Source organism: Rhipicephalus microplus, chromosome 7 (assembly GCF_043290135.1).
Source record: "Rhipicephalus microplus isolate Deutch F79 chromosome 7, USDA_Rmic, whole genome shotgun sequence".
Lineage (NCBI taxonomy): Eukaryota > Metazoa > Arthropoda > Arachnida > Ixodida > Ixodidae > Rhipicephalus > Rhipicephalus microplus.
The window spans coordinates 36,995,834-37,067,922 of record NC_134706.1 but is presented as its reverse complement, the minus strand read 5'-3'; the positions used below and the strand labels follow the sequence as shown (position 1 = coordinate 37,067,922).

The 72,089-nt window shown below is 48.5% G+C and overlaps 2 protein-coding genes across 2 annotated transcripts; both read right to left on the bottom strand.

The window, feature by feature from the left end:
- Positions 1-27,366: 27,366 nt before the first annotated feature.
- On the bottom strand, positions 27,367-31,120 carry LOC142766908 (uncharacterized). Its single transcript, XM_075868112.1, has 2 exons — positions 30,766-31,120; positions 27,367-27,815 (listed from the first exon to the last, which is right to left on the bottom strand). Exons 1-2 carry the CDS (start codon positions 31,102-31,104, stop codon positions 27,507-27,509), a joined length of 648 nt encoding a protein of 215 aa, XP_075724227.1. The 5' UTR covers positions 31,105-31,120; the 3' UTR covers positions 27,367-27,506.
- An 891-nt stretch (positions 31,121-32,011) lies between these two features.
- LOC142767751 (neprilysin-1-like) lies at positions 32,012-43,296 on the bottom strand. Its single transcript, XM_075869981.1, has 5 exons — positions 43,055-43,296; positions 42,629-42,902; positions 36,090-36,398; positions 32,409-32,815; positions 32,012-32,018 (listed from the first exon to the last, which is right to left on the bottom strand). Exons 1-5 carry the CDS (start codon positions 43,180-43,182, stop codon positions 32,012-32,014), a joined length of 1,125 nt encoding a protein of 374 aa, XP_075726096.1. The 5' UTR covers positions 43,183-43,296.
- Between the last annotated feature and the right edge of the window lie 28,793 nt (positions 43,297-72,089).

Below are 72,089 nucleotides of genomic sequence, written 5' to 3'. Positions count from 1 at the left end.
CGGAAACGTTTAAGAAGAACGTGCCCTGCCTTTGCTACAGGTGCTTAGCTCATTGGGCAACCATATGGAATTATGTGCTGATCATGTGGGTCAGCAAAAAGTTTGTTATAACAACCTCGACACGTTTCGTGGTGCGTGACAGGCCTTCTAAACCTCCGCGACTGTGGATTAATTTGTTCCAGCTTCGACTACGCATTCAGTGTTTGCGGCACCATACGCAGAATTGCCAGACACAGACAATGCGAAAAGAAATTCCTCTGGAAAAATGTGTAGCGATGCTCTCCCGCTAATGCCACCGAGGACGAAATAATTATTGTTTCTGGCCATTCCATGGTGCACTTTGTTTTCTGCAAGTTTTGCTTCACTATTTTCCGCCCACTGCAATGGCATTCCGTCAAAATACTCAAAGAACCCGAGGCTGATAAATAACCTGCGTCGCTGTGTGGCTGGCTGGAAGGAGAGTTGCCCTTTACAAGGAGTCATTCTTGAAGCGCAATTCGATTGCTTTCCGCGTCGAACCACCGTCCGCCGTATGCGCCATAGCGTTTGCCTTTCGGCGCCATCTTGGCGGGTTTCCCGCTCCACCCCCCCGCTCACCCCGGCCAGCGTTGCCCCCACAACGGCGGTGTAGATAAGCGAATAGTTGCGTCACCGAACACCTGCGTCGACAGCTGCGGCGCCGCCGCCAGTGCCTCCTCCTTCTCTATCTCAACGTTGCCCTCTCTGTCTCATCCGTCTTTCAAATGCGTTGCGTTGGTCTGGGGTCTTGGTCGCTGTGTGAGTTCTAGCGACCAGGCGCATCTTCAATGGTGGTCACGCATGACACCATGTTCGAAGTGACGCTGGGATTAAGGAATATTCATGGAGCGGCGGACACGGACAACGTGGGCCTGTTAACGGTGAGTGTACTGTTTTTGTAGGTAGTAATCATACAGCGCTAGCTAGGCGCCTGCCGCAGCTCTGCCGAAGTAGCCTGCCAGCCATTTACAACAGCATGCGTTCGCGAGCCTGTTGCAGATGCCCGATTAAACGTGTGACTTAACGAGTTCACACTGCTATGTGCGATGTTGTGTAAGTGCCTGCATCACTCATACAGTGAGTGATGTGATCACTTAACAAGGGTGCGATTCGTTGCTGATCGCACATTGTCTTTACACTGCTCAAAGTGATTGATATTGTTTCAAGATGCGCTTTAGGCTACATCGTAATAACATTTCTATTAATACTCAAATGTGCAGCGTGGTTCTGTAGGTGTAAGCGTAAAAAAAGGAAGAAAAAGAAAAATTTATGTACAAAGGCGCACTGTACGAAATGGCTTTTTTTTCTTAAAGACGGTATAGTTTGAGGTGCTGATATGCCCCGATGCTCCCAGCACGTGCGCGTCGGTCTTTTAAAATATTTAGGACACGTGTCACCAGCAACAGGGAAAGATCTAGTAGACTTCCAAAGGCGCGTTGTTGTGGCCATCGCCGTGCGTTGTTTTCCCTCGTTTCTGTTTGCTGTTTTCGTGCTTTGCTTTCATCTGCGATAACGTTCGGCGTTATAACAGAATCAAGAGAGTATACGTGACTGTGGGAGCTATGTGCGGTAGCTCTAGCACAAGCCATGGCTGCTGCAAAGTAGACGGCGTCCGCGCGCGTTGGTGTCGTTCGAGCACTCCTACTTGCTTGGTTGTGTTTAACTGAGTATTTAGGCACGGGTTACGTTTGTAAATCCCGTGGTCAATAATCGCTAATAGCGTGCCCCTGATTGCTATCAGAGGATGGGCTTGGTTGCCGAAATATGCCACACGCTTTTTTCTGAAAGCAAGCTTTGAAGAATTTTTTAAAAAAGAAATACTTTCATACGTGCTAGGCAGTGCCTATTGCAGGCCCGTAACTCTTTAAAAACTGGACGAGCTATCACATCTTTTATCAAATTACAATGAATTAAGATGATTGAATTATAGATGACGAATTTCTGTGCTAGAATAGGTGCACAAAATACATGTTCGCAGCCCTACGTCTAGAAAGCAGGCAAATAGGAAGCACAGCGTCAAATTTGGAATAGATGCCATTGATGGAGCTTCTTGTGAGGGTAGAAAGAACGAGAAAATTGTTCTTTTGGGATGCCCTTATAGAGGCAGTCAGAATTGCACTGATTGCTGAATTGTCACAATTCTTCAGATTGTTAGAGGCATGATTAAAGTCAGTAAATCTTTTACTTTTTTTTGCAGACCTCTTCGCTAGTGCCACGCCCAAGATCATTTGTTCTCATGTATAAGAGAAAGCAGAGATGCCTTCACTGTTTGTACATGAAGAGGTAAGTTTCTTGTGCGTTTTGATTAATGCTACATGTTCTGAACGTTGTACTTTAAGAATTGTTTTTCACACTGGCTCACTACCCTAGAAGGAATTTGATTCTCAGGTGAGTTCAGGCTTTCGTAAGTGCCATTTTTGAGCTGTAGTCTTACACTTCACCTCAATTCGGGAATTTGCTGTATGCTGGAAAACTCTTATCTTTATCATACGAAATTATTGGAGTGTATGGGTTGTATGCTTCGAGTTCAGTGTAATGTCAATTACACGCCATTTCAAAGGATACACACTACACATTCATCATATATGGTGCTGCCAGAACATCCTTTTATGAGAAGTCATATTTGCTCTTATTACAGGATGAGAGGGTGCCGCTGACGTCCTGCGTAGTATACCCCGGCCCCAGCCTAGAGCAAGCCTAGTTCCTGAACCTCCACGTGGATGACCGAAATATCTTTCGTGTCAGTAGTGACGAAGAAGGAGTGACAGCACTGATGAGTTGATTTTTTTTTATTTTCAACATTGTCTACGGCCGCAAGGCCTTTAACAACCACCGTGATTGAGAGGCTTTTTCTCGGCGTGAGTTCGGAGTTTATCAAAGAAGTTGTTCAGGCAGTGCGATGCTGAAAATTTTAGTGTCACAATGCCTGAACAACTTTTTCTAGTGTGGTCATGGTAGATGAAGAAATATTGTTATTTGTATAAGTTACTTTGCTTGAGTATAGCTGGACCATTCCATGCCAAACGTCCCAGCCACTTTGGCGACCATCTGAAATAAATTTGAAAAAGAAATGTGCTGACTTACTGCGTTGAAAACAGTGAACTGCTAGAATATTTCAGCGAGAAAAAAGTTTTGTTCATGTGGCTGGCTTATAACTTCCTGGCATAATGCCGTCTGTGTGCTGTTTGTGGAAAATTTTGTTTTAAAACTACCGCTTATTTTTTCTAAAGCAAATTCGGTCTGCCTGTTAAGTAAATGTGCTTCTGTAAGGTATTTGAAGCTCAATTATATTAGTGCAATTTTTTCGCCACATTCGCTTCCAAGAATGAAGTCAAATATGTGTTGTGTTTGCATTTTGTATTTCAATATTGCACTTTGTATGAATATCTGAGCAGTGAATACTTACTCCACAGAAGGTATATTTTGAGGAAAAATTATCTTTAGACCTCTCAAGCTGCTGAAATATACGAGAAAATATCGTGAATTTCACAAAATCGTGATTTTTGTCCGTATTGAGATGCAATTTGCTCCATGTTGTGATACAATGAAAACTCATCATTATACCTGAATTGTAAGAAAATGAAATAGTTTCTATAATAAAAATCCTATCGCAAAAAGGACAGGAAAGAGCGCTGTCAACTGAATTTTATTGAAGGTTCTACGAGCGTTTTTATACTGAGCACAAGAACAGGGCTCATCTGCAACAACACATGTGGGACCATGACAAAACAAGTTTAACTGAGAAAAGAATACTCTTTTTCGGAAAAGATACGTGAAGGTGTACTGATGCATTGATCCTTGGCCTTCCTGATAAAGAGTTCTAAAATCTCTCATTTTTTCTGCTTGCTTTTTTTCAATAACCGTGTTTTATGAAACCTAGGACTACACTTACATTCTATACGGTGTCCGGCCATGAGACTACTATAGCCTTTTTTAAGATTTAAAGCGCGCTGTCTTGCTTGATCGTTGAAGCATTGCCCAGTTTGTCCTTTGTTTACTTTTCCACATGTTAGCGGTATCTCATACACATTAGATTGGCATTCAGTAAACCTATTATAGTGACGAATGGTGCAAGATTTACTATTCCTGTTGCTGTAAGTACATGCACTTTTGAAAGCTTGCAAGGGGTGGAAAACAACAATGTCATATCTGCTGGCTCTTTTCCTAAAATTGTGAGACACCTTTTGTACGTAGTACCACGTAACATGCAAGGTCACTGGTCATTCTCTTTTTCTTTTGTTCCTATTTCCTTTAACTTTACTTTCTGCAGGAGGGTTTTGCAAACAAGTGTGATGATGCTGTTGGGGTATTGGCGTGTGCTATCAGCCCAGGAGTGCTAAGAATGTTCTGCCTTTTGATAGTGGGCATTCAAAATTAGTAGAAAGAGGAATTGATACCACATGTATTCAGGCCACCCTTCAGAAGTCATGTTAGCACAAGGGTGAGGTCAGGCTTGAAAACCAGATTAAAAGACTAAAAGATGCTGGATATCCCAACAGAATCATCACACCCGTTTGCGAAACCCTCCTGCAGAAAGTAAAGTTAAAGAAGACAGGACCAACAAAAAACAATGACCAAAACCTTTGCATGTTATACCACATCACGTGTCTCACAATTAAAAAAATAGCCAGCAGATATGGTATTAACGTGTTGTTTTCCACCCTTTGCAAGCTTTCAAAAGTGTGTGTACTAAACAGCAACAGGAATAGTCAATCTTGCACCATTCGTCACGAAAATAGGTTTACCTAATGCCAATTTAACGTTTGTAGAAGTATTTTTTATCAGGTAAACCAAGGATCAGTGCATCACTACACGTTCATTTATCCTTTCCGAGAGGGAGTATTCTTTTCACAGTTAAGATTATTTTGTAGTGCTCACACGTGTCGTCGCGCATGAACACGGTTCTTGTACTCCGTATAAAAGGGCTCGTAGCACATTCATTAAATTCAGTTGACAGTCGGTGCTCTTTCAGGTCCTTTCTGTCTCTTCCCAAAGTTGTCGCGCTGTGACTAGCACACAACCACTATGAACCAAGTCGCCCAAATTAAGCTCTTGTTGCGTAACACGTAGACCGAGTTTCGTATAGAAAGAAGGAGCGGTGCTTTTAAAATAAAATTTTTCACATACAACACCTAGACGGCATTCCAGGAAGTTCAGGAGGCAGCTACGTGACCAAATATTTTTCCTCTCCTAAATATTCCAGAAGTTCACTATTTTCAATGCAGTACGAGTTTTTCGAATACATTTGAGATGGTTGCCAAAATGGCTGGGACATTTGGCATAAAGTGACCCAGCTGTGTCATTAGACATAATTATGCATTACTTCTTTTGTTTTTTGTGTGTCCTGACTCAGTTTCTGTTTCTGATCATTGTATTGGTTTTTAAGTATTCGCTAAAGTTATATGTGCGAAAACCCGTATATGTTTGAATTTTAGCGAAGCCTCCGAACGCTGAAATGGGTCGAACTCTTGAGTACGTTCTAGTGGGGCTACCCAACAAGGACGCCGCTCGCGCTGGGAGCCCGTGCTTGGCTGTGACTGTCGCCATTACATATTCTCGCTCGTTGCCGGCTAGTAAACACCTTAACAATTTGGTGGAGAGTGCTGCGATCCCTGTCTATGCCTTTGGAGCTACGATCACGTACCCTGCCATCTACTATGTACCACGACGCTTCTCAGCAAACGCCTCCTCCAATGCCACCCCCTTGTCCCGGTGTCCCCAGAATCCGCGATCCACCCATCTTCACTGGCGCTGATGGCACTGACATGGAGGACTGGCTCGCTATTTACGAGCGCGTGAGCGTCCCCAACAAATGGGACGAGGACGGCAAGCTGACCAACTTGGTATTCTACCTTACGGGTGTTGCCAGTTTGTGGTATAACAACCACGCGTCCGATTTTGCCACCTGGTCCGATTTCAAGACCGCAATCATCAACGTCTTCGGCCGCCCTGCTGTTCGCAAGCTGCAAGCCGAGCAGCGCTTGCGTGAACGTGCTCAGGAGGCTGGTGAGTCATTCACGAGCTATATTGAAGACGTCCTGGACCTATCCAACAAATCTAATCCCACCATGTCCGAGTCTGAAAAGATCCGGAACATCATGAAAGGCATTGACGATGATGCCTTCACGATGCTGCTCGCCAAAAACCCCGGCACAGTGGCTGAGGTCATCACACTGTGCCAGAGCTACGAGGAGCTCCGCCGGCAGCGTTCGATGACCCGACGCTCCCCACCACGAGCTGCAACGCTTGCTGGCTTGGAGGCCAGTTGTGACCAAGTGGCGTTGATGGCAGAACTAAAGTCCTTCATCCGTGAGGAAATCGCACGTCAGTTCTCGCTCCTGCCCTTCGCCCACCAACCGACTGTTCAACAATCGCCTACTACCCTTCTCCCTCCCATCCGTCGAGCGATTGAACAGGAAATAGCGGAGGTAATGCCTGCGTACCACCCCCCACAGCCTCCGGCTCCTGCGCCCCTGAGTTACGCGCAAGTGGTCGCCAGGCCGCCCCAAGTCGTTCCAGCAACCGCCCCTCTGACTTACGCCGAAGCTGCCGCTCGACCTCCGTCCTTTGCAGCGGGTGTTCCCGCTACGTATGTTGACGTAACTCCTCAGCCTCAGCTTCAGTCCACCATGCAGCCACCGTTCCGTCCATCAGCCCTTGCGACGTGGGTTAGACCTACCCCGGTGAACAGATGGCGCACACCCGACAACCGGCCCATCTGCTTTGCGTGCGGTTACGCCGGTCACGTGGCCCGTTATTGCCATCGCGTACAGCCGGCTCCAATTTCTTCACCTGTTGCTGGCCAACTCAGCCGTCCTTATCGCGAAGAACCGCCGTCTATGCCACCTCGATCTCGCCCAGGTCCATCTCGACGATCGCCGTCTCCACGACTTCGTTCCCTGTCCCCCATGCGGCCAAGTGCGGCAGCTCATGAGCGGGAAAACTAGTCGTCGCAGTCCCCGAGGCAAGGACTGCGACGCTATCGCAATGTGAAAGCCCTCAGAGCAGCCCCTCGAATGTCATTGACGTGTTTGTGGACGGTGTTTGTGCAGCGGCGCTTATTGACACTGGAGCTGCCGTATCAGTTATGGACGAAAAACTCTGCCGCTTACTTCGAAAAGTGACGACGCCACTTTCTGGGTTATCCCTCCGTACTGCAAGTTTGCACCGCATTTATCCTACAGCAGGGTGCACAGCTCGCGTTGTCATCCAGAACGTTCTGTATGTCGCCCAGTTCATCGTCATTCAGGCATGCTCTCATGACGTCATCCTGGGGTGGGACTTTCTCTCCCGCCATGACGCCGTCATCCATTGTGCCGCCGCCGAAATTGAGCTCTCACCCTTCTCGCATTTGACGCCAGAAGACAGTCCCCCGACACTGGGCAAGATTCTAACGAAAGACGATACAACAGTGCCTCCAAACTCGACGACGGCTGTGTCTGTCTACTGCGCTGGTCTCTCCGACACCATTGGACTTGTTTCGCCATCTGACCGCGATTGCAGCAGGAGAGGGTCGCTAGTACCATTCGCGACCGTGCAGGTCAACCAGGGCAACACTGCTATTTTTGTAACCAACCCGTCTCCGTATGCTGTTACCTTGCTTCGAGGGGAATGTCTCGGCAGAGTGGAACCAGTCGACGACGCACAAGTCCTGGACGTACCCGATGACACGCGCGGTCCCAGGTCGTGTACCATCAATGCTGTTTCCACTTCTGATTCGTCATCTGCTGATGTATTTGGCCCCTCCATCGCTGACAACCTTACGGCCGTACAGCGTTCCCAACTTCTGGACCTGTTGCAAGAATATCGTTCTTCTTTCGATGTCGGGCGAAGTTCTCTCGGTCGCACGTCCGTTGTTACGCATCGCATCGACACTGGTGCCCATCCACCTTTACGGCAACGTCCATATCGCGTGTCGCCTGCTGAACGTCGAGTAATTAATGATCAGGTTGACGATATGCTCCGACGCGATGTTATTCGGCCCTCGGACAGTCCATGGGCGTCTCCTGTTGTTCTTGTTGCGAAGAAAGACGGTTCTGTGCGGTTCTGTGTGGACTACAGACGGCTCAATAAGATCACTCGCAAGGATGTTTATCCACTGCCACGCATCGATGACGCGATTGACAGCCTTCATGGAGCCGATTTTTTTTCTTCTCTCGATCTGCGCTCGGGGTACTGGCAAGTACCCTTGGCTGACGACGCTCGACCAAAGACCGCCTTCATCACGCCAGACGGCTTGTACGAGTTCAACGTCATGCCGTTTGGTCTATGTAATGCACCTGCGACCTTTGAGCGCATGATGGACACCGTTCTGCGCAACTTGAAATGGTACACGTGCTTGTGTTACCTCGACGATGTCATTGTCTTTGCTCCGGATTTCTCCACGCATCTCCAACGTCTGAAAGAAGTTTTCGCACGTGTGAGCAATGCCGGCTTGCAACTAAATCTGAAAAAGTGCCGCTTTGCAGCACGGCAACTCACCATACTGGGGTACGTCGTGTCCAAAGACGGCATTCTTCCTGATCCTGCCAAGCTTCAGGCCGTGGCCGAATTCCCCAAACCTGCATCTGTCAAAGAACTGCGTAGTTTCGTGGGCCTGTGCTCCTACTTCCGACGCTTCATACGAAATTTTGCCACGATCATATCACCGCTTACGAAGCTCCTTGGAAGTAACGGGCCCTTCAATTCATGGTCATCCGAGTGCGACGACGCGTTCGCGAAGCTCCGCCATTTGTTGACGTCGCCTCCCATTCTACGCCACTACGACCCTACAGCCTCAACGGAGGTGCACACAGACGCCAGCGGCGTAGGCCTCGGCGCTGTCTTGGCGCAGCGAAAACCCGGATTCCCTGAATATGTCGTAGCATATGCAAGCCGTACGCTCACGAGAGCCGAGAAAAACTACACCGTCACGGAGAAAGAGTGCCTGGTGATCGTCTGGGCTCTTACAAAGTTTCGACCTTATTTGTATGGTCGCCCATTCGATGTCGTCACCGACCATCATGCACTATGCTGGCTTTCTTCATTGAAGGATCCCTCAGGCCGTCTCGCCCGTTGGGCTCTTCGCTTACAAGACTACGACATCCGCGTGCTGTACCGCAACGGACGCCAGCATGCTGACGCCGACGCCCTCTCGCGCTCCCCTCTGCCTGAGGGTGATGTGCTCTGCTCAGTATCCACGGCTGCTGTTTCTGCCATTGATGTTGACATCATCGCTACCGAACAGCGAAAGGATAATTGGATCGGCACGCTCATCGACATGCTCTCTGATCCATCCGCAACGCCATCCACGCGTGCCTTGCGTCGTCAAGCTCGCCATTTCACCATCCGTGACGGCCTTCTACACCGACGCAATTACGACGCCGACGGCCGGCAGTGGTTACTCGTGATACCCCGCAGTCTGCGGTCAGAAATATGTGAATCCTTCCATTCAGATCCGCAATGCGCGCACTCTGGGGTATTCAAGACCTACCATCGCATTCGACAACGCTACTTTTGGCGCGGCATGTACCGCTATGTGCAGCAGTTCGTTCGCTCTTGCCTCACTTGCCAACGCCGTAAACCGTCAGCCCACATGTCGCACGCCGGTCTGCAACCGTTACCTTGCCCTGACCGTCCCTTTGGGCGCGTAGGTATCGATTTGTACGGACCACTTCCTCTGACGTCGGCTGGTAACCGCTGGGTCATCGTTGCCGTTGATCATTTAACGCGATACGCCGAAACCGCCGCTCTCCCTGCGGCTACTGCGCGCGATGTTGCGTCCTTCCTGCTGCATCGATTTATACTGCGCCACGGACCACCCCAAGAGCTTCTCAGCGATCGAGGCCGTGTCTTCTTGTCGGAAGTCGTCGAAGCCATTCTGACGGAGTGCCATTCTGTCCACCGCAAAACTACTGCTTACCACCCACAGACGAATGGCCTCACCGAACGCTTTAACCGCACCCTCGGCGACATGCTTTCTATGTACGTCGCTGCCAACCACACTAATTGGGATAATATACTGCCCTTCGTCACCTACGCCTACAACACCGCCCCTCAGAGCACGACTGGTTTTTCACCTTTCTACTTGCTGTACGGAAGGCACCCGTCGCACACCATGGACACGATACTCCCGTACACGCCGGATCCATCTGAGTGTACACCGATTTCCGAGACAGCCAGGCTTGCTCAAGAGTGTCGCGAGCTTGCCAAGACTTTTACAACGCAAGAGCAAGAGCGGCAGAAAAGTATTCGTGATGGATCCACCACTTCTGAGCCCACGTTCCTTCCTGGTGCGCTGGTATGGCTCTCGATCCCGACATCTGCAGCTGGCCCCTCTTCCAAGCTACGTCCCAAATACGAAGGCCCCTACCATGTCATCGAGCGCACCTCACCCGTCAACTATCTCATCGAACCCGTTGAACAATCTTCGGACATGCGCCGCCGTGGGCGAGACATCGTCAACGTGGAGCGCCTGAAGGCTTATTATGACCCGCTCATAGTAACGAGCTGTTAGGTCGCCAGGCGGCTCCCTCTTCGACCCCGGGGTAATTGTAGCGAAGCCTCCGAACGCTGAAATGGGTCGAACTCTTGAGTACCTTCTAGTGGGGCTACCCAACAAGGACGCCGCTCGCGCTGGAAGCCCGTGCTTGGCTGTGACTGTCGCTATTACATATTCTCGCTCGTTGCCGGCTAGTAAACGCCTTAACAGCATGTACATCATTTCTCATAACCAATTGTTATACATCCCGGAATACAAAGCTTAAACCGCTGTGATTGTATACATTTGAAAACACTATCCGTATATATTTTTGTGTGCATCACTTCTTGGGAACGATTGTGTACATGAAGGCGTATATAGTGAAATCATGGTGATTGTATGTATTTGAAAGGATTATAAGTATATATTTGCCTGTATTTCATTCCTATTAACCGATTGTGTACATGAAGGAGTATTAAACTGGAAGCCTATGTGATTGTAGATACTTGAAAGAATTATAGGGATATATTAGCGTGTATTTCATTTGTAGTCTCTATGTACTTGAAACAGCACACTAAACTGAAACCAGTGTAATTGTATGTTGCAAAGAATTGTCAATAAAGTGAAACTGAAAAAATATAATAAACATTTGAGGTGTTGCATGTGTAGTGTACGTATACGTGAACGTATATCTGGTGAAAAAGTTGTGTGGCAGAAGAAAAGTTTATGTTTTATTTGCCTATTAAATAAATGCAATATGCAAGGGCAGCAAGGCTTCGTTTCCTGTAACGCGCATTATGCACATACTGTGAAGTATATATAGATCCAGCACAAGTCCATACACGATTGTACGTGTTTATATTTTTGCCCTCACGCAATGAATAGAGCTCGACAGGTGGCGCACCATTGATAATCAGGACCACTTTCTTCAAGTAGTGTGTAATCAGTGCATGCTGATATCTATTAGTGCAGTCTAAAAGAATACTGGCACCCCTGCCATGGGCACTCAACACCCTTGTGCACCCTTCTCGCACCCTCCTCAGAGGGTGCTGAAAAAGTGAAGGACATCGAAGGCACCCTTCTTTAAGGGTGTTTTTGTAACACCCTACAGTTTTTTTACATGTACACCCTATTCTAAGGGTGCATGTAAAAGCACCCTTTTCGGAAGGTGCTGAATTAACACCCTTAGGGTGTCGTCCACGGGGCAAGCTCATTTACACCCTTCTGGGTGTAAAAATTTTTACTGTCGTGATTTGTCTTGAAACTGGACTGAATAATAGTGGCCCTAATTTTGTCGAAACCATGGCCAGGCATACTGACGTGCTTCGACAGCGGTAGATTAGGGAGGCTTACGGCATGTGCACGGTGATTATTAAAACGAATTCTGAAACTTGTCTCTGTTTGACCTATGCATGTACTGAGCTCCGCATGTTGAACACTTGAGAAGATAGATGACGTTGATACTATCACGCGTGTAGTTCCCATTTATCTTTAAAGAAAAACTGGACGATGTACTTAAAACTGTTTTAGATGTCGTCATGTGCGCGCACACTTTGCAACGTGTTTGTTGCTGGGATGACAGCCTTCATGATGTGAACACGTGGTTTTAGATGAGGGTAGTAAATCACGAAGGTTCCGTGATCGTCAGTAGACCACGCGTGGTTGTTCTGTAAAGATTCCTTTGAGCCGCTCGCTCTGTATTAAAATGTTGAAATGTTTCTTTAATATATGGTTCACATTTGGAGCTGAGGCCGCATGTGTCAAAATTAGATTAGTCCGTGAACAATCTTTGGGTCTTTTGTTAGTACTCAGCAGGTCTGAACGGTCGAGCTCTTCTGCACGTTTGATGGCGTCTGTGATTATGCTGGCCGGATAGCTCTATTTTTCGAGCGCGCTCCGAAGTTGTTCGCAGTGGCGGGAAAATTCGCTGCTATCAGAGCATATTCTTTTAAAACGGACTGCTTGGCTGTAGGGAATACTAGTTTTATTGTGTTTCACGTAACTACTACTAAAGTAAAGATATTGCTGCCTATCCGTGGGTTTTCTGTAAAGATCAGTTATCAGCTTCCTGTTACGTAGAGTGACCATGACATCAAGGAAGCTTATGTTCACAGGTGAATACGAGTGCGAAAAAGAAATCGCCGGATGAGCGTTGATAAGATATGCTATGAAAAAAAGAAGTTGCGATTCACTATGGTGCCAGATTAGGAAAATGTCGTCGATGAACCGTTTATAGTAAAATGACTTATATTCACAATTTGCAAGAAATTTGTGTTCAAGGAGCCCCATAAATATGTTTGCGTAGTTTGGTCCGATTCTTGTGCCCATAGATGTACCGCTAACTTGAACATAATGTGTCCCATCAAATTCGAAATTGTTAAGTTCAAGAATGAGCTTAAGCAACGTAGCTAACGTAGATGCGGAAACTGGTTTGTCGGCGTCGCAATCGTTGTACGCGCAGATAAATGCCTCGATGCCATCTGAGTGAGGGATATTAGTGTATAGTGACGTGACATCTAACGTAACGAGAAACGAAGTTTGAGGAACCTGCAGGTCAACAATATCTGATAGAAAGTGATTGGTATCTTTAATGTAAGAAGAAAAGCTGGACGGAATGGTGTTGATGAGGCTATCTACATAACGGGAAAGGTTCTCAGTCACTGTTCCAATTCCAGAAATTATCGGTCTACCGGGATTATCTCTTATGAATTTCGGGAAGAAGGTAAAACCTGCCAGCTACGGGGCTCAACGGTATTAGGGATATTGGGGTATATATATATATATATATATATATATATATATATATATATATATATTGTAGGCATTCATTAAGCACATCATCTATCTTTACACATATTCATCATCATGAGTGGTCGTCATCTTCTTCTGCTGTGGGGACTTGGCTTGTCTGAGTTCTGTGCCTTGGGCGTGGTCGCTTCATCGTGTCTTCCGGGCCTAATAAAGGTTGCCTTTACTGTTACGACACAAGTGGTGGAGTGTGCTCTACAATCTTCCGTCCTCTCCCAGCCCGATCTGCCTCCTGGAGCTGCGCTCAGGTCGTCGTTTGTACCAGGTGTCCGGTAACATGCCTCAGGACGAGCCAACCGGCGCTTCTGCGTCTACCTCCACGGCCCCGGCTACCACGGCTTATCCATCGTGGATTATCACCGCGCACCAGCGTGAGCCGCCCACGTTCGCCGGACTTCGAGGTGAAGATGTGGAAGATTGGTTGGACCAGTTCAATCGAGCGAGTTCCACTAACAACTGGGATGATCCTACCAAGCTTCGCCGTGTTTCTTTCTACCTCACGGGCGTAGCGAAAACATGGTTTTTCAATCATGAAATGGACATTACGGACTGGACACGTTTCAAGCAACAGCTTCGCCAAATTTTCGGCACCCCGGCGGTTCGTTCAGCTCTCGCGAAGAAGACACTGGATTCTCGCAAGCAACAATGCGGTGAGTCCTACACATCGTACATAGAGGATGTGCTTGCTCTCTGTCACCGTTTCAGCACGTCCATGTCTGAATCAGAGAGAGTTCGTCATCTACTGAAAGGGATAGGCACGGTCGCGTTCAATGCCTTGGTCATTCAAAACCCGACTACGGTCGCTGACGTTGTTGCCACGTGCCAACGCCTGGAAGAACTTGAATCCCAACAGTTACCGCCGGACAGCTCTGAAAACACTACCACGACTGATGCCTCATTGCGTGCCATGATCCGGGCGCTTATACGGGAAGAGCTACAATCTTTCGGCCTCTCAATGACACCGAGTCCACCTCCCCCCTCCAACAATGTTTTGCGGGATGTTATCAAAAAGGAGTTGGCGTCCATGACCAGGCCAGCGTTTGTAGACACTCCAGTACCTCGACTCCAACCGACGTACGCACAAGTCCTCGCTGGCTCACCACCCGTCGTACAACCGATGCCCGCACACTCGACGCCTGTCCCGCTGGCTTCGTTAACTCCGAGTGTGACTAGCCAGCCCTTTCACCCACCGTGTCGGCCGCATCGTCCGATCTGTTATTACTGCGGCTATCGGGGCCACATTGCACGCGTCTGTCGGAAGCGTCAGCAGGACGAGCGTCGTGGACTCGACACCTACGGACGGGATGATGGGACAAGCTGGTACGCTTTCCAACGTCGTCCTCATGATCCGCCGCTACGCCGCTCACCGTCTCCAACTGCGACATCTGAGCCAACCAGTTCCTACCGCTCTACTAGACGCCGCTCACCCTCACCCCTCCGCCGTTCCACGTCTCCGTTGCGACCTGTCTCGCAATTCACCAACCAACGCCCGGAAAACTAACCTCTGCAGCTTTTGGAGGAAAAGCTGCATCGAACGAAAAGACAGAAATTCCTCCAGTGCGTCCATGTAATACGATAGCTGTTTTAATAGAAGGTGTGTACGTGGACGCTTTAATAGACACTGGTGCCTCTTTGTCTGTGATTGATCGTTCTTTGTGCTCACGTCTACGAAAAGTCACCACCCCTTATGATGGACCTACACTGCACGCTGCTCAAGGGGACGCCATTAGACCTGCCGTTATGTGCACCGCTCGTGTTTTCATAGCTGGTATTCTTCATTTTGTACAATTTGCTGTGCTGAATTCGTGTGCCCACCAGATTATATTAGGCTGGGATTTTCTGTCTACGGCGAACGCTTCCATCTGCTGTAAAGAAAATGTTGTTCATATGATGGAAACTGACTATGCCCTGTATGCGGATGACAAGCCCGTTCGCTTGCTCGCTGCTGAAGAGACCGAGCTACCACCTGGTCATCAGCGGATAGTTGCCATCACTTCTAATGTGATCGACTCTGGTGACGTGTTTGTCCAACCATCTGCACGCTGTCTCGCAAGAGGTATAGCCTTTGCTTCAGGTCTAGCGCGATTCCACAATGGCTCCGGACTTCTCTACGCTACAAACCAGACTTCTGAGAAAATTCTCATTCCTAAAGGCACCACAATGGCTTGCGTTTCTGAATCTCAACCTGTCTCTGTTGTCTCTCTTATGCCAGCGTGTTCTGACCTTCCTTCTATTGGACGTTCATCAAGCGTTTCTGTTCTTGCTGCGACAATTAGTCCAGAACTGACCTCTTCACAGACAGATGAGTTGCTTGCCTTGCTACAAAAGCATAGGAGATTGTTTGATGCCCATTCCTCATCTCTGGGACAGACGTCCATTATTAGGCATCGTATCCAGACCGATGGCACTTCCATCGTACGCCGTCGACCATATCGCGTCTCTTCATCCGAGCGTGAAATCATTGAACAAAATGTAGCCGATATGCTGCAACGGAACATTATACGTCCCTCCGCGAGTCCTTGGTCATCCCCTGTTGTGTTAGTAAGGAAAAAAGATGGCTCCGTGCGGTATTGCGTGGACTACAGAGCACTTAATAAGATTACCCACAAGGATGTTTACCCCATGCCGCGCATAGACGATGCTTTGGATTCACTGCAAGGTGCTGAGTACTTTTCAAGCCTAGACCTGCGTTCAGGTTACTGGCAAATACCCATGCACGAGGATGACAAAGAAAAGACGGCGTTTTCAACACCAGATGGGCTGTATGAATTCAACGTCATGCCATTCGGCCTTTGCAATGCTCCAGCAACATTCGAGCGGATGATTGACACAGTTTTACGAGGCTTGAAGTGGAAGACTTGCTTGTGCTATTTAGACGATATCGTTATTTTCTCGTCAACCTTCCCTCAGCACTTGCAACGACTGGACGAAGTTCTTACGTGCCTTGCAAACGCAGGCCTTCAGCTGAACACCAAGAAGTGCCGTTTTGCGAGCAAGACGATTAAAGTGTTAGGCCACATCGTAAGCAAGGACGGTATTCGTCCCGATCCTGACAAGATTTCCGCTGTCCAACACTTCCCGCGTCCTGAAAAAGCCAAAGATTTGCGCAGTTTCCTCGGCCTCGCTTCTTATTTTCGCCGATTCATTCGAGACTTCGCCTCAATAGCTTCACCATTGCACAAGTTGCTCGGATCAGGCGTCGCCTTTGTGTGGTCTCCTGAATGTGAAGCGGCGTTTGCCCAACTGAAGTGTGCACTCACATCCGAACCAGTCCTCTGCCATTTCGACGAAACCGCGCCTACGCTCCTGCATACAGACGCTAGTGGTCGGGGCATTGGTGGAATTCTTCTACAGCGAGACAAATCTTCACGTGAGAAAGTCGTCGCATACGCGAGCCGTGCACTGACCCCTGCTGAAAAGAATTATACCATCACCGAACAGGAGTGCCTAGCGGTCGTATGGTCGATACAAAAGTTTCGACCTTATCTCCACGGCCGCCACTTTACTGTGGTTACGGACCATCACGCCTTGTGCTGGCTCTCGACAATCAAGAACTTGTCCGGCCGCCTTGGTCGCTGGATTCTTCGCTTACAAGAATACGACTTCACTATCACATACAAGTCGGGAAACAAGCATCAAGACGCCGACGCCCTTTCGCGTTGCCCGCTCTCTTCGGAGCCGCTTAACAAACCCGCCACTGCTGCACACGAGAAGCTTTCGGTCGTCTCTTCCCTACATGTTTCGTCATTAACTACTTTGGACCCAACTTCTCCAAGCGAGTGTGGTTTGTTCTTATCTCACCAACGTGCTGACCCTTACTGTCGCCGCATCATGGACCGTCTTGGCGGGACTTGCCGGCCCCCTAACGCCCGTCTTCGCCGACAGCTGACGCAATTCAAGCTCAACAACCACGTCCTGTACCGTCATATCTACCACCCTGATGGTCCACGCTGGGTGCCCGTTCTACCTCGCTCTCTTCGGGCTCAAGTCCTCAAGACATATCACGACGACATGTCTGCTGGACACATGGGCTTCCAGAAAACGTATGACCGCATAAGATGTCACTACTACTGGCCGGGCTTGTCCACCTGTGTCGCGAAGTACGTTGCCTCATGCGCCCTTTGTCAGCGTCGCAAGCTACCTACATCAACTCGAAGTGGACAATTACAACCGCTCCCGTGTCCCCTGCAACCATTCGAGGTAGTTGGCATTGACCTGTATGGTCCGCTTCCTATGACTGTCACGGGCAATCGTTGGATAGTTACAGCTGTCGACCACCTGACCCGCTACGCCGAAACAGCTCCCGTGCCTTCTGCATCAGCTTCGGAAGTGGCCGACTTCATCCTTCGAGCAATAATCCTTCGACACGGAGCTCCTCGTGTAATCCTGAGCGACCGTGGAAGAGTATTTCTTTCAGCACTCGTCGAAGAAGTGCTCAAGGCCGCCGGCACTACACACAAAACAAGCTCCAGTTACCATCCTCAGACGAACGGCCTGACTGAGCGCTTCCATCGTACACTGTCAGACATGATTGCGATGTATATCGAACCCGACCACAGAAACTGGGACACCATTTTGCCATTTGTCACTTTTGCGTATAATACCTCTGTACAGCGCACAACCGGTTACTCGCCGTTCTACCTCGTCCACGGTCGCTTCCCCTCTTCTTTCCTCGATGTTTCGTTCTTCTCTGCGCCTGTCAAACCATGTTCATCTTCAAGTGAAGAATACGTGTCTCGTCTACTTCATTGCCGCCAGCTGGCTCGCGTCAACACTGAAGCCAAGCAACAGGATCGCAAGCTTGAATATGATGCCTCTCATCGTGCCGTGTCTTTCAGCCCTGGCGACGAAGTCCTCCTTCTTACACCCATTCGCACTCCCGGACTGTGCGAGAAGTTTCAATTACGTTTTATTGGCCCCTACACTGTCTTGGAGCAAACGTCTCCTGTGAATTATCGCGTGGCACCCGTTCTTCTTCCGACGGACCGCCGCTACAGGGCAGCAGAAATAGTCCACGTATCCCGCATGAAGCCTTTCATACGGCGTTCATCTTCGCTTTAAAATGCGGCCAAGAACTGCGGTCAAGATGACCGCTTTCACATGGGGGGGGAAGTTAGTGTAGGCATTCATTAAGCACATCATCTATCTTTACACATATTCATCATCATGAGTGGTCGTCATCTTCTTCTGCTGTGGGGACTTGGCTTGTCTGAGTTCTGTGCCTTGGGCGTGGTCGCTTCATCGTGTCTTCCGGGCCTAATAAAGGTTGCCTTTACTGTTACATCACAATATATATATATATGTATATATATATATATATATATATATATATATATATATATATATATATATATATATATATATATATATATATATATATATTGGGAAGTGACCGAGTACTCACAAGTTTTTCGTCCATTGTATCGGTCTTCTTGAGAGCTGTGAACAAGAAAAGAGAAGAGATTTTCAGCAAGACTATAGAGAAATAGCGATATGGTAAATAGTGAAGAAGTGTACAGGGGGCTGTATCGAAAGGTAATAAGAGATAAGCAGCGCGAGCTGTAACCATGAACAGAACGCTTACCCTGAAGGTTTCGACGTAATATAAAATAAATATGTGGGAAAGACAAATGAAAACTGAGTACTTGTACCGGAGTGGCATTCATTCTTTTTTTTGTGTGTGACGCATCGTCATACCACAGCAATTTACAACACTCAAAGTTCGGTCGGTGCTCCAAGCAACAGTCATAACGTAGGCTATGTGCTATAATGCCGTTGAAATCTTTGTCTTCATGGTGGCAATGTTTATAACAACTGTATTTATAGACCCGAATATTCAGTCTACTTCTTCGGCATTGCAACATACCCGAGCTGCAAAAATGCGTGTACATGCGCGTGTTTCTTTCCAGCTACAACGTGACCCTCCTCAGACACCGGGATTCGACACGCGATAAAAGCGATTGAAGGCGGCAAAAGCGGAGGACAGAGCCTCGCGCAGTGTACTACTTTTATCGTTACATTCTAAATTCACTGCGGGCAACTGCGGTCTGCGACCTAACTACCGGCCGCTCACATACCTTCTGGTATGTCCTTCGAAAGCACTATGGAGCCGAAGCCACGATGGAGCCAGAGGAAGATGTTCTGCAGGCCGTTGTTTGAGATACCCTCACGTGGCATGATCATGGTGGCGGCGGGTGTCTTCTGATAGTTCACATTCTTCGGCCCATCGCATTCTGGCAAAAAGATAGAATAAAATAAACTAGCGCAGGAACTAACGATGACGATAGCTATAGCACGAGAACAGAACGACGACGCAGAGACAAGAAGGACACGAAGGACACTTCTCCTTCTTGTCTCTGCGTCGTCATTCGGTTCTCGCGCTATAACTATTGTCATGTCATACCAACTAGCCCAAGCTGCCACACTTCTAAGTTGCAGAAACTAAGTAGCGGGTACTACTGCCAAGATTTAGTAGTTTTTGAATTGTGTTGGGGCCCCAAAAATAGCGTTGAGGCCACTGCGCATGCGTGAGATGCAAACAGGATTTGAGTTTTGTGTTGCGGACGCTATTTCTTGAATCTATAGGACGGACCTCTACGGTTGCTCCAAAAGATTTGCGTCAGACAAACGTGGCAGTACCCACTATAGCAGCGGCTCTCTGTCAAGACTAGAGTGACCTATAGAGGCGCCGCAGACACTGTTTGAAAACTATGCTCTCCTGTTTGAACCAAAGCTTGCATACGCAAAGGGCTTTGAGGTCCCAAACCTTTGGGGACCCTATTCGAACACTCGCCCACTGACTCTACGCGGAAGACTAGGGGGTATTTTGAAGTGGTTTAACAGCGCAACTGCTCACGTTTGGCGAAATTCCGGGATCGACCGCACACAACTGGGTGGGCATGGACCACGCAAAGCGGGCACGTACGAAGAAGCGCTTAGCATAGCGTAGCCATGCTCAGTGTAGTGAAGCAAAGTGGTGGTGAAGGGAAGAAAGGATGAGAAGTGAAGTAAGGAAAGAAATGAGGCTGGAGGGTAAAACTCCTTGTATAATGTAGTTTAGGAAGAATGAGAGGGATCATTTATAGGGTGCGGAGAAGGAAAATAATGAGCTTAGACAGGGGACCGTCGCATAATAACGGACAGTCGAGCGCGATTTGGAAGCTATCGCACGAGCGTCGAGCAAGAGAAGTACAACAGCGCCCCGACTCAAAATGCTCTTTCGGTAACAGCGCGGCATCACGAAAGCTTCACTGTTTTTTTTTGTTCCTTAAGCTGCGATCATTCCCAGTCTGTGGAAGCTGTCTAAAACGAACCAGCGCCAAGCACCAGCTTTACCACACGTTTTTCGGCAATTTCGCAATCGCCCGCGAAGATGAGAGCCTGCGAAGAATGACCGAAACCAATGGTAAGGCACGAAACGGAGAGAAAGGGCGCAGAGTTGGTCGTATAGGGTCGATTGTTAGAGTGCAAAGAGGGAGAGAAGAACGCAAGGCATTGATTTTCACTGTTTCGAAACATGCAGCTATGTGTCACTGGGAAGATCAGGCAGGTCAAGACTCGTGCGATTACCTGCACATCGAGCGTGACGGTGTGTACATCAAAGCGTCCCAAGAGGTGAAAAAGAGTAGTACGCGAGAAGCAGGTCTTATTATAGCCACGCATATTATGGTATAATAAAGAAGCGGGAAAGAGAAACGAGTGTGAAGAAGGTAAGGCCACCGGCTCCGTTATTGTACTAAGTTTTCGCATTTTAGTACGTAGCTGCCCCGTCTAAATTTACTCAGAAGGAGACACCGCTGTTATCTGACTGCGTGTCTTCTTGCATGTTTGCGATTTCTTTACCTATTTAAAGCGAGACACAGGGCTTAGGGCGAATGTTCTTTTTTTTTCTCGCAGATAAACGCCAGCAGATGACGTGTCATTCGCTAGCAACTCCAGCAAATGACGTCTACTCAGTGTGAGCAACCTCCGAAGCACGCGGCTTACCTGCCGCGTCTGCAGTGGCGACGAGAACGTGGTCTACTTCGAGAAGCAGATACAGGAACGGGAGAAAAGCTTGAGTGGCACCTTCCATGACGTGAGGTGGTGTTCCAAGTCCGGGCTCTTGAAGTCATTCCAAAAAACAAAAAGACGACAAAAGTGCGGTCATTCGCAATGGTGATGTTATCGCAGTTTACCACTTACAGAACAGGTCAAAGGACAAAATACACTGCAGCATGTAGAGTATTTGCGAGAAGGTGTGACTAAAATGGCATGCAAAATAGGAGGACACGTGAGCCATCGTAAAAACTAAGAACACAGTACTCAGCACAGCTAGGCGGTGCCAAGGACACTGGACACATAGTATAAGACGTAGAACTAGCACATCATTATGTATTCGTTTCTGTGAGCAGTTTTAGAACCGTCTTTTGATATGATGCATCAAAACCAACACGCCAAACTTTTTATGTCACTAAATTAGGGTATACTCAAGTAAAAGGCTATTTGCAAAATATATGTACACTCACTGCAAATGCAACAGAGCCATGGAATAGTGTTAGAACCACTGGCATAGACAGCGCGTGGGCGTTGGGGGAGGTCTACTCCTTCCCTAGATGCACAAACACACGCGTAAACTTACATAAACTGGTTGAGCGAAACCCCCCCCCCCCCCCCCCCAAAGTTCTGGCTGCCCCCTCGATTCGATTTTTTCAATGCGTGGATGACATTTGGAGAATGCTTTGTGGCAAACGAGTTGTGCTTCCTTTACATTATGTGTTTGACACGTGCCGGTATGCATGCTACGCATGAAACTCTGCCAGGCAAATTTGCTACAGCCTGTATTATTGAAACTTTATATCTAATAGAAATCACTTTTTTTTTTACTGATAGCTTGCACATCAAATTTCTAGGGTCTTGAGGGATGAGCATTTCATTTGACATAAACGTAACTGGATAATTTCCTGTTGGTACGTCCTGATGATTAGCACTAAATTCAGCATCTTTTACGTCTGGATATCAGTATAGACTAGATGTTCCATGAGTCCTAGCATTTACACAGCGTGAAGTCATGTTGATAAGACTTAGAACTATCATTAATACGCTATTGGAACTGACAGTGATCAATCGTATGGCATACTTACCAGAAACGTGCAAGTAGAATCGGAGGCGAGCTCTTTGGGTCGGTTCTGCGCGAGTTCATTGAAACGGTGCACAGGCGGATCGGGGTAACTGCAAGACAAGCGGCATTCGAAATGGAAAAGCGTTGGTTCCGGGTTCGATCCCTGTGTCACGAAGGCAATGTCTCGGGGAAAGCTTTTTCTTTTTCAGCTACAGCTGGAGTTCGTTCTTTGCCAGATGCTCTTGTTAGGGGCGCTATTTAACGACTTGTCTCGAGGAGGGTGCCTCGACGAAGAGTGAGAGTTTGAACAGAAGGGGCTGCATCCGGTCGGTCACTGTGTCCCCCCCCCTCCCCCCCGCACTTGAAACGAACGAGCAGCCACTTAGGCCCAGGGCAAAAGGGGACCTAAATTTGAGCACTTGTTAGAGCGTCAAGGCCGTGTTAGAGAACGTGCCCGTTTCCAGAAGCTGCCACAGTTTTGTTGCGAGGCAGGCTTCACGCGACCATGAAAACTCGTGTTGGACTGGTTATCCTCAGCTTGCCTGATTGGTCCGTGCACCCGTGGATGCTGGAAACCCATATTTAAGCAGTGACTCGGGCCCTTTTTGGTGTGAGCGGACTCGAGGTCAACAGCAGACCTCACCACCGGAGACCAGTCATGCAAGCCGAGGGGTATGCCACCATTTTACATGTTTTGTATTTCTGACTCAGTGCATTTTGCAAAGTTAAGTTATATTATATGAATAAACCCCCAATGAGTGCTCCCCGAAATCAACGTGTTGACTTGTCATCGCTTGCTTGTGTGGAATTGCTCCCACACTCCTTCGTCCGGATGGTCATCAGATGTGTCTAGCTTAAACAACCCCGAAGTTTCGCTACACCTGTATAAGGATGAAACTTACTTGAACTAAGCTTTCTCACAGAAAAATCTGTATGTTTTTTTGTTTGTGTGATATTGTGCTACAAACAGGCGTGGTTTTTTCGTAACTGCACTGCACTGTCATGGCTCAACTCAAGTAAACCAATGTTGTTCTAGATCAAGAGGTCTCAATCATGCGGCCCGCGGGCATCTCGCTATAGCGACCGCATGAGACGGAACAGATTTCAAAGCTTGTGTTTCGATTTCCGGCGACGCTTGATCACCAAATTTCCGGAAACTTCGTATTCTAAATCTATGGGTCCTAATTCAGAGGCCAATGTATTTCATTTAGGATCACTGCCAGTTGGGCACGTTGGTATAGGTTCATGATGAAACAACAGCCAAAAAGTACCAACACTCAGAAAGCGCTTGTGCTGTGTTCTTTCTGAGTGTTTGTACTTTTTGGTGCTTGTTTAATTATGAATGTATTTCACTTTTACCGGTTAGGAACTACGTTTATTAAAGTACACGCCATCAAAACTGATGTCGTCACGGCAGTTGATGTTGCAATTCGGAGGCGGCATCAGCAGTCTTTTGTTTTTGTTCTAATTCTTTTAGCGTTTTCCCGTTTACCGAACGTCTTCCCACGGCCAGAATGGTGTTTTTGGTAGTGTGATTGATTGATTTATAAGGTTTAACGTCCCAAAACCACTTTTTGATTATAAGAGACGCCATAGTGGAGGGCTCCGGAAATTTTGACTACCTGGGGTTCCTTAACGTGCACCTGTTTTTGGTAGTGTGAAAGTCACATGATAAAATATGCGAAACATTGTTTAAGAGAATCGAGTAGTTTGCGTACAGGTGATTGAATTACTTAATATCGACGAATGCTATTGAGCCCCACTTTCTGTCCTTCGGTGCTAAAAGCAGCTTGCTGTGGTCTCCGTGCGTGCACAAGCTGTGTCACACAGTGAGACTACACTGCGCAAAGGGACGTCTCACGTGCATTGTCGCAACTGAGTTTCTCATGGACACAGTGAAGAAAACATTTCAAATAGTTATTGGATCCCGCACACCAAATAGTGAATATTGTCACGTCTTTCCAGGGGGTGGCGACAAAGTTTATAGACGTCTCAGCAACAGGGCTCTAACCAAGCGCGTCGGTTGGGCTTGTTTGCCCGAGCGGGGACCCACGCGCACTTCTTTCTTCTCTGTAGTGTGAGCCTTCACCTTGGCCTACGACCCACTACTCGAAGTAGGTGGCAATATTCCTCCTCAACAAAAAAAAAGAGCATCGTCCCGATGCTGTAAAGTTATTGCAAAAAAACAAAGTAGTTTAAACAATGAAAAAGGGCACCAATAATCAAATGTTAGACGCGATAAGTCCACCAATGATGAGGCAATTGTCGGAGCACAAATGAAAAAAACACAGGAAAAGTGGTATTTTAAGAACTCGCAAAATAAGGCTTCATGCGCACCACGTGAACTATGTCAGAGGTCGGTTGTTTCCGTTGTACCCATCGTGACGACGTAGCGTCTTGAACCACTTCGTAGTTTACGTCGCTCACGCGGCGTAATACTTTATACGGACCGAAGTATCTGCTGAGCAACTTTTCAGAGAGGCCACAGCGTCGAACAGGGGTCCAAACCCAAACTTGGTCTCCCGGACTGTAAGATACGTCATTGTGACGCATATTGTAACGTCGTGCATCGACCTGTTGCTGCTGACCAATGTGTAGCCAGGCGAGCTGGCGAGTTTCCTCGGCACGCTCTGCAAATTCTTCTGCGTCAGTTGTTAACTGATCGGCGTCTTCACAAGGAAGCATCGCATCCAGCATCGTCTGAACTTCGCGGCCGTAGAGAAGTCGAAACGGTGTAAATCGGGTTGTTTCTTGAACAACGGTGTAAATCGGGTTGTTTATAAGCGAACGTCACATAAGGCAAAATGCGATCCCATGTTTTGTGTTAGACGTCGATGTACATGTAGATCATGTTTGTGACTGTCTTATTTAGTCGCACGGTTAAGCCGTTGGTCCGCGGATGGTAAGCAGTCGTCGTTCGATGCCTAGCGTTACTTAGTCGAAAAACTTCATCAATAAGCTGTGCAGTGAACACTGTTCCTCTGTCGGTTATCACTGTAGATGGAGCACCGTGGCGCAGAACAATGTGGCACATGAGGAACTGTGCTACCTCAGAAGCCGTGGCTCGTGGTATCGCCTGTGTCTCAGCATAGCGGGTCAAATAGTCAGTTGCGACAATGACCCATTTGTTGCCATCGGACGATAAAGGAAATGGGCCGAGAACGTCCATGCCGACTTGGTCAAATGGCTTGTGGGGTGGATCAATTGGCTTAAGTAATCCAGCCGGCTTGCTTGGTGGCGACTTTCGACGCTGGCATTCACGACAGCTTTAAACGTACTGCTTCACGCTTGCCGAAAGTCCGGGCCAGTAGTACGCCTCACTTACTCTGGCGAGCGTTCGCGAGTAACCTAGATGACCAGATGTGGGCTCGTCATGACACGCAGAGAGGACTTCGTCCCGCATGTCCTTCGGAACGACGAGGAGGTAAGCGCGGCTCGTAGAACGGGCGTTTTGTTTTGTACAGGACATTATCTCGGAGGCAGAAAGACGTCATGACGCGAGATAAATGGCGAGCCTATAACAGCGCTATGACCCTCCAGTTAGTCGATGAGTGGTCGAATCTCTTCATCCTCTCGCTGGCGTCTGCTCAAGTCAGATGAGCTAAGGGCGCCCACGAAACCGTCATCGTCCTCTTCTTCTTGATTGACTAAAGGTATGGGTGCACGCGAGAGCGTATCAGCGTCTTCATGCTTTCGTCCAGATTTATATACGATGGTCACATCAAATTCCTGTAGACGCAAGCTCCATCGGGCCAGTCGTCCAGAGGGATCACGAATGTTTATCAACCAGCAGAGGGCATGGTGGTCTGTCACCACTTTAAATGGACGACCATAGAGGTACGGGCGAAACTTGGTGATCGCCCACACTACTGCGAGAGACTCTTTCTCTGTGGTCGTGTAATTAACCTCGGTACGGGACAGCGAGCGGCTGGCATAGGCTATGACTCGTTCTTTGCCGTGTTGATGCTGGACGAGCACTGCGCCGAGGTCGATGTTACTGGCGTCAGTGTGCACCTCTGTGTCAGCATCATCGTCAAAATGCGCAAGAACAGGGGCTGACTGCATCCGCTGTCGTAGCTCGGCAAAAGCAGCCTGTTGCTCGGTAGCCCATACAAACGGTGTGTCGTCGCGTGTAAGGCGAGTCAAGGGTTCCGCTATCTTCGAAAACCCTCTAATAAATCGTCGATAGTAGGCGCACAAGCCCAGAAAGCGCCGAACAATCTTTTTGTCTGTAGGATGCGGAAACGCGGCTACAGCGGCAAATTTTTCGGGGTCGGGTCGGACTCCTTTGGCGTTGACTACAGGGCCAAGGAGTTTGAGCTCTTCATAACCAAAGTGACACTTCTGCGGTTTGAGTGTAGATCTGCTGATTAAATAGCCTGTAGCACACTCCTGAGGCGGTGAAGATGTGACAGCTTGGCCCTCTTCACCAGACATCGCCTGCCTTCAAGGCGTGAAGTTGTCAGTTGGGCCTCCCTCCGCTTTCATGATTTGTAGATGTATACGCAGATTCCGAACATCCGCCTCGCACCCAGCAGAGCGATATGTGGTATTGCTGGGTTACGTCCACACTTCCATACCATACGGTAGAGTGTATCCCTTGCAGATCAGTATGTGTAGTTGCTTTGGCAGCGTAAGTGTTTGTTAACAAATTGTACGCGGAGGTGGTCGAAGCCGAAAACACAGGTGCACTGGCTTCGCTCGCCTTCGCTTGCTTCGCGCAAACGGAAGCCAGCAGACATAGCTTGTATTAGCGCGGAACACATAAAAAAAGGGAAAAGACAACACAGACGTCAAGAAAGGTAGGTGCTACTTTCAGTGCCTACCTTTATTGACGTCTGTGTCGTCTTTTCCTTTTCTTTCAGTTGTATTAGCGCATCACATATGAAAAAAAGGAAAAGACAACACAGACGTCAAGAAAGGTAGGCACTACAGTAATAACAATTCCCAGTGCTTCGCCCACTCGTCACAATTGACTCAGTGAAGATGCGTGCATTTTCTTTCGCTTGTTTAAGTTTAGGCGATTCGACACACACATTTAATAAACATACACATAACGCACTGTATACCGTGCGAACGCTACACTCGTTTCGCACGATATACGGTGCATGGCGTTATACGCTAAACGAATCTCTTGCATTGGTGCCTCGATCGCATTTTGCTTCTAGGAGGGCACGCAAAGGCGTCGCTGAAATCTTCCTTGTGTTTAAGGGGCTCGTTGCACAGCGCCGCGCCGTGTTGCGCCCCGCACTGCATGTAGCACAGCATCACGTAGAACAGCTGGCGTCCCGACAGAGGCACGTCGGGCAGCCTCTGTTCGTCGAAGGACGCCTCCGTCCTGAGCACCGCCAGCGCGACGTCTATTGCGGCACCGGACGCCATGTGGAGGCCCACTCTTCGCTCCCATTCGGCGTCGGCCTCCCTCGGTCGCTGAAACAAAGTGCGACCCATAATGGCATTCGAGACTGATCGTGCCGTAAGCTTATCTTTACATCGCAAGAAAATAGTAGGACGTTTGAGCTTCGCCTTCAAGATTTGATAGAGATGGCGTAATCTGGCCTGGTGCGAATCAGCTTCCGATGCTTCGGTTCATGCCGCCCCGCCGCGGTGGTCTAGTGGCTAAAGTACTCGGCCGCTGACCCGCAGGTCCCGGGATCGAATCCCGGCTGCGGCAGCTGCCTTTCCGATGGAGGCGGAAATGTTGTAGGCCCGTGTGCTCAGATTCGGGTGCACGCTAAAGAACCCCAAGTGGTCGAAATTTCGGGAGCCCTCCACTACGGCGTCTCTCATAATCACGCGATGGTTTTGGCACGTGAAACCCTCACATATCAATATCGGTTCATGCCTAAACCGTGCCGTTAGGAAACGAAAGACTGTGCGCGTAACACTGGTCATTTCATAGTGCCACTGAATGCCTCCTGCAAGCGCACTTAGGTGGCTCGTGGGCCACATTTATTCCCGTTATGAATCAGCGAAACGTCCGATGCGCGTCCGTAGGGCAACACGCCAATCTAAGCTGATTACAGTTAAGTATGTCAGATAATTTGTAATCAGTGGGCCATCAAAACACCTAATCGTTGCTCAGTTCACATCTGTCGCCGCCTGGCGCGAAACGGTCGTGCCACGCAATACACGACGCGTTAAGGAGACTTATGCCACTAAATGACATTCATATAGTGTTCTATTCTCAAACCACTTCGAACAAACAATCTGGCCCTGATGAAACTCCTGCGTGCCAACACTGACGTCCTGGGTTCGATTCCCACTCGGACCCAGAAATTTCTGTTATTCACTTTCTTCGAATATTTTCCCGCTTACAACCAACGACACCGACACTGAATACCGAAGGTACCCGCTATGCGTCTGTAAGGTATTACGTGCCCGTTGCTAATCCTGCATGTGGCTGATGACGATGAAGAATTGTAGCTAAGCACGTTGCAGTACGTGGGAAACATTAAACCACACACTCGTTGCGTAATCAGCATCGCGTGATGAGCGGTTGTTATTTCACTCTTCCTCCTCGCTATACATCACAGATTGACGTCATTCCTTGCCCGATGTGACGCCTGTATAGAGTCCTTTTGCCAATGAGATTCAAGCCCCAGCATCGGTGTGGGGTCAAAAACAACTACAATGCAGGCGGCACGGGTTAGAATTGATCCTGCGTATATTTTTGCGACTACTTTTTCATGTCTGTGTCTATCAATTACTTTTTTTATGTCTATCGGTTACGCCACCGACAGGGACTGGCGTTTAAGGACTACGCTAAAAAATACCGGGTTCCCAACGAAGGTACCCATATGCTATGGCGCTTCGTGTAACCTCAATTGAAGTCACATCCATTTTCGTCTAATTTACTTTTTCAAAATAAAAAACACGGTTTAAGAAGCAACTAACTCGTTATTAAGTCACTGTAAAAAATGTACACCAGCATACAAGTACCATGACCTAGGTTTCTGTTGCGCATACTCCATACTTGCCCGTTTTCGTTTTATCTAGGCCCTACAGATGTCACCATTTATCTGAATGAAAAATTACCCCAGCCGTCGGCGGGATGCCAACCTTCGAATCACGATACCCGATGTTCTGCGAATTGAATTACGACTGCGGGGGGGGGGGGGGGGGGACGCTCGCTTGTCTACTTTGTAGAGTATTTATGTGTGCTTAGGCCTAATCACCGGTAGTGTTATCCAGTGCCCCTCGCTGCCCTGTTTCATGGCAGAGGGAGAGAGAAAAGACTTCATTGAACACAATGGGCAGGCCATTTGGTCTCGGTGGCTTTAGGGGGCGGCTTGAAGTCCTGGACTGGGGCGGCATCCCTGCCGCGCCGGACGGCCCAGAGTTGGTCGTTCAGCAGTAAAAAAAATAAAAATTCACGCATCCCTACGAAGGGAATCAAGACAAACGGACGTAGCTGGGCGTATCGTATCCTTGAGTAACCACACATTACCCGACCGTTGCCCCACATAATGTAAAGTTAGTGGCATTAAGTGTATATAGAAATCAAAAAATTTAATTGTTTTCCCTTGCTGTCATCATAGGCGATTCAAGAAGAATTTCAAATATTAGTGGATTGGAGGATTTGCCTCTAAAGTGAATCCAAGCACCGACCACCTTATACCCCTTATACCTATGGCGAGACATACCATTTTAATACGGGCAATTTGTTCGAATAGAGTGCTCGAAATGTCCGTTTGTGTTACGGGTTTCCCTGAAGGAATAAAGTATACATTTAAGGGTTCGTTTTCCTTGTTAGACAATAATAATCAGATATAAACATCAGGGCGCATTTTAGCAGCGATCAACTCATAAGTGCCCTTCTCTATGGTTTATTTTCACCGGAAACAGCGATCTCTTACCTTACGCCCATGTCTAGGTTGAAGTCCATTGTGATACCTTTCTTTGTGTCTCGCATATGTTTCGACTATAGCAACGGTTCTATCCCGGGATCATTATGAAAGACAAGGCAAGGTCTTCAGGAGCTTGCAGCCCCTCGCTGGATTCCGTGCCGACCGGTTGTGCCCTCGTGATCTCCGACGTCAGTGCAGCTCTGACCTACTGGACTTGCCCTACGCCATCTCCTGACGCCGACAAGAGCTCTCGCAAGTGGTGCCCCGTCCTTGGACTTCTGTGACCGTGTTTCCATCTTTCCCATCTCTCCTATCCCCTTGATATGTCCTCGCTCGCTGTCCCAGCGCATCTCTCTCTCTCCCTCTCTACACCTTTATTCCTATCCTTTTAATCCCTCCTCACCCCCATCCCTCGTGAGCTACTGCTGAGGTGTCGCACCCTGATGCAGACAGTTACGGGGCTCACTTTTCTTTTCCCTCTTATAGCCACATCTCTCAGGAGCTTCGCCCCTAGAGCTCGCTCGACTTACGTCTTCGTACATTGCCGCGTAGAAGCAGCTTCGGAAGATATCTAGGGAATCGGTGCTGTGTCCCTCGTGACGAAGGTCGACGTAGCTGAAAATGGTGGCCTTGGCCACTTCGACGCCGAACGTGCCCAGGCGCACCGGTGCGGGCGCAGACACGTGGTACACAGGCGGCGCTAGTACGGAAGGCTTGAGGGTGTAGTCTAGCCGGTCAGGATAGGTGAAGAACGCGTACAGTTCGTCCCGCAGCATCCACGTATGAATCTGCGTACCGATGGCGTCCGCGTCTGTCTGACGGAGGGCGTTAGCAGCGTCTCGCACGTTCCTCACGAAGCTCACCTCCATGTCCGGAAAACGGGAGAACCTGTGGCCAGCAATCGAAGCACAAAAAACTTCAGAAATAGTGTGAATGGTACAGAATTGCTTCTATTTTCTTGGCACGCTGTTTCCACTATGATGGTTACAGTGCCTGCAGAACCGGAAGTTTCTTGAAAGGGTCGTACACTGCAGACCAAATAACATACTGCTCGTCATGCTTTTGTACCTCTCCTCATCCCTTCATGTAATACTCTGAAAAGGGAATTAGAGGAATTAAATGACATGATGATGATGATGACGACGACAGTGTTTGAAGACTTCGAGAGCCTTCAATGCCTCAACAAAAATAAAACTGTTCATCGTTGTAAACACGAGGGATACTAAATATCATCACCTCTTGTTGACGCCACCCATTACGGTGATCATGACATTACGGAAAACGCAAATTTCATAGTTCACATGACATCACGTCATGTTATGACGTCATATCCCGCCACATCACCGCTTTGTGAAAGTTGAGCGTATCATATGAGCAGTGCAAGACGAGGTGAGGTGCGAATGGTTTGCAACGCCTCCAATTCTGAAGGCACTGACACGACGACGTCGTTGCAGGTGATTGCGTGAGATGACATCATGAACTCCATAACATGGTCCCAGTTTGTGCCAATTTCTGAGGTAACACGAAATCAGGTGAGGTGCACATGTAGGTTTTAGTATAATCGATACTGCGGGCACTGCAATTGCATGTTAGGCGCAGAATGTTTCTTGCGGGAGGTTGGGGAGGCGGGAATAAATCCACTCCTTAAGCAGACCGCATAGCGCAGACCCGAACGCAGAACCAGAATAGTCCTTACAACACACCTCCATTGTAGATAGTGCTGGTACGTACGCACAGTGTCTAGAACTGCAAAAATAAAAAAAGAAGAGTGGAGCATTACAGGCTGCAGAAAAAAATGAGGAAGTACCACGCAAGACCCACACCGCAATTGTAGTCCCTTTGATAATGTACGCTCCTTGTGCATGCCCCATCATTGTCTTGTTCTGTGTAAGGTTCTGCGCTGTGTATTATTCTTAAGTGAGCACCAATGAACACGGTCAAACCTTGTTCCTTTTAGGATCAGTACATCCACAGGCGTGCGCACGGGGGGGGGGGTGCAGAGACAGCTCCATACATTGACATGATAGAAAGGGGGAACTGCGACGAACCATCTCTACCTCACCCCCCCTCCCCTCGTGAAGAAGAACCCCGCTCGCGCTTATCAATGCATCCACTAAGATGTCGAAGACGACGGTTACTGCAATACAGAGGGGCTATGCGAGATCTTTCTAACCTGGCCTCGAGGTCATGCGCACTGGCAATGTTCATGATGCTGAAGACAACGTCCATCTCAAACCAAGGGTAGGTGGCCCTGTCGAGGCTCTGGTACACGGTGCGACGCACGGCCCTGGCGATGCGTGAAGCGTCGGCGCGCACCGGTTCTGTGTATACGCTCGCCACGAACGGCACGAACAGGGCCACTCCCATGGTCGCTAAGGTGAAGGACAGGCACGCGCGCTGGTGTTGCGCCGCGACATCCTCGCCGTAGCCGTGGTAGTTTGCGATCAGCTGTCGGTTGGCGAACCACGAGGTGAACTGGACACACAGCCAGCCGATGACGAGCTCTACGGCGGTCTCCTTCTGCGCGATCAGCTGCAGCGCCACCAGGAAATACTCCCGGTGGCTCGTCGAGATCGTGATCTGAATGTGTAGCACACGAAAGAAGGGTCTTTGGTGCCTTTAGGTGAGTTGACTGTTGGGCAATCCGCATAATGTGTTTAGAATAACTGGTTAACGATTTATAGTACTTGGTACTGTACTATGGGAGAGCACTAGTCTGTCCCGTTGGCCTAGTGCTTATAGCACTAGGCCCGTGAACTGTGAGATAAAGCCTCTCTGGCTGAAGCATTTGCAGTAATGTGTGTTTAGAAAAAGTTCTTAACGATTTAGAGTAAGAGCTAGTCTACTATGGAAGAACATAAAGCCGTGCCGTAGGCCTTGGTTATGTAAAAAACGCCCATGCATATCCATGAAATAAATGCTGATGATGGTGCGAAGCAGTATGCATCAGATTATGCACTATGGCCTTCTGTGTTGTTCTGGTTAACAGCCTTTTATTTTGATCTTGTTAAATTTGTGTTCTGTCATGTGATTTGAGTGATGGGTGTAAATGTCAATGTATTTGTGGTGTTTTATTTTGTATGTTCCCGTTAACAGCCTTTTCATAATTTTTTTGTTCTTCACAGATGTTCCGGTTTCTACGTTCATTGTAGACAGCGGGCGGTGGTTAATGGACGGAGGGACATTGTGCGGAGTTAAGGTACATCGCTCCTAAAAATTGGTGAGCTTCGCACAGCTGGTGCAAATCCCGAGAAAACAGGGAACCTGGTGGCATCCTTTTCATTCCCTCCTTTTCACCCTAGCTTACCTAAGCCCCTCCCATGCCACACTTCACTATGCAATGATACGCTGTGCCACTCACTTCCTTCTTCCTCACTATCACGTCAGTCCTTCTCATGCTCGGTTTTCATTAGCATTCTCGCGCAATACTATAAAAGGCTATGTTGTGATTTCTCTCTCTCTCTCGCTTTGTTTCTTCCTATCTCTTCCACTGTCACAGCTAGGCTACACTATTTCGTGTAAGATACACGCACAGAAACAAACTGTCTATCAACTCCGGGATAAAATGAGCAGTAGGCTACACTACGCGAAAGCTGCCGAAAAAAATATCGCATTAAAATCTTGAAAGGTGAACGGCTGAGCGTCTACACGAATATTCAAGTGTAGCGAATCATGAAAATAAGTGTCCGTAGCATCATATCAAAGTCTGCGTTCATCGTTAGCTCAAATACACAACGTATGCTACGCCGGTGAAGGGTTATAAAGTATATTGTTTTCAGTTGCTCATGTCGCGTAGCAGCTACGACATTGTGTGCTGCAACTAGTGGACTGGACCTCCCTATAGGGAGGTCAGCCAAGGGGCTACCGGACATCTAGGAGCACAGCTACGTTTGCTTATAGTGTTTCAAATAAGTTGTATTCGTTAATCAATCGGGCTGTGCTCGCCTATATGAATGCGTGTTCGATGTGCACACGATGATATCGGAGGGTGTCATTGTGGTGTGCAAGGTAATCATATGCATACATTATGCGGGATAACATTTTAATTGCAGCATGTTTGAATAGTAAAGCTACAAACGTATCGCTACTTCCGGGTAGGTGATAAGCGTAACTATATAATCGCTCTAACGGTAGTAAAGTTTCTAATTTGACAGTTCCTACTTTCGCTTGCTACATAGCTATTGAATACTAGATGAGAAGATGCTCTTTGCCTCACGTGTGTAACGCCGCACGTACGTGCGTCCGTACGAACGTGCCGCAACGCGTTCCCCTTACCGCAGAGGTTGTAGCGGTACCAAGTATAGGTCCCGCCACAGCTGCGTGTTACCGTCACGCTCCCCTCGCAGGTGCGCCGTGACATCACTCTCTCCCTCCCCCGCAGCACGCTCGCCGCAGCACCCGAAGCTGCAGCTAGCTGCCGGCTCCTCCACCCGCAACACCCTTCTATCTCGCTTCACCCTCTCCACCTCTTTCAATGCTCGAGCGAACGTCGAATAAAAATACCCTTTCGGTTCATATATCTGCGATGAAACGTACACAAAACCCAACCCGCCTCCCGTGTTCTTGCGTTTTGAAAAAAACGCGTACCAAGTAAAGGCCAAACCTCATAAACGCGAAAATGCATGCGTCAGCGACGAGCGACGCGACGTAGATTGCCTTCGCGCGAACAGTCGCTAGCGCAGGCAAACCTCATTCACGTGACGGCTTCGGCGAGCGAACTCCACCATTGCTTGCATGAGGCCGTCTACTCGTACCAAGAAAACCGCGTAGTGAGCGGTATGCAATTAAAAAATAACACATATTGTTGCGTAATGGAACGGAAAGTGTTTATGAATGCCTTGCAGCACTTTTTTATGTGCACGTGCATAAACATTACATTATTTCTTAGTTGTGTACGCGAGACTCGGGCGGAGAGGTGAGTGAGAGGAGGTGGCGATTTTGCGGCACATGAAGAGAGCCGGCAGTACGTCATTCATGTACATCCTATTCCGGTGCTTTGAGCACAGCCCTTCCCGGCGATGGGCGGCGGTTTCCAAATCTGGTGAATAGGGAGTATACATGAACGGCCGTTCATGTAGGCTCCCTATTGGTGAACCGAGCGATCGCGCGAAAACTACCCCGCGACACGTCGCGTGAACGCCCTGTTTCATCGCTCATAGCATCGCTCGTAGCTGTCACGTGCATTTTCGCGTTTGTGAGGTTTGAGCTCAAACGCTACACCGTGTTTTGCTTCAAACCATTCTTCTAGCACCCGTATCGACGCCCTTTTCAGCCGGGTGAACGCCATGCGCACCGCTGCGCCCTCGCATTCAATAGAACCCTTGTAAAAACGGCAGCAAACACTGGGCGGTGGCGTGCATGGTAAAGAAAGAAACTACCACGAAAGCGTGCATCCACCGGGCTCCGTTCTTTTATATTCCGCCTTTGTTATGGCAGTGGTGTCCCACGCAATTATACGCTAAAGTTGTAGCTGCGGTCGCAGGAGCACTCTTTCGTCGACTTGATTTGGTAAAACTCAACTAGCCTCTCTGCATATAGAGGCAGAAGGCAAAACATATCTTTTTCTCACCTGGTCGTGGGGAAAACAGTCGCATGGAACGTCGCTTGCATAACGAAGGCGGAATAAAAAAGAACGTAGCCCAGCGGACGCAGGCTTTTCGTGGTTGTTTCTTCCTTTACCACGGACGCCACCGCCCAGTGTTGCCGTCGTTTTTGCAAGGGGTCTATCAGGGTTCCCATTGGGGAGTTCGTCCATGCATTTTTGGGGGACAAGCGCTCACTGCAGGTTAGTTGTAATAATCAATATTTCTCCTAAAGTTCCAGCGCGCCTCTTAGTGTAAACACGTCCCCGCACCTCTTCGCTTCCGGTGAGGTCGTAGTGCCTCGCGATGGTAGTGGTCCACCGTTCCCACGTTCCGGATGTGTCATAGGGGCTTCTTTCGAACACGTACGCTCGAGGCGCCATGCTGTGCATCTGGAGAAGTGGTTCCATGACATCGGCCTCGAACCCAAGCATATCTTCGAAGGTGACGCCATCTGTTACGCCGGCACCGTAGTGCGTGTACAGCGTCTCGAAGTACTGTCGGTGGGCCGGCGACCCCGGCACGAGCCTTAGAACCGTCCTCTTGAAGAGGTCGAGGCCTCGAGTAGGTTTCACAACGATCTATAAAATCAGAGAGAAAATGGATGCTTGGTCGACGAGGTACGATGGAGTAGAAATAATAAGAACTCAAAATAGAAAGCACTAGTATAGGCACCCGGAAAGGCAGTTTACGAGATCTGATTGTAGCGCCAAAACACACAGCCTAGCGAGTAGGCGCAGCAAAAGCGAGCCTTTCAATGCGTACCCTAGTGAGTAGACGCAGCAAAACCGAACTTGCACGTGCATATCATTTTCTTTTTTATTTGCGAGCAAGAGGGTCACGGCTGATTAAGCGCCCAGGAAGCATTCTTTGAAAACGTGCCAGAAAGGGCACTGACACTTCAGCATGTCACTGTGTTCAGTGAGCGTTCCATTTTCTTAGAATCCCTGGTGGTCGGTACCGAAAATGCTGAGGCAGAGCTTCATCGCGCCCTCTGGTACACTGTCGGGTGCCTATAGGAAAGCTCACAAAGTCGCTTATGCATTCACATGAAGGGCAGGTTTGACCATATTGACCTAACGAGCGCAGCGCACACACAGGGCGTTCATGACAACGTCTGCAAAATTTTTCAAACCTACGCGCCGCGTAAGCGGATCAAATTTCAAGTTTAACGCTGCTTGGACTCCTCGCGGACGCGCACCCCAAGGAGGATTAAAGAAAAATTGCTGGAGTGGAAGCTCCTGCAATGCCTTGCCAGCAGAAGTGAAGCCACTTTTTGCCACTGCCAAGATGGCGGAAACATGCTCTTTACTGATAGTGCCCACTAGATCAAGTGGCTTTGATACGTTATGTAAATGCTACGTTAGTTCTATATTAAAGGATAGTTGCTCCCGACGAAATAACAGACAGAAACAAGCCTGAATGACCGAATCTTCAAAGAACTTTATCTCCAATTAGAGGCTCACTACGGAAAATTAGTAACTTTAAGACGCACTTGGAGCACTATGTGGCCCTAAATAGTTCTCACATTAAACTCGTTGGGCATGCGAGAGAAACTCTTCGTTTTTAATCGATGAACGGTGATACTTTATCATGCCCCTAGTAAGATTACCACCACAACCGCCTGCTTGCCAGAGGAACGGCTTCAGTTCTGCGCAATGATTTCCACTCCAGCATTTTTTTTAATCCTCCTTGGCACACCCACATATGAAGGGACGACGAACAGGACGGGATGCAGATCCGTCCTCTATGTAGATGTATCTGCTCTGACGTCGCCAACCGTAGCCGTAACACCTCGATGATTATTTGGCACATGCACAGTTTGTTTTCAATTTGTTGCTCGAATAAATGACTAAAGCTTGAGAGCAAAAATAACGCACACGTACGAAACATGAGCGTTTTTTTAAAATTTTTACTGCGAATCACAGCGAGCCTATTCTGCCTCCGCTTCGCATGCGTTCATAATCAGGCGCTTTGCGCATCGTGAAGAGGCAACCCCTTACAATTAAAGTATACATTTTCTACCACGTTCCAACACTCGTCAGGCTCATTTATCTTCCCACGTTTATCTATATGTTCAAGAATGCAGCCCTGGCTGATAATACGGCTAGTCTCACGTCCATACAAGTGTCACACCTTACATGTTAGGATTGAAAGCCAAGCGATCGGCGAGGACACAGTCGGATTAACTCGTATAGAGAAGATGCGCGATGCTGGGAACGCCGCCTCAATAAGCTTCACGCCACAGCACCGCTCGCGTCTCGGGGGTGCGGGCTGGATGGGGCACAGTATACCTTGTTTAAACATGGCGTGTCCATGCGTACGAGCCACACAAATAATTATACCGCTCAAGTGCCGAAAAAGGCAGGGGAGGGATTTGGCTAGCGAAGACTACATGGGGCGAACAGCAATGACTTCAAGCGTGCCACCTCGCATCATGCATGGCTTCGCGGTGCTTCGAAACACTAGATTTCTCAGCATCTAATGACACAGATGGAAAATTTATTGTGGCAGTTTACCTGGTACGCCGCACCTTCCGTCCGCCCAGCGATAAGCTGGACAAAACGCACGCGAACTGCATATGTGCACGTACTCTCACTGTGTAGCAGACTACTCGAATGCACATCCTCCATATATATGAAAGGTCCGGCGTATTGACGTCGCCACATTAACCCACAAGCTCTGGCAATGTATCAAAAACTCGGAAGGTGCCAACTCCGGAACCCTTCCGCAGCGGTGGGCCGCTGCCTTGCGCAGACCAAGCGACCAGCCTAAAGCCTTCCATCAGGAACTAAGCAGGTCCTTTAAGTTCGCTCACCACCAATGACACCAACACCGGAATGTCTGCGAAACGAACTCTGTAACGCTATCACGTTAGATATATTACGTGCTACGTGACACCAGCGGCCAATACAGGAATGATCGTCCCTAGACGTCCTGGCGGCGAGCTGCGCCAGCTAATTACCACAGGTGGAAGTGCACAGATATGCACGATAAAATTAACTAAGGATGACCTGTGCCTGCTGGAAGGCAGGGTCTTCCAGCAGGCACTGAGTATTCGCGTGCAAGGTCTCGAAGTCTCCATCTGGGACATACCTAACCACCGGTCGGCTAAAGTTTTGCCAGACTGACAATAAAGCTGTTAGCAACCGAGACAATGCTCTTTATATTGTGCAACAACTTCCAGTGACTGATGAATTATTCATTATGTCACCTGGTGAGGGGACCTTTAAGGCAATTCGCAGGTGAAAGCTGCCGTCTTCCTTCATCAATGTATCTCGAGTTACTGTATATGCTACCTTTAGGTATCATATAGAGGGAGCAGATATGTTGACTGACCCTGCCCTCTTTCGAAAACTTTTGAAGGGGAAGACGCTACGGATCTCCGCAAGGTGCAGACGGGAGTCGTTCAATATATCGGGGCTCAGCAACATATATCTTACGTTGTACCGTGACGGTTACCCGTGGTGCGACGGTTCGTCAACTTTATTTCACATATCTTTGGAGTGTGAGTGACCGAGAGCGAGAGAATCTGAACTCTTTTCTTTTTAGAAAACAATATTGTAGGAAGTTCGGAGCAGTGGGAGGCGCAACTTGCCAGCTCGGACCCTGAGGTGCAATTAGCACTTGTGAGTCACGTTAGGCGAGCGGCGCAAGCTAGCGGAGCCCTGGACTTGGGGCCCCAACCTCCATGCATGCTCTGAATACAATTTGTGCCCCTTCCCTCAAAATAAAGTTTTGTTATTATTCTTATCCATTTAACCTAAAACTGCCCCCGAGTATGACCTCCAAGATTGGAGTCAGTTCATCTGGCTTTGCATTGGCTCCGTGATAAGACAACTTTTTGAAAGCCACGACGCTATGTAATGAGTCTAATTACACCCATGATGTCTTGTTACGTACGTCATAATGACGGCATGACAATGTCATAAGTTTCGGCTACTTCTGATGCCGCCGTGGCATCAATGGTAACGCGGAACTTGTGATAATTTATTCAACAATGTTTTGCAACACTCGTTCGTGACATTGCGGGAGGCGAGACACCGATCGTCGAATTTCGCATTTGAGGAGGCATCAAGGCATATCTCCCTAAAAAGAACACAGATAGCATCACTAATGCACTTTCAAACGTCAACGGTGTCACACGCATCATTCTTGTCGAAGTACTCTGGCTTTTGCGCTGTCTGTGTTCAAAGCTAGAGCGAAAATAAAAAACCTTTACGCTAATCTCGCATCGTCATTACACAGCCGCTACATAACATCCGCCGCGTCCTGATGACCTTTAGCCGCCGGGGCGCAAAGGAAGGCGCGTTTGTTCGGCTTTGGTAAAACAACAAGAGCCGCATGGATCAAGCGCCAGGTTGAAAAATAGGAGAACGCTCCTGGCTCTCGGCCAGCTTGGACACCGTGGTGTCCGAGCCAGGAGCGTTAATTCGCCTGGCTCTTCGTATGGTGGCTGGCCACAGCCACCATACCACAGCCGCAGTTCTTGCTCTTTCGTCTGTGCCACACATGCATTGCCCCTGTGCTTTTCTCGATCTAAGTCATGTCACGCTATCCGCTGCATAGAGGTGTCACAGCTACCTTCGATAGGGGCCTAGCCGCTGCGATAACGGCGTGCCGAGGAGTCAAGCCTTCTGCGCCTTCTGTCGTGGACACGCAGGCCAAAGTGATCAACTCTGCTTCGATTCGGACGACGCATCCCGAGGCGGCCAACCAAGTTGTCTATGAACTTACGACGCAAAGGCCGCCGTCAGGTTACTTAGGAAAGGCCGAGTAGCCCGGCAGATTGGGGAAATTCATGGAGGTGGCAAAAAGAGTGGCAGCTCCACCACGGCTACTGTTTACTTGTGCTACTTTGCGAAATAAATAATTCGTCGGAAGTCGGTGCTGTGCAAGGGTCCCACCATGGTGCCTTGTCTAAGAAGGTGCACCAACGTATAGACTTTCCCGTTATTTCAAGTTGGTCGGATAAAGATCGCGTTGGCTTTCAACGTATTGTTCCCTACCAAACAATTAACGAGAGAGGAAGAGTTGTGCTTAAAGTTTTTTATTGCGTGCTACAGCTCCAAACATTTAATTCTCTTAGCGCAACCTTGGTTCTTTTGAGCACCGTCTCAAACACGCACAGAATCACACAAACACGCACACGCACATACACACACTCGTAAATGCGCATGCGCGATTGGGAATGGTACGATGGAGGTGTTGTACCACTGTTGAACTGTCCCAATTAAATAAATTGATAATCAGCTCCTAATTATAAATACAACGTCATGGTTTGAACGAGTGGGGACAAGGATACGATTACGATGCATGCCGCAGTATAGAAGGCTCTATTCTTTTGAACCACCTGATATCGAGCGTGCACTGACAGCACACACTCTATGGGTCTCTAGCATTCCATCTTTATCGAAATACGATCGAATTCGCGGTTGGGATGTAACCCATGACTTTAGGGTCAGAAGCCGAGCATCGTAGCCAATGTAACATTGCACGGAGGCGGACGATTTGATTGTTGGGGTACACAGTACGCAGGTCAACGTATCCATCATGTCATTATTCTCGCATTCATAGCAATAGTGTTTTTAACCCACGAAGTGTTGACATTCTGTTTCAGCAAGACTCAGTGACAAAACACATGGGTGCGCTCTACTGTTACATAGGGCACATACCTACAATCTAAGACCTGCGACCCTGGAGGAGTGCATGGCTGACGGACTTCTTCACCATACATCATGAAGACACTATTCGAACATTTGAAACATCTAAAGCCTGTCTGATGACTTAGTCTTGCTTCTTTCTGAAGACGCGGTCTGGGGATGGTTTATTTCACAGAGAAAGCTGCGGCAGGATCACAACAGCAACTGGTCTTGATGCCTAAGTTGTTCCCATGGAACTTTTACGATCGCATGGAAGTTGCACCATAACCCTATTTGTGGCATTCGAGTATTATACCACAAAGCTACGTCAGTATTTGAATATCTTTCACAAAAATATCCTATACAGTTGTCATATCGGGCATTGAATCGCGCTAACACGCGTAATTTATCGTGGTAAAAGTTTAAAAACAGACAGGCGTCACAAAACGCGATTGATTTGATTTGATTTGTGGGGTTTAACGTCCCAAAACAACCATATGATTATGAGAGACCCGTAGTGGAGGGCTCCGGAAATTGTGACCACCTGGGGTTCTTTAACGTGCGCCCAAATCGTAGCACACGGGCCTACAACATTTCCGCCTCCATCGGAAATGCAGCCGCCGTAGCCGGGATTCGAACCCGCGACTTGTGGGTCAGCAGCCGAGTACCTTAGCCACTAGACCACCGCGGCGGGGCGTCACACAAAGCGAACTGCTCAATGAGTGCGTCGTTGAATGCTTCCAGCTCATTACGAAGGGCACAGTCATAACTCATCCTCATCAGGGACAGCACAAAAAATTATATATTAGTTGCCCCGTGAAAGTCTATGACGAGCTCTATAGACTATTCTACGGAGGTGTTTTAGTGCTGCCATGCTGGGCTGTTGGCATTTGTGTTTCGCGTCCTAAATAAATATTTGAACAGTGTTACGGTAGACGCATACACAAGAAAGCAGTTCGGTCGGTTCCTACGGTGTTTAATCGCCTCATTTAGTCACACCGCAATACACCAAACAAGAAAACATCGACTTCACAGCCCAAGATGGCGGCACCTATGTCAAATGGCCTGTGGAAAAGCTGCTTCTCAAGCTTTCGCTGCGGCCATGTGGCGCGTTTTATAACAAAGTCGTTCCGTCTCACTCTTTCTCGTTGGTAACGGCCTCCACGTACCTCAAACGAATAATCGCCGACTTTCTCGGCTTCGAACTCGAAGAAGCACGGCCAGCCCCACTTGTCGTTCAGCTCAAGCATGGTGCTCACCACGTCCACCGAGGCGGCGTCGCGATTGGCCGGGTGTTGCGGCCAGTGCAGGTTGACCTCGCGCAAGTGGCCACGAATTCGAGGCACGTAGTCTGTGTCTTGGGTCAAGACGTCGTCGCAGGTCTTAAAGAGACGCGCCGCTTTCTGCGCCACAGTCTGGCTTTCGGCCGGGATCTCCTCGTTCCTGCCGAAAAAAGTATGTCACAGTAAACCACAAAAGTTCGCGAACCACGCGAGCACGTGCCAAACCATGGGGAGCCTTCATGTGCGTGCCGCCATGATACTTCATGCAGCGACACCACGGGATAGACAGCCTGGCTGTAGAAGGACCCATACCTGGCGGTTTCGATGACGGTAGCGAGAAAGCGCTCGTTGATACGATTGCGCACCGACGTCCGGTTGCTCGCTGCCCCGCCGCACACGAAGCGGTAAAAGTCTTGACACGGACCCACCGACCAGTCCATGGATTCGCCAAGCAGCTGCACGCGAACAGAATGTCAGTCCTAAGCGATGCGTACGGGTGGAATGTTCTTGACTCGACTGATTGATATCGCCGCAGTGCACGCGCGTTTCTTGTTTCAATTTCGCACACACCCACAAAAGTGTAAGCAATGCTCGGCGCAGACCAAGTTCCAAATGCTTCGCGATTGTGGTAGACCAGTTTGTTGAACGCAAGACGCGAACAATCCAGCTTGCACTAACATTGCACTACATTGCACTAAACTTGGTCTCGAACAAACTATGAATGATTGTCGGGATTCGCGCCCCCAACGCACGATATGATAAACATGGATGACGTAGTGGAGAGCTCGCAAGATTGTGACCTGTTGGCACTGTTTAACATGCAGCTATACCTAAGTGCATTGCCCTTTAGAGCTTAGTTTCCATCGAAATGAGGCTCCTGCTGCCGGGATTCGATCCCGCAACCTCCGAGTCAACAGTAGAACGCCCTAACCATTTGACCACCGTACCGGGTAAGAAAAAAAAATTGATCGCAAACACCAAAAACGAGGGTCACGTGAGCACGGGCGTTGGCAGAGTTTTTCTTGTGGAGGGGGGGTACTTCGTTGACCGGAAGTGGGTGCCGGGCCGGCAGATGTGGTCCCAAGTCATATTGTGCCCTGTATACCACGGCAAATTGGTGAGCAGGGGGCTCTACAGATTTAACGGCTCGGCCACCCACCCTCCCTTTCACTAACTGCGAGCTATGCATATACACCATTAGCCACTGGCGTACTGTCCGTGGACTTAAAAAGAAACCTTCTTAAACAAAGTATGTACTTTGTTTGGACAAGCCATAAATGCTTTCCCTAGACATTGACGTGTCCGATGGCTCGATCAACGGAGGGGTGGGTTCACTGAAGCACATACTGTTGGATGACAGGGGCATTCCAAAATCGCCTGGCTCCACTTTAACTCAGAAGCAGCAGGAAAAATCGCTCGTGTCAAGTCCAGGACCGTTCAGGAAGTTGCTGGTCCCGTCGTGCCTGTGAATTCGGTTCCCATCGATATACGCACATTAGATGGACAAACTCGACCCACTGACCCACATGAGTTGTGGTGGCTGTTGCGCCGTTAAAACATCACACGGCTTCGTCGTAGAAACAGCCGTCGCACCTCACCGGGAACCTTGCGAACTAACTTCGTGAACTTCTTGCTGCACAACTTCCATGCAGCGTACCTACAGGATGCACCGGTGGCAGTCAAATCAAATCAAATCAAATAATTTTATTTTCCCAGAAAGAAACAGGTTCTGGAGAGGTTCACTGGCTAAAAGCTGTTTATGGACAGCTTGACGAGGCCAGTGAACCCTATACTGTGAACTGGAGACTTCAACGTTAGTGAACTTTGACGTGAAAACAAGGCGTTTGTCACATTTCTTGGGACCAAACTTCGACTTCGCCTCCTGTCAGACGTGATACAGTCAACTATTCACAACGCGTGTTCATTACTCTCGTTACTGCATAACTGTCCACTCTGGAACAATCGACCACGTTCGCTACATTTCGTATGGTTTTTGAATGAGTGAGTGAAACAACTTCATTGACGATGCGACATAAAGGGGGGAAAAGTAGGGGAATTACTGCAAGACTCTAGCGTGCTCGGACGTCCAGAAGCAGCAACCTACTCGCGTCAAACCCGTGGGGGCACCGCTTTAAGCCACTGGCATTGCAGGATGCAAAGCACGTGCTGGACCACGTCTCTTTGGTTGCCTGGCTCTTGACTCATGATTTTGATGCTGATGGTACTTCCTAAATCTTCAAGACTTACTTCGTATAACAGCCCGATGTGTTGCTATCGCACTCATTGCTTGGGTCTTGGGCCAAGACTAACTTTTTTTTTGTTTTTGCATGACTCACCCCCTTTGTAGCACCTTTATGCACCCTGATGAAGTGAAACCGGCCCAAATACGCCCTCAAGTGAACCGACAGACTGCGTACCGTGGTGTATTCCATGCAGGCCTTGTCGCAGACGGGCTTCATGACCTCTCCGTGCCAGGCCAGGAAAAGCGAGAGCGCACAGGTGCCGAGAATCAGAGCCGCAGCGAGCGCCACGCACATCGTACGACGCCAGGGGAAATCTTGCACCCAACCGCGCTGACCCTGGTCCGTGGCAACCCCGGCGCTAATGCGTTGGCGTATCAGCTGGGGTGGCTGGGGTCTGAGCTGGTTGCCGGGGTGCGCGTGAGGGTTCGGTGGCTCGGAGGTGACCGCAGTGCCAGATGACCTGCCCGTGTGTGAGTGGAAATCCAGGGGTTGATGCAGCTTGACCCGCTGCGTCGGTGGAAGTGAATATGACGAGATAAGGGCATCGGATAAGAGACTGTCATACCCTACAAGTGTAGAAGCTTGGGCAATAGTTGGCCTGGGTTTATGACGGCAAATGTTACAGTGCAAGAACATAAGAAAAAATGAGACAGAATAGAAAAGAGTGCCCTTTTCTATACTCTGTCCCATTTCTTTTTTATGTTTAGGTGCTGTAAAATTCATCATGTACTCGTACACATATAGTATTTTAAATCACTATGTCAATATGTCTATATTGCTGCTGTGTTGCAACGATTATTGTTAGCAGATACCTAATCTAGCCTCCAAGAACATGAACGGCTGCCTTTAGCATTATCGTAGCTTGCCTGTTTTTGGTAATTGAGTAAAATGTGCAATAGTTGAAGCTTAAAATTCGGTGACACTTTTTTAACGTGAACGGTAAGACGTACTCAGGTTGAACATCTAATGCTATTCGCCTGCAATTTCTGCGTTAACCTGCCGTGCTTCTTAGCATGCGTATTTGCAATGACAAAAGTTTGTCCATACCTTCGATTAGCATCCTTTGCTCATGAACTCCACTGTTCATAGGTTTAATTTCGAAGACGAACTTTCTGCTTCCAACGTGCCAGTGTTAGCATGTGAGAGCCCCAATAAGTACGTTCTGTACCAATTATCTAGTACAAGAATATCTGGGGTTTTAAGTTCTACAATTCTATGACTATGAGTGACGTCGTAGTGGAGGGCTCCGAAAATCTTGGCCATAAGTTGTTCTTTGACGTGCACAGACATCATACTATACACGGGCTTGTACAATTTCGCTTCCATCATAATGTGACCGTCGCGGCCTCGACCGAAATCTGTACCACGTCTCTGAAAAAATTGAAAGAATACTTCTTTTTACACCATTTTCAGTAGTATGTCCTTGCATCGAGCGCTGTCCAGGTGTTGTTGCTTATTCCGTACATTATAGCACAAAGAACACTGTGTTTGTGGTTATAGATAACCTTTATTAATGTTTCCTGGGGCCGTAAAATATGAGTCTGACTACTGACATAGCTTTTCGCGGTACACAGTTGACGTTAGCGCAACACTGCCAAGGAAGGAGTGACGCGTGAAAAACTACGTAAGCTTCCGATCCTTGAGTACGACAACTGCTGTCATGGTTCTCAGACTCCTTTCATGCGAAGAAAGCGAGCTTCTTTTAAAAAAAAAGCCAGGTATGAGCTAATACCATCAATGGTATTAAAACACTGCCACAGACACGTCTGTGGCAGTGTTTTGCTTTAGTGTTTTGCCATTGTAGCGCACTCTCTCGTGCATACCTGGATTATGACGTGCCAATCATCATAACGGAAGACAATTCGAATAGTCCGTCTTTCGGCCTCTCCCCACCTTCTAGGCGTACCACACATAAAAACTACAGCTTACTACACCCGTTCGAACGGCATGGTAGAACGCTTCCACCATCTGGAGGCATCACTGCGTGCTCAAGACTACAATGCCATAGGCAGAGCGCCTGCCTTGAGTGGTGGCCTAACATATTGATATTCAAAATCAAAAGTGCGACAATTAAAAGTGCCCCTATAGCAAGGAAAACTTGGTCAGGCCTTCGGTATTACACCATGTCGCTCAAGGGATTAATACGGGAGCGGAGAGCAGGGCTCCGTACTCACCGCCGGCTTTTCCTTCTTCTTCGCGGTGAGGATCTTCCTCAGGTTTGGCAGGTAGTGCATGACTGCCAAGCGTACCACGAACGCAGGAACAAGAGAGCTGGAAAAATGCGCGACCATACGCGACCGAGAGTCTTCTTCTTCTGGCACGTTCACGATTGTTCGAGCTCGAGGAACAGCTCGAGCGGGTCGCCCTGTTTCCTTAGCAGTATGGCACTTGCCCACTATGGCATTTCGGCCAAGAATTCGTGCCTCAACATTTCGATGACAACCTCAACAATACCTATTGATAAAGATTTGAAGATAAACACAAATAGTAGATAATTAATAACAACATACTGCAATTATCATGTGACCACACAGAGCACAGCCCTGCAGTGCAGAGCCCTGCCGCGTGGTGCCCTGAGGAAAGTAAGGAGGAAGTGAGGGGGAAGTGCTCGACCGTGCGCGCAAACTTTAAAAAATTCACTAAAAATTACGTCATATGCACAAATTTAATGATGATAACTGGGCGAAGCAGTGGGATCATTCGGTATTATTGTAAACCACCCATTAGATTGACCACTCACGCATGTAAATGAGTGACAAAGTGGTGTACAGGTATACACAAGGTTTATTTGTCATAAACGGTATGCAGTGTTGAGTTGTGAATTTCGGATTGCCTTCATTAGTACTGCTTTGTGGTATCTCATCTAGCCTGAAGTTTCTGAAGACGAAGTCAGTGCACGTTCCTCTGGTGGTTGTTTTCATGGTTCTTGGCCGATCCTCCTTTGTGGGCAAGTGCCAGCAAAGCCGAAGGTTCATCACCATCATCATCATTAAGACGAAATGCATCGTAGAGCATATCGAGACGTCACAAATCGCCCAAGCCAGTCGTTCTCTGTGATCATCATTATCTTAGTCGTCATCCGCATCATCGTCATCATGGATAAGGTGCACGCCAGCCAATGGACAAGCCTCGGCCTTAAAACGCTTAGACCCTAAAATATCTTCCAAGTTATGTTCGCTGTATAATTTGCAGATATACGCATGTACACGAGAATCGATCTCGCAGGCTATCTCGGTCTCGAATTGTTATTGAAAGGCACAATGAAGTCGTTGAATTCAGCGTGCAAAGGGAGTGAAGAGTGGTGGCCAGTAGCTTGCCACGATTTTTCCCGCCCAGGTAACTGCTTCTGCTTGAACACGGTAATCAGTCGACCATAGGAGTGACTCCCACTCCCCTAGAAAGGAAGCTGGCAGTAATGTGTTTGGTGGACGGTTCCCCTCACATTACCGAAGAATTTGATTTTGAATAGCCCTCCAGCAGCCGCAATGTTTGCAGTGTGGTCAAACGTCTTCTGGGTAAATTTTAGACAGCCGATGGGGGCTCGGAAAAGAATTTGTTTGGATTTGCCTCCAGATCGTAGCCTGTTTCCTTGTGAGGTCAGTATGTGGGGTTACGTTTGTTTTGCGGTTCTCTCGTTAATAAGCGGTAATTTCGTTTTATGTACTGATCCCCTCCTGCGGGAAGTCAAGGGCTGAAGGTTTCACCTCCCGGTTGATTAAACCTCGAGCTACACGGTGAGCCGACCCATTCACCGGATTCCCCGCGTGAGCGGGCACCCATTCAACTTGTATCTTCTCATGGCTTCGTTGGTTATTTTTGATCATATTGGCTGCAATAGGTCCAACACAGCCCAAATTGAAGTTCGTGAGCACCGTTTTAGAATCTGACAAGATGTAATTACTTGCCTTAATAGAGATGTTGTTGATGATGATGATGATGATGATGATGATGATGGCCTAAACGAATTGTTCACACCCACTTTGGGAGATTGACCAAGAAACGATTGTTTAGATAGTGTAATACACAATACTTTGAAATTTAATGCATTTTAAATGGTTAGAAGAAATCAAATTTTACTAATTTAGAGATTTGCAGCCGAAACCGCCTTGATTCGAATAAGAATCTTCGTACAGCAGAACAGATATCCTGGTGACAATGAACTAATGGGGAGGCTCCCAAGCAGAGAATATTAGAAATAATGAAATCCAATCTAATTCGAATAAAAAGCGCTTTAAGCATGTTTTCCCTCAGTGACTTGAAGCGAGTGCACAACAAAAAATAATGCTAGATACTTTCACCCTTATTACAGATTGAGCAAAGAAGGGAATGGGCCAGACGAACTCTGTCCAGCGTGATGGCGGCTGCTTCTGCCTCTAAGGCAGATGCTGTTTTTAGGGTGACTGCAGTGATAGGTTGCCCATGGCCGGTCACCGCGCATATGGTGTAACGGTCTCCCGCCTGTCGAGCAGCGTCGACAAGCAGTACGTTTCGGTGATCCTGAAAGATTCTTGCGGTTTTTTCTGCCCTTAGGGTCTTTCTTTTAATCTAGTACTCCTGCCACCATATTTAGGGGCATGGGTTTAACTTGAAGGTGTGCACGAGTTACCGCTGGTAAGATAATCCTGTAGCTGATTGTGCAACTAGTGCGTCGCCGCGCGAAACGGCTGGATAACTGTAATCCTGCCTTGGTTAAAAACTGTTGCGTATAGACATCCACAACGCAGTACGCACCTAACAGTCCAAGAAAAAAGGCTTTCACGCTCGCATTTCAGGAACTAGGCGTGGCATCGGCACCATCCAGGCCACCGAACATTCAAAATAATACTTTTAGGGGCGAAGCTCCTTATGGTGTTGTTCTCTCCTCTGTAGTAGAGAGTAGTAGTAGTAGTAGTAGTAGTAGTAGTACTAGTAGTAGTAGTAGTAGTAGTAGTAGTAGAAGTAGTAGTAGTAGTAGTAGTAGTAGTAGTAGTAGTAGTAGTAGTAGTAGTAGTAGTAGTAGTAGTAGTAGTAGTATGCAACCACTTATAGGTCGTTTCGAAAATTGCTCACCAGATGGAGTTGTGCGTATATGCCCTTGGAAGTTGACTGGTAAATACTTAGAAAACAGCAGGTGGCCAAACCAAAAAGAACTATCGGTTAAGAAGAAAGTGAAGGAAACGGAGACTGACATGTGGAGAATGGGCATGATTAAGAAGTCCGCACTAGAGATCTATCGAACTTTTAAGCAGGAAATTGCCAAGGAATACTCGGGGTAGTTCTCTACTGTTTGAGGCCAGGACGGGAGTACTGCGAACCAAGACATATCGGGCCAAATACGAAGGGGTAGACACAGTATGCAGTGCGTGCGGAGAGGAAGAAGAAACTGCCGAACACTTGATAATGTTCTGTAAAGGGCTTCACCCTATAGTTCAGGATGATGGCGCAGAGTTTTTCAAAGCACTGGGGTTTAGGGACCGGAAGGGCAAAATAAACTTTAAGCGGGTAGACTTAACCAGAAGGAGGTTATCTGATTGGTGGCTAAAGTCAAGACACGGGTGAAAATTAAACTCTTCACTGCAAAGTACGAATCCTCAAACTCACTTTTTAAGGAAAAAAATATATATAGTTTTTGGTTCATTAGGTATTACGGCTTGGTGGCGCTAGCTACCGCCCGATCTAAAGGGTACAGCCATATCCATCCATCCATCCATCCTTGGAAATAATATCACTAGTTGGCAATAGTGGTTCTCGTATAGCTGACGCTTTTGTTCACTTGACAAACAGACGGACTGACAGACGGATGGACGGACGATTTCGTGTAGTTGACAGACAAACGGACGGACGTTCTTTGCGTGACCGAAAAAACCAGAAAGACGCAAATAAAATAAATAAAGAAAACTTCACAGCATATTCACGGAGTGGATGATGATGAGTTCGGCGAAGCGTCCATCAGCCCATCCGTGCTTCCGTCCGTCTGAGCCAGTGGCAACGGTGGGTAATTGAATTAAGAAAATAGCATGCTCCGCTTAATCACGCACCCCCCCCCCCCCCCAAAAAAAAAAGCGGAAGCTTTTCTTCGCGTAGAGGAGACTCATTTGAACGCAAGAGTAGCAACAAGAGCAGCCTCACTATACAAAAAAGTTTATTGCCAGGGCTCCCACAGGTTTCGAGAGCAAAAATTTAAGGATATTCAAGGATATTAAAGGACTTTCCAGGACCTGTTACAGGTTTCTCAATGTCTCAAAGCTGCATGCAAACTTGAAATTTATTCCTTTAAATTCTTCAAATATGGCTAGTTGTATTGTACTTACATAGAAAGTCAATGGTAACCAGAGAAGTACCATCATTATCAATGAATACGTTCCACAGAAATTGGGCAAATCTCGTGGCTCACCACTGGTGTACTAAAAATGAATAAGACAATAAGTAGCCCAAGAAATGGCTGCGAAGCGAGGGCTGGGAGCCGAAGACCACGAGTACGCACAACAAGAGATTACTATAAAACAGGAAAGGCAGCGGCTGCCTCGTGAAGACATGGAAGCTATAGAAGCAATGCCCCAACGACGACGCACTCGTATATCTATGAGAGGTGCGAACGCGCGCTTTCAGAGTGAGTTTTTGTTTCTGAAGCTGGGATGATAGTGTCGTCTCGGTGGCTGTCTGTGCTTTACCTTGAACCTTTGTGCGCTGACAGAAGACGCTGAAGTAACCTACCATCACTTGGCCAGGGCCTAGCCCCAGAAGCAACCAAATCGCACTTCATGATAGTCTGGCATCGCTTTTTTCTAAGCCTTGAGCAACTTAGTGCAAAGCTTGGCCATTTATGGAAACTTTTGACTGTTCTCGCAACAATGCCTTGATGTTTCAGTGCCCAGATAAAGGCACTGGCTTTCGGCTCAAGTTAACTTGGCGGCCACTGACAATGGGAACTAAAAGCGTTTCATTCAGTTTAAAAGCGATCGTGAGTGCCTCGCCGGAGAGTCGGGCAGATTTTTATTGTGCACGAACAACGGCAACGAGCTCTGCGGAACAATCGTGAGGCCAACGTGTCACGAACGAGCGGTCAGTGTATAACGCACGAAGCACAGACATGCGGTCTCATCTGTTTCGCAACTGTGAATCGCGTGTACCTCACACGTGAAAGCACTAAGAAAATGAAGTGCAATGAAGTGAATAGATGGGAAATTTTCGAATTGCGTACGCACAAACCTTTGATCTTGCATTGCGTGTCGGAACAAACGGAACTTGTCGGAAGAAACGGGGGCCTACGCCCGATAATTCTTCTTGTGAAGAACGCCGTTATTGAATGCGAAGCATTTCTTAGCGAACTTCGGTGACTTCGAGCGTATCTATCTATCTATCTATCTATCTATCTATCTATCTATCTATCTATCTATCTATCTATCTATCTATCTATCTATCTATCTGTCTATCTATCTATCTATCTATCTATCTATCTATCTATCTATCTATCTACTATCTATCTATCTATCTATCTATTTATCTATCTATCTATCTATCTATCTATCTATCTATCTATCTATCTGTCTGTCTGTCTGTCTGTCTGTCTGTCTGTCTATCTATCTATCTGTTTGTTTATCTATCTATCTATCTATCTATCTATCTATCTATCTATCTATCTGTCTGTCTGTCTGTCTGTCTGTCTGTCTGTCTGTCTGTCTGTCTGTCTATCTATCTATCTATCTATCTATCTATCTATCTATCTATCTATCTATCTATCTATCTATCTATCTATCTATCTATCTATCTATCTATCTATACCCGCCTACGACTTCTAGCTCTCCTGGCCGTTTCGATAACGGTATCGATACCAAACTTCGTATTGCGTAACAAGACTGTGTGAAGAATATATTTGACTAGTCATAACATGAAAATCATGACATGTATGTCATGAATGTCTTGATTTACATTTCATGGTCCTGCCGCTCTTGCGGTGGTTTGTTCACATGATATTTTGCAAAACTGGTGTGGTATGACATGATTGCATGGTGAACGCAAGCGACAGACCCTAACATGAAAATCATGACATGCGTGTCATATAAAAACATGACTACATGCCACGCTCATGATGCCCTGGCGGCCGTTTCGCTAGCTTCACTTATAGCAAATTTAATATTACGGTACGTGAATGGATGACGAAGGTAAGTGACTGGTGCAAACATGATAAACATGAGATGCGTCACATGTAACAACATGACAACATGCTACGCTCATGATGCACTCGTGGCCATTTCGCTAGCTTTTCATGTACCAAACTAGGTATTACGCAACGTGAACGGACGACAAAGGTAAATAACACATCCAAACATGATAATCACGACATGCGTCTCACGTAACAACATGACTACATGCCACACTCATGGTCCGCTCGCGGCCGTTTCCCTAGCTTCACATATGCCGAATTTGGTATTACGTGACGCCAATGAATGACAAAGGTATGTGACTGGTGCAAGCGTAATAATAATAAGATGCGTGTCAGGTGAGAACATGGCTACATGCCACAGTTAAGGCGCCTATACATTTCGACATGACGCAGTGCGCGTGCTCACCAGCGTTCATTTCGTCGCGTCACGCCGGCGTTGCCACGCCAGGCGCTGGTCCTGCCATATACTCGCAGCCGCGCGCCACGCTGCGTTGCTTTGACCAACGCTTCCTCTAGAAAGATGCCTGAGGAATGACTCGCGCTCCCAGCGGAGTTGGCCTGCCTTCATTGTTAAACAAGCTCCGCACGGTGACACTCGCGACCGACACTATAATCATGGCGGCGGCCAGTACCAGCTAAGCGTTTTTCATCTGCGGCCCATAGGGGCGCGTCAGTCAAGAGTTGTTCGAGACCTGCAAATGTGCACCACTGTTTCGGAGGCTATGCAAAGTGTTGCGTTGTTGCACCGTCCGCCACAGGTGATGCTAGTGACCGATTGACTGATTGATTGATTGATATGTGGGGTTTAACGTCCCAAAACCACTATATGATTATGAGAGACGCCGTAGTGGAGGGCTCCGGAAATTTAGACCACCTGGGGTTTTTTAACGTGCACCCAAATCTGAGCACACGGGCCTACAACATTTCCGTCTCCATCGGAAATGCAGCCGCCGCAGCTGGGATTCAAACCCGTGCCCTGCGGGTCAGCAGCCGAGTACCTTAGCCACTAGACCACCGCGGCGGGGCCACGCTAGTGACCGAGAAAGTTTTAAAATGAAGGAGGCATATGTTCTTCATACAGTCACGTTATGCCATACCAAGTTTGGTATCGATACCATTATCGAAACAATTAGGAGAGGTAAAAGTCGTAGGCGGCTATATAGATAGATAGATAGATAGATAGATAGATAGATAGATAGATAGATAGATAGATAGATAGATAGACAGATAGAGAGAGAGATGGATAGATAGAGAGAGATAGAGAGAGAGAGAGATAGATAGATAGATAGATAGATAGACAGATAGATAGATAGATAGATAGATAGATAGATAGATAGATAGATAGATAGATAGATAGATAGATAGATAGATAGATAGATAGATAGATAGATAGATAGATAGATAGATAGATAGATAGATAGATAGATAGATAGATAGATAGATAGATAGATAGATAGATAGATAGATAGATAGATAGATAGATAGTGTTGTGTTCCAAGCACCCCTGTGTCACGAGCGCTCCGAACCCGCGAAGGACCGGTTGCTGAATCTGCTTCCAGATGGTGACTCCTCCCCTTCCCCCGCTCGGCGTAAACGAGCCACCGTCGTTTCCCCCTGCAGTTCGGCCGCCACCTCCATCCGAATAGGAATAAACCTGTTTTTAACCGTTCGAGGCTGTCTGAGCTTTTTGGACTACCGCGACCAACGCGTACGTCTATGGGCCGACGACAACTCCGGACATTACAGTGGCGACGAGGAAGTGGATTTGGACCAACGCTACGCAACGATATTGACAAGCTACAAGCTATCGCTACGCATGGGCTCCCAAATCGGCTACCCGAATTCAACGGCTCATCATGGTCATCGTGGTTTGGACGCCTGCAATTTTACTTCGAGGCTAACAACATCACTGATGCAGCAATGAAGAGGGCCAACCTGCTAAAGCTGTGTGGGGAGCAGACATACGACACAGTCTGTGCCCTAATTCAGCCACGCACTCCAGCAGCCGTTGACTACGACGACATCGTAGCAGCGCTACAAGAGCACTATGACCAAAGGCCATCGGAGGTCTACTGTCGAGCCCACTTCCAACGGCGAGACCAATTGGAAGGCGAAAAAGTGGCCGAATACGTAGCGGCTCTCAAAAAGCTCGCTGCTGACTGCAATTTCGGGACGTTGACCGCGACAGCTGCAGCTACTGCGCAGGAGGGAGGATCGACTGCCACACCTGCTAACACCACTATGCTCCCCTTGGACGTTATGTTGCGTGACCGTTTTGTGTGCGGACTGCGTGACGCAGGCCTACAACAACGCCTGTTCGCGGAGACGGGTCTCACCTTCTCCAAAGCCTACGACATCGCCCAACGAGCGGAGAGCGCCGGTCACCAGCAGAGGAATATTCGACGGAACGTCGAGCCGGTGCATCACACCAGTCAGCAGTCAGGTCATTCCACGTCTAAGGCGAAATCAAGCAGAAAGACACAGCGCTGTTGGCGATGCGACGACATGCACGATCCCCAGGTATGTCGATACAAGACAGCGACCTGCAATTTTTGCCAAAAACTGGAACACATTGAAAGGGCCTGCATCTCGAAGCGCAAACAGCTCGGACCGAAGACTTCAGTGCAACGGAACAACAATGTCGACGCACAGGAGGGCCAGACGCAAGATACAAGCCGAACAGCACTAACGTCATTGGCACTATATGACTCAAACGCCGTTGTGAACCTCGGAATGAGACCGAAGATTACAACTGAAATTATGGTACACCAGCGCCCTATCAGGTTTGAGGTGGATTCCGGAGCAGCATGTACGCTCATCAGCGAGGACACTTTTCGCGCTACTTGGCGTGAGAACGCGCCAGCTCTCCAGCAACACGACTCGCAGCTGAGAACGTGGTCCGGACATTCCCTTCCACTGCTGGGTTGTGCCAACGTAGACGTGTACTACAACGGACAGACCCATCAGCTCCCCTTGCTAGTCGTCCACGGTTCTGGATCAAGCCTTTTAGGACGAAATTGGTTCACCCCCTTGGAGTGGTCATTGGCGGAGTTCACCACACACTCAGTTATCCGTCAGTGGAGCAGCTTCAAAATAAGTACAAAGCGGTTTTCTCCGAAGAAATACCAGGGAACAACAGACCTCCAGTCACACTGGAGCTGTGGGAGGATGCGACGCCGAACTTTTTGAAAACTAGGTCGGTGCCTTTCGCCCTACGAACGTCAGTCGAGAATGAGCTTGACCGACTGCAGGAACAAGGGATCATCGAACCGACGCAACATTCGGAATGAACTACACCACTCGTTGTCGTCCGAAAGAAGAACGGTACCCTACGCCTCTGCGGAGACTACCGGAGCACTGTCGACCTGGCGACAAAAGCATCTTCCTACCCACTGCCGACACCGGAAGAGGTTTTTAGCACGCTTCGTGGTGGAGAAATCTTCAGCATCTTGGACTTGACACAAGCCTACCAGCAGCTGAAGGTGAGCGAATCAACGTCTGAACTGCTCACAATAAACACTATTAAGGGTCTTTACAAAGTTAAAAGGCTACCATTGGGAATATCTGCAGCGCCAGCAATCTTCCAGAAATTTATGGAGTCTACACTTAGCGGGTATCCAGGTGTTTGCGTCTACTTGGACGATGTTATTGTCGGTGGCGCCTCCAATGAAGAGCACACAGAACGCTTGGAGCTCATTTTGGAAATGCTAGCAAATGCTAATTTGCGCATCAGTAAAGAAAAATGTGTTTTTGTAGTGCCTGAAGTGAAGTTTCTTGGACATCAAATTGACGCGCAGGGTATCCATCCCACTTAAGACAAAGTGCGTGCAATCACCGAAGCACGAGCGCCTACTAACAAGCAAGAACTGCAGTCGTTTTTGGGGCTATTGACGTTCTACGACCGGTTCTTAGAACATCGAGCTACAGTGGCCAACGATCTATATCAGCTTCTGCAGAAAGAAGTCTCATGGACTCGGTCGCCACGCCATCAATAGTCATTTGTTGCCCTTAAGCAACTACTTCGCAAGTCTACTGTTCTGCGACACTACGACGAAAGGAGACCCCTACTGCTAGCCTGTGACGCATCACCATACGGAGTGGAAGCAGTCCTCTCCCAAGTTGACGACCAGGGACGGGAAGCCCCGATCGCTTTTGCTTCGCGCACCCTATCGCAGGCAGAGAGGAATTATTCCCAGCTAGATAAAGAGGGACTTGCCATCGTCTACGCAGCAGATCACTTTCGGCAGTACATTACCGGCAGGAAAGTGACTTTCATAACAGATCACCGGCCCTTATTGGGTATTATGGGTCCCCAAAAGCCAATGCCAGAGACATTGTCACCACGAATGACACGATGGTGCATCAAGATGTCGGCGTACGATTACGAACTCGTACATCGCACGGGGAAGAAACACCAGAATGCCGATGCACTAAGCCGCCTGCCGCTAGACACCACAATAGATGAACCACCCCCGCCGGGTGATATACTCATGTTCGAGGCGCTGCCGAACCCTCCACTAACAGCTGACACGGTAGCAGCATAACGCAGGAGTGCACTGTCTTGAAGGAAGTCTACGCAGCTATACAAGAAGGCAGCGTGCAGAAGCTAAAAGGTGAACACTTCAACGCTTACCGCAAGCGAGCTGCGGTGTTGAGCACTCATCGCGGTTGCGTCACCTTGGGATCAAGAGTTGTAATTCCAGTGGCACTTCGCGAACAGGCCATGTCGCTTGTCCACGCAGGTCATCGAGGCATTGTTGCCATGAAAAAGTGCGCCAGAAGTTATATGTGGTGGCCTGGTATCGACCAAGATATAGAATCAACAGTTCAAGATTGCCAGCTTTGCCAAGGCAACGACAGAAGCCCGCCAAGAGCCCCTATTCCTGAATGGGAAAGACCAGACACGCCTTGGCACACCCTGCACATTGATTTTGCTGGACCTATCGAAGGGTGTTCGTTCCTGGTGGTTGTAGACGCATACACCAAGTGGCTGGAGGTAAAACAAATGGCTACAACTACATCGGCAGCAGTTATCGACACTCTGCGGTCGTTGTTTGCAACGTTTGGCCTACCGCGCAAGGTGGTCTCGGACAACGGCACTTCGTTTGTGTCCATGGAGATTCTCAAGTTTTACAGCGACAACGGCGTCTCGTCTGTTACATCAGCTCTTTACCACCCGGCTACGAACGGAAAAGCCGAGCGCTACGTGGCTGAGCTAAAGCGCGCCCTCACGAAAGACCAGACTGGGACAATGCAACGCCGCATCGCGCGCTTTTTCTTCAGACAGCACAACACTGTTCAAAGCACTACGATCAAACGCCAGCGAAATAGATGTTCGGACGAGAAATGAGAACCCAGCTGACAGCAATTGTCCCGGAGCCCTCAGCGAAAGCACCGTCGGAGGAAGAAAAGCTCCCGCATAGCAGGAGAATTGAAAGTGGACAGCGCATATACGCCCGCCAGTTCCACAGAAAGCCCGGCTGGGTTGAAGCGACGGCACTCAAACGCATAGGTTTGCGGTCATGGCTCGTCGACATTGGTGGAAGGGCCACGCGCCGCCACCTTAATCAGCTAGCCATTCAGGTGATTTGCCAAAGGAACCTCCCATTCAAGCAGCCACCTCGACGGAAGCTTCGTTCCACTTAGCCTGGCATCTCGCACCAGATGAATCGGCGCCGCCACCCGTCCTACCGCCCGCCGGCCCTGAACACAAGAGAAACGACAACCAGTGAGCGGAGGATTCTCTTCCTAGTGCCTCCAGAGCGTCCACGCGCCCACGGCGGCCCCCAGATCGCTTCCAAGCGACAAGCTAAGGAGGGAGGAGATGTTGTGTTCCAAGCACCCCTGTGTCACGAGCGCTCCGAACCCGCGATGGAACGGTTGCTGAAACTGCTTCCAGATGTTGACTCCTCCCCTTCCCCCGCTCGGCGCAAGTGAGCCACCGTCGTTTCCCCCGGCAGTTCGGCCGCCGCCTCCATCCGAATAGGAATAAACCTGTTTTTAACTGTTCGAGGCTGTCTGAGCTTTTTGGACTACCGCGACCAACGCGTACGTCTATGGGCCGACGACAACTCCGGACATAACAGATATATAGATAGATAGATAGATAGATAGATAGATAGACAGATAGATAGATAGATAGATAGATAGATAGATAGATAGATAGATAGATAGATAGATAGATAGATAGATAGATAGATAGATAGATAGATAGATAGATAGATAGATAGATAGATAGATAGATAGATAGATAGATAGATAGATAGATAGATAGATAGATAGATAGATAGATAGATAGATAGATAGATAGATAGATAGGCACGCTCAATGTCGCCCAAGTTCGCTAAGAAATGCTTCGCATGTAAAAAAATTCGGCTGATCGCACGTACGATGGGAATCAATGCACGTTATGCAAATCATGTGGAAGAAAGGTGACTGCGTTGTAAATTTATTTATTGAGCAACACGTTACCAAATGATGCTAAATATATGAGCAAAAGTACGCAAAGACATGTGTTCAACAGTCGCATGTTTGCTTACTGTTGCGTAGCGATATCACCTGTAACATGGGTATTAGAAACACCGGAAGCGGTATAAGCTGATATGTAGCCCTTGTGACAGCGAGGATGGCGGCCCTGGACACTTCTAGGTAAATGAGATTCAGTGTATGACGCTTCAATGCAGCCTCCGCTCCGAAACGCAGGGCGCAACTCGTGGCTGAATCCCAACTGGATGCAAATGATTTGTCTACTACAGCCACACCGGCAAGCAAGCTGGAATGCCCCTCTACGGCCACTGTTGCGTCGCCTGGCACCGAGTTTAAGTACAAGGTCGTCGCAAAACCACGTGAGTGCTTCGACGTACCGAAATTTTCAAATCGCCTCCTTCAGTCAGCCTTCGATGCCTGCCTCAAAACCACCACGTTTCAAGGTTTCTCCATTCACCATCCCACCAACAGCGTATCCGTATGGTTGCGCTCCCTAGCGGATGTTGACCTTCTCACCCTACCTCAAACTCTGCCAGTCACAGCCGATTGTACCGTGCAAGTGCAAGCGTGCTTGAGTTTGAAGTCGGACTTGCGTCGGTGTGTGGTCTGTAGGGTTCACCCAGGGGAATCGGCGGAGGGCCTTGTCACTGCTTTGACCTGCCCACGCACAAGATCGTAACAGCTCATTATATGCACCGTGGACGCACGTGCCTGGTCACTCTCCAATGTCCTCGAACACCACCAAACCGCATTACGTATTACGGATGCATCCTGCAATTTCATGTGTACAAGCCTGCGGTGTGTTACACTGCTATCGTAGCTTTCGTACCGGTCACATGCGAGATTCTTGTCCCCAACCCGCGCATACTTCCATGGAGTCCGCCGAGACGCGCACGTACAAATGCGGGCTCTGCCAATTGGGCGATCATGATATAACATCCAAACGTTGTCCAGTTAAACAGAAGGCTCTCAAAGCCCATCGCCAACGCAAGCGCCGCCAGCGTTCAGTAACACAAAAAGAAAGGGATGCTGATATTCCGACTAGCAATCCTTTCGAACTGTTGTCCCTCTCCGCAGAGGACACACCAGCATTGGTAGAACCTGACAATGCTTGCTATGAAGCCCCCACGTACAGCGGTACCGTCAAGGAGGGCACAAAACATCTTCAGCAGGCTGAGAGCACGCCTAAATTGAGTGTTGCGACGACAGACGATCTGGCGAAGCTTGACCTACCAATAGCGCAGCTCCAAATGGAAGTCAAGCGCCACGCTCAACGCAGAACCCATCTCGCTAGACCCGCTGGACCAACTGCAATGCGGGGTACAAACGTGCCGTACGCTGATTTGCCCTCCGCAAGCGCGTCAGCATCAGTCAAGATGACTCTGGCAGAGCTCATCCACTTTGTTGTGCGGCAACTGCTCAAGCTGTCAAAGGTGTTGCTCGCCAACCTCCTACCGCAATCGCTGCTCCTTCTAAAGCAACGCGCCACCACTGTGTCCTGCAGTGGAACTACCGGGGACTTGCAAATAAAGTCGGTGAGCTTCGCTATTGCTTTGCGCTGGGGAGGTTCCCCGCTTGATGGCCGCGTCAGCATCAGTCAAGATGACTTTGGCAGAGCTACTTCACTTTGTTGCGCGGAAACTGCTCGAGCTGTCAAAGGTGTTGCTCGCCAACCTCCTATCGCAATCACCGCTCCTTCGAAAGCAACGCGCCACCACTGTGTCCTGCAGTGGAACTACCGGGGACTTGCAAATAAAGTTGGTGAGCTTCGCTATTGCTTTGTGCTGGGGAAGTTCCCCGCTTGCTGGCTGCTTCTACAAGAAACAAATTGGCTTCCACGCATCTATGGATTCACTTCGTATGCTTCCCCAACCATCCTGATCGACACTGCACAAATGCGTTGGGACTTCAGGCAAGGCTGCAGGTTATGTTGTGACTGCATATCCTCAAAAGCAAGTTCCCTCTGCTGTGGTGTAACTAGTCGCAAAAAAGGCTGGGATACCCTCTCACCCCTCAATATTGTGGCGATGAGACAGTAATTGCACCCAAGCAAATACGTGATCAGATAATCGTGGAACCAGTTCCAAAAAACATGCACCCGCTCTACAACAAAAAGCGCCGTCAAGCGCGAGCACGAAAACTCCTGCAGAGAAGTAGCGATCCAGACGCTTACTTTACCGACGTCAGTCTTTATCCCGCGCCACCACAAGGCTCCAGAAAACAAGCATATACAGTGGCAGTGACTAACCAAAGCAAAGTCGTGGCCTGCGCGTCCCTACGCACCAGATCAAGTGCCACCGCAGAGGCAGCAGCCATAGCCTTGGCAATCAGAGAAGCCGAAAGAAGGGGGCGCTCAGCGTATATTTTGACAGACTCACAAGCTGCATGTCGCTTATACCTTAGAGGCACACTTCCAAGGTGCGTCACTGATATTTTGGGGTCCATGTTGATGAAGGCACATGGCGTCACTTGGTGCCCAGGGCATGACGGCCTGGGGGGGGAACGAGGAGGCAAACTGCGTAGCTCGCGGACTTACTGGCCGAGACGCAGGACTCTCCTCAGGACACCTCACAGGGAATCATGAAGAGCAAAGTGTAACAAGCAGGCAGATATTGGAAAACCAACGCCTTACAAGACGCACGTACGCCCCTCCACATCCGAACTTAAGCAGCCAACAAGCCCGGGATTGGCGCCGCCTCCAAACGAACACATACCCCCACATATCAAAACTACACGCAAATTTTTCACAGATATACACAACAGGGGTATGCCCATGGTGTAGTAACCACACAGCCACACTTACACACATAACCTACCAATGTACCGAGCGGCCAGCCAATGCAGTATCTAGGTTGGTGCGCTCACTACAAACACTCACAACGTGGTCTTGGGAGGCACGGCTTTCCGAGCTGGCACTGGGAAGCCAACTGGTGACCCTAGATCAGGCCCGGCGAGCCGCTGTGGCCAGTGGGGCTCTACAAGAGGGCTCCACCCGGGATTAGTCACGTAATTTTAATTCTTCAATAAAGTTTATTCTCTAGTCGCAAAAAGTGGTGGCAGTGCTCGTTGACTTCCGCGCACTGACGTGGTTGTGGTTTCAGTTAACGTGCGTCCGTGTAGTGGCAGCGCTCCTCAATTGGGTTTGGGGTGGCTGACACACCTGCTTCAAACCGACCCTTCAAGCCCAGCGCTAGTTGGGGGAGACTTCAATGCACTTCATCAGTCGTGGGGCTGCCCGTCTTCTAGTGCTAGAGGCAACATCGTGCTAGACACATTTACAGCCGAGCACTTCGTCCTTCTAAATGCCCCGGCAACTACTACACGTCGGTGGGATCATTCCTGTGCTCCACCGTACGCGCCCAATCTCTCGTGGTGGTTGGGAATGTGTGACGTTTCGTGGGACCTAGAGCCAGACTGCTGGGGGAGGCATCACCATCCGTTATAACCGGTTTGGCCTCGTATAACGAGTGCCGCCTCCTACGTCGGTGCTACACAACTAACTGGGACTTATTTCGCAAACACGGAACACATTGATTGCTGATACATCGTCTGATCCATTGCAGGTGTTAACCACAGCTGTAAAAGCCATCACGCAGTCAAGCCGGGTAGAGCAGAACAGACCACCTCCACATTTACTTCTTCTGTGTTTGTGGGCAGCACGTCATCCTGCAGAGCTAGCCTTAAACCGAGATTGACTGCTGCAGCGCGTCGCTACGAGAAGCGCCTCACCCGAGAACTGTGGATGAACTGGTGTGCGTCACTCGGTGCATCGTCTTCATCCACCTCGATAGGGTTAACGTTCCGGAGAATGGGATTGAGCACTCGTACGGCGAACCAGCGGCCAGTGCGTGTCTCGCTTTAGAATGTAAACCAAGCCAGTTCGATCCAGAAATAGTTAGCTCTTTCTTCCCAGCCTACACCCTGGCCACACCACAATTCGACTGTCCGTTTAACCTTGCTCTGGAGGTTGGCGTCTGCCAGACATCGAAGGCACGCAAGCGCCGTACACGATGCGGAACTCTAGGCACGAATTGACCAGGCAAAAGTACGCAAGGCACCAGGACCAGATATGATCTCCTATGAATGGTTGAAAAATATCGACAGCCCTGCACTGCTGTGGCTGCTGGACACGCTTAACGCAGTCTGGGTTACCGGACAGCAGCCTGAATTGTGAAAGCATGCCGAAGCACTCGAGTATAACCTCTCTAATCATCAGCCGATCGCTCTTACGTGTACGTTGTGCAAGCTTGTGAACGCATGTTGGCGTCGCCATTTCATGGTGGGTGGAAAAGCACGCCTGGTACCATCTGGCCCAGATTGGTCTTCGGCAGTATCTGGGCACGGAAAATGGCCTAGATGATTTGACGTTCATGGTGCTTTTCAGAAGAAGATCAAGCAGCATTCAAATCCTTCTCGCTCTGGACGTTCATAAGGCCTGCGACAACGTCAGCCACTCTGCGATCTTACACATAATGCAATAGCTTACACTTCCACCTCGCGTCTGCAACTTTGTGGTGTCTTTTCTGGCACACCGTGCCTTCTGCATTCGAGTAGGCAAGGAACGAACCGGACACTTTGTAATGAAGCGAAGTGTACCGCAGGGCTCAGTGCTGGCCCTGATACACTTCAATATTGCCCTGATGTCCCTCGCGTGGCAACTAGCACGTATTTCAGATGCCTTCTACCTCATGTATGTGGACGATTTGACTGTGTTGAGACTACATCCAGACCTGCAACGCCAGCAGGAGGCCCTCCAGAGTGCTCTGGACAAGGCGTCGGACTGGTGTGGGCGCATAGGACTGACATTGTCTGCCACGAAGACGGCATTCATGTCTGTCAGCAACAGACGAGGTTGTCATCGCCTTCTGCAGACGCCGATTTGTTTGAGCCTAAATGAGTAAACCCTCACTACGGTATCTACAATCCGTAAGCTGGGGGTCGAACAAGACGCATCTGGCTCTGCGAATGTGTGGGTTTGCTCTGCTCGTTGAATAGTGCTGATTCTCTCCATCTCATTCATCGCATCTCTCAAATAACTGGAGGCGCCTGTGTTGGTGCGATCAATTACACAACCTCAGCTTGTTTATCAAGCTCAGTTTCAACGTCTCACAATGAGAGATTGGGACTGGCTCGGGACGGCCAACTGAAATTACATGAGGGCGATTACATGCCTTCCTCGTATAACATCTATCGCGACCCCCCAAGGGGAAATGCAGCTCAACACCGTCGACGAAACTGTACACCAATATTGAGTCGTTCGCTACTTGAAGAGTCAAGCTGTTCCTATGGTGGCGGCTCTAGCTCACTACTATAATTCAACGCTGCCACAGCCTGAATCACCCTTGGAAGAAGTTCAGCCATGGTTCAAGGCACAGGTAAGAGATAACCGACCACTGACCCGTCTGCGACAATTTACCCGACAAGTGGCGCAGGAGGGCGTTGTCACTACCATGGGCAACTCACTATAGTGGTATACGTAAACGCAGCTATCAATAACTGCGTTCTTCACACCAATCTCTTATGTCCCGCGCTACCTGAAACTCAACATACATGTTGTGTAACAGAGTCACCGTTACCATCATTATTAGAGAAGCTTACTACAATACGGGACGGGTTAACAGTAATGATATTCAAAATAGATTCTTTATCAAACGATAAACTGCTCGTATATACGTACTCCACGCAGGCAGTTCGAGAGCTGCAAAAAGTGAACAGCTCTTTCGATATAGCCTCTGATATACACCGACCGATTTACTGATGCGCATGTCCTATCCGCGCATTATGGACCCACCGGTTTGTACCAGCATCTGTTGAAAGTAGATGCCGCTTGCCATCGAGCGGCTGTTCAGCGCCCGCTGCGTCTACATCGTCTGTCCCCGAAGGACAGCTTGCTTGTGCACAAAAACCTCCGGCACTGCACGCGGGCATTCGTTCCATTCTTACGCGTGGATCAGATCTTCCCGGTGGCTTAACTCGCCCAGAAGAACTTGCGCTGAGGAGGATTCGATGGGGCGCTGCCTTAGCTGCTGCAATCCAGGCTACATGGACTTCAGGTGCACAGCCTCCCCCAACGACATGCACATTCTGCGTTGACCGGCAACAGAGGCAACGCTCGATTGCAAACCTGTCCGGGCCTTCACTGGGCTCGCACTCGCCACCTACGCAGCCTTCACCACTACTTCGGCCGACCACTTGACTTGACGCTCTGGCCGCACGGTCCACTGCATCAACCACTCCTGGCCTTCATACAGGAAACAGAACATTTTATTTTTATTTACCTGATGCTGTAGGGCATACTGGAGCCAATAAAAAAGAACATGCTACATACACAATGACAGAATCAAGAACTACGCACGTGCGTCAAACGCTATGCGACCGCTGTGGAACTCCATAATACAATTGACTAACTCATAGAGGATCAAAGATTAGCTCAATATTGAAGACTAGCGTGAAGCCCTACGGGAAGGCAAATACTTGGCACCTCGGCATACACACCACCGCTCAACACGGTGTTCAGACGACCAAAGCGCATGAAACAAGGCAACATCTTCACGTACGCCTGCTGCCAAAGAATATGCACCTTGAACAATGTCATTGTAGGACATTAGGAAGCCGTGGCAACTCCTGTACTGTGAAACAGGAGAGAGTGCGTCGCACGGGCATCCAATGAGTCTTCTTCTAAAAGAGTTCCCATCTGGTATGTTCACCAAAGCTTCAATGATGCCAATGTTTGTTGCAAGCATGTAGTGTTAACCCTGAACGAGTAGCATGTAGGGTTAACCCTGCACAAAACCTTCCAGATAAGCGTCTTCTGCAGCGAGTTCCAGAAAATTGTTGTTCTTCATCAGATGTAGTGATGGTGCGCCGACGCGGAGTCGGGGTAAAGGACGGAGCACATGACCGTGTCGCAGTTCGTTACTACGTGGCGTCACCCACAGCGCTATGTGTCATCTCTTTCTTTCTGGTGCGTTTGCGCAGTAAAAGTACTTCTAGATTATGAACTAACTAGGCCCAAGAGAACTTTTGCCGGATCAGTCGAGCCCAGTTAGTTTGCCGAACACTGATGTTTACGTGTTTTTGCTATACTATTCGTTAAAGCCAGGCACAATTAAGATTTGCTGTACCAAATCTCTGAACGGAGCAGCGAAAAGCATGCTGCATTCTTTAAAAGAGGACAAAGTTTATGCACAAAAAACTTCTGGCTACAATTTGATGTCATATATTCTAATTCCTTTCGTGATAACCATTAAGCTGCCTATTCTGAATATACTAATTTACAATTACTGTGGTCTTTTCTTCTTACATTCGTTTTTTTGTTTATCGATACTTATTAGTCCGAAGATTTCTTAAAGTTTATATAATCAATTATTCGCCTCTACCCCAGTGTGGGCATGAGCTATATGAGAGGGAACAATGACATGATCATCTCGGTGCTTTATGGGTGAGTGCAATCTATACGAGACCATTATCATCATTATCTTCTTCTCGTTGCCACGAGCGCACATGCCCACGTGTCCCCACTGCTTCGACGTGGCACTGTGAGCATTCGTTGGCTCGTTCTTGGAACGCACAGTCGTGTTCCAGTTTTGTCAGGTTGCCGGTCCGCGTCCTGTCCACGCTAAACTCATTTTGCGTCCGCCATCAGAATCTTGCTGCTAGTACCAGCGCGTCCTGAACGTGCTTCGCCCGTAGTGGAATTACTAGGGCCTTAGCCGGCATGTTCGAGGCATGTCAACCATCGTCGCTGTTCCGAAGCGTCGCAGAAGGACAGAGTTAAAGTCGAAGCTGCCGTTCTGCTTTTGTTCTAAGAGGAACCGCCCGCGCCATCATCGAACAAGTAAGCAAGCCTTGCAAAAATCTTCGCCCACCTCAAGACGAAGGAACACGAAGCTAATCAAGAGGAGCGTGGGTGCGACTTTTACCGAAACGCGGCACGACCATCTCGTTCTTGGCACTCTTCTGCGAGTGATCAGTTTTTAGAGACTCCCGTAAAGACGCCGATATGCAACATCAAAGCTTAATCATCATTGGACAGCAGGGAACCCCAAGCCTCGAGCGAGTCTGATGTCCTCACGGGAAAAGAGGAAGTACTGGCGAGTGAGCACCCAGAACCGGAGACTCTGGCATTGCCGTACGAGGGCTTAAGCGGGATGCAAGCAGTCGTGCTGGCGTACCCACTCCACTCTTCGCTGCCGGTCCTGGCGATTTGCAAAGGCATCCCTCTCCAGACTGCTGTCGAAGACTTCAAGCACCGCATCAGACGCTGTAGACCTCCTCCTAAGACAACCGTGACAGCGACGATGACGAAGACGGACGCTTCTGCCCACATTTTCTACAGGGTACAGTCAGCACCAGGTCGCGTCCGACCTGCATCCAATAAAGAACGCGGCTATCCTGTCACGGCAGGCGACGTCTGGCTTCGTCATGGTGGACCAGCACCGTGCTTTCTGAGTCCTTCGCAGTTGAAAGGAGAGAAAGAATGACCACATCTCCGAACGAAGAACGCGTGAACTAATGAAGCACCATTCGTTTTTGGCACCATCTACCCTGGCAGTCTTGGAACGCGCTATGACCCCCAGGGAAGCAACGTCGCTAGCCGGTTTACTTCGAGCGGTGTTCGACGCTCCAGTAAGGCGAGAAACACCTCTAGAGGGTCATGGCTCTCGGGTAGCAGCAGGTTCGTCTTGACACTGAAGCTTACCGCTGAAGCTTTCAAGACAATGATGAGGAAGGACAACTTCAGGGCCGCGTAAGGAGCAGACAGACAGACGCTGTGGTGCCAGTACGACATGTCGTTCGGCAGCCGTGAGAGAAGGCGTCACCGCTTCGTTTATATGCGGTGTTAATTTGTTTATTCTTGCTTAGTTAACGTATTTTCATAGGAAATAAAACGTTGTATTGGTTATGTGTTGCCTCTGTATTGCCTTGCTGGATCGATGCCAAACCAGAAACACCACCCTCGCCTTAGGCGTGCGCCGTGCTGTCTATTGGGGGGAGGAGGTGTTCAACGAGTGCTATTCCCCCCATCCCGAGCAACTGTCAAGCTTGCAATCAGAAAATTTTCCTTTCATTAAACTTTCTCTTCCTCAAGGAGGAGCATTCACCTCCGCTGAATATTGTTGAGTGCTCAGCAGTATAATTAAGACGTCACGCGCGTCAACCACTCTCGTCACACTTGGACGCCTTTTGAAGAAATCTATTTAAATTTTGGGGTTGCACGTGACAAAAGCACCGCAAACTATTCGCAGATGAGTGCGTCATCTACCGTCACATCACTCCACTCGCAGACGCCGAATCAATACAAAAGGATCAAAACACTGCAGCAACACGTTTGTGCTCCACATGGAGGATGCACTCAAGTATCTTGATGTGGAACCATAGGCCCGTGTGCTTAGATTTGGGTGCACGTTAAACAACCCCAGGTGGTCGAAATTTCCGGAGCCCTCCACTACGGCGTCTCTTATAATCAATCGTATGGTAGATTCGGGACGTTAAACCGCAGATATCAATCAATCGATGTAGAACCACGTCAGCTTTGCAAAAAAGATTTCCAGAAATCCTGTACACATAAAGTACCGATGACGGAGCAGTAAAAAAAGAACCACATCGTAAATACTTGAGAATTTAATTAACGTATTCATCTTATTGGAACAGACACATAGAAAAAATGATCCCAAAGGCTAGAAGAATAGGCTTTTTTTTGGCGAAACTTGCATTGTGCTACAAGAAAAATAAATGAGACCTTTTATTTCTTACGTGTAAGTTTCATAATTGATTATGCTTGTCTTATCTGGAACCTGGCTCAAAAGTATCTTGCGGAAACAATAGAAGAGGTTCAAAATCAGGCAGCCCGATTGATCACTATATAATCCCGATCCATTCGCAAGTATCTCACAAATGAAGGCAGCATTAGGCTGGCAAACTCTACAACCTCGAAGACAGAAACCTCGATTAGAAATCTTTCATGGCATATATTATCCCCCAAAAGGAATTAATAAGTAGAAACACCTATTAGCACCAGCATAACACTCTAAGGGATGCCAATAGAATAAAGTAGAATACTCATGCAAAACCACTTGTTTTGCCAACACCTTCTTTTAAATAACAATTAGAGAGTGGAATGAAACTTCCGAAGATATAGTAAATATTAGGGACAGTGGGGCTTTGTTTTAGATGTTGTGAGATTGTGACATGCGTATTACGCCTTTTCTACCTGTTTGCTTTGTGCCATATCGTAATTAAATTTCGTATGCGTACTGTGATTGTTATATGTTATGTTTTCAGGTAACTTTTTTTTCTGTGTGCTTTCACAGAAATATCGTTAGCTAAACTGACCGATATGCATCTGCGGCGTTGCAGAAACGATATGTAAGCACACATCAAACGGCAACGCATGCGTAAATGGCCATCTGAGTCATGTCATCTATGTTTCTGTTTTCGTTCCCTTTCTTTCTCTCTCTCTCTCTGCGCTCGCTTTCTCGCTTATTAATTTTATTTCATCCCACGTCATACAAATCGGCGCACGTGCTCCGGGGGTGATGCGAAAGTTGAAGGAGCGCACGAAGAAAGCACGTGGCATTAACCGGCCTAGTAATTGCGCTGCACAGATTTTTGCTCATGCGACACCTCTGCGATACAAGCTTAAACAGCTCCACTGCTAATATGACACGGCTAGCAGTATGAACGACTCAAGCGCTGCAGTTCGAAGAGCAGCGCTCTTTTTTATTTCGAAGAGCGCGAAGATGGGACCCCGAAGAGACCACATAACACTGCCTGGTGTTGTGTGCTCTATCCTGCTTCCCGTCGTTGCGCTGTTTGAAATACCTGTGCATGTCTACCAACAAGCCAACTTGGCCACCAATATGAAGCTCTTATTAAATACGGCGACGGTGGTCTAGTGGCTAAGGCAGTCGGCTGCTGACCCGCAGGTGGCGGGATCGAATCCCGGCTTCGGTAGATGCATTTTCGATGGAGGCGGAAATGCTGTAGTCCCGTGTGCTCAGATTCGGGTCCACGGTAAATTTCCCCAGATGGTCGAAACTTCTAGAGCCCTCTTCTACATATGTCTCTCATATTCATGTGACAGTTTTGGAACGCCAAACACCAGCAATACTTACTATAATTATTTACTCTACCTGTCTATCTCTGCGGCTCTTGTTTGAGCTGCGCGTGTGTTCCGGCCCTTGCCAGAGCGCTTTCTGTCGGCGCACGTTCAAACTTTGCTTGCATTCGTTAAGTTCGGAGCATGTAAGGGAGAAGAAGGCTGCCGTCGTTGTCACTTGGCGTAACGCAAGATTAACCACGTACAGCGTATCCAGCTGTAGCATACTCGGCCGACGCCATCGGCTAACAGAAGTTTCCTTCTCTTGTTCTCCGAGCGGCATGATGATAATTCTAATGCATATTTTTCATCTTGCTTTTCGAGCGGAATTGATGATAATATAAAGTTTGACCATTACTAGTATCAGTAAAAAAACACAACGCGAACCACGTGTAAAAAATTGGCCGGAATCCACACGTTACTGTAAATGTCGTCGAAAGACGATAATCTTGCGTCTGGAGAGAGTGAACAAAACGTTTATTTGATGTTCTGCGCAAGAAAATCGTCGAATGGTACTCTGAATCACTTCGTTAGGCCGCGTTCACACTGAGCATTCCAGCCGCCGAAAGTGCTGCTAATCCGTTCGGCGGCGGCGAGATCCGCCGAAAGGGCCCTCTGCGAAGGGGTCCTTAGGCACTTGTGTGTGCCGATCACTCTCGGACCGATTTTTGCAGCGTCTGCGGCCGAATAGGTCGCCGCAGACCAATGAGAGTGCTAGTCAAGGAATTTTGAAAAATGGCGGCCAAGCCCTACTCACTTGTGTCACAGTGCACGTAACTGAATGTTGTAACCAATGGGAGTTTAACCTAATGTGTGCCTACTTCGTGTCCGTATTTCGTGGAAGAGGGGACCAAGCTTGCTGTTGGCGTGGCCGAGCTTGTTGCGGTCTTGCCGAGCAAAACGAACCACCAACGCCGCTGGCGTCGGAGAGTTTGTCTGCTCTTCGTGCATTACAAGACAGCCACTTGCCAGCAAAGTAAGCAGTACTGTCTTTTCTTGCTTCCTGCGTACGAGAATCATCGAAGTATACACCACCGGATAGCGTAGTGGCGTTTGACAGCGCATTCATCCCGCGTTCGGCCCGTGGTAGATGGCATATTTGGCGGCGCGGGGCGCGTCCAGTGCGAACGACGCTGCGTTTCGGCGGCAGGGAATTTCGGTCGCTGTAGAGAGCGGATGCTTCAGTGTGAACTAGGCATTAGAGTGCCTCGAGCGTGTAACCGAGGCGAACAAGGGCATCTAGGCACGTTAGGCACGAGCACCATCTGGCAGGGGGGGCACTGCGAGCGCTCGATGGTGACGGATTCACTCCACATCGCCTCCGTAGATTTTCTGCTATTTCTGAGGACATCCACCTTGGTACCCCTGAAACTT

Coding starts and splice junctions, on each gene's coding strand:
- LOC142767751 (XM_075869981.1), bottom strand. CDS start 43,182: ATGGACTGGTCGGTGGGTCCGTGTCAAGACTTTTACCGCTTCGTGTGC. Junction 42,903..43,054: donor ACCGTCATCGAAACCGCCAG/GTATGGGTCCTT, acceptor TTTTTTCGGCAG/GAACGAGGAGATCCCGGCCG. Junction 32,816..36,089: donor ACCTCACCGGAAGCGAAGAG/GTGCGGGGACGT, acceptor CTACACATTCAG/ATCACGATCTCGACGAGCCA.
- LOC142766908 (XM_075868112.1), bottom strand. CDS start 31,104: ATGGAGGTGAGCTTCGTGAGGAACGTGCGAGACGCTGCTAACGCCCTC. Junction 27,816..30,765: donor ACGCGGCAATGTACGAAGAC/GTAAGTCGAGCG, acceptor ACTTTGTTTCAG/CGACCGAGGGAGGCCGACGC.